The sequence below is a fragment of the Akebia trifoliata genome, chromosome 1 (assembly GCF_017979445.1).
Source record: "Akebia trifoliata isolate Shusen 1 chromosome 1, ASM1797944v1, whole genome shotgun sequence".
In the NCBI taxonomy this organism is placed as follows: domain Eukaryota; kingdom Viridiplantae; phylum Streptophyta; class Magnoliopsida; order Ranunculales; family Lardizabalaceae; genus Akebia; species Akebia trifoliata.
In genome coordinates, this window is record NC_141375.1 from 5,452,748 (window position 1) to 5,517,426 (window position 64,679).

At 34.5% G+C, this 64,679-nt stretch overlaps 2 protein-coding genes and 1 long non-coding RNA gene across 10 annotated transcripts in view; 1 reads left to right on the forward strand and 2 right to left on the reverse strand.

Annotated features, from left to right (window-relative positions):
- Positions 1 to 10,601: 10,601 nt before the first annotated feature.
- Positions 10,602 to 38,586, forward strand: LOC147410525 (uncharacterized). Of its 8 annotated transcripts, none has more exons than XM_086436508.1 (11): positions 10,602 to 11,868; positions 12,022 to 12,099; positions 13,749 to 15,938; positions 16,057 to 16,204; positions 17,531 to 17,647; positions 34,895 to 34,964; positions 35,118 to 35,238; positions 36,754 to 36,879; positions 37,735 to 37,769; positions 37,936 to 37,972; positions 38,114 to 38,586. In XM_086436508.1, the coding sequence occupies exons 5-10, from the start codon at positions 17,566 to 17,568 to the stop codon at positions 37,943 to 37,945; spliced, it is 444 nt and encodes a 147-aa protein (XP_086292634.1). In that variant the 5' UTR covers positions 10,602 to 11,868; positions 12,022 to 12,099; positions 13,749 to 15,938; positions 16,057 to 16,204; positions 17,531 to 17,565; the 3' UTR covers positions 37,946 to 37,972; positions 38,114 to 38,586. The 8 variants fall into 8 exon arrangements, 7 of the variants coding, with proteins under 7 accessions (XP_086292634.1, XP_086292591.1, XP_086292605.1 ...); XM_086436465.1 differs by lacking the exon at positions 37,735 to 37,769 and having other exon boundaries at positions 13,749 to 15,731; positions 15,844 to 15,938; XM_086436479.1 differs by lacking the exon at positions 37,735 to 37,769 and having other exon boundaries at positions 13,749 to 14,732; positions 14,872 to 15,938.
- On the reverse strand, positions 18,765 to 21,482 carry LOC147410526 (uncharacterized). Its single transcript, XR_015176881.1, has 2 exons — positions 20,562 to 21,482; positions 18,765 to 19,015 (listed from the first exon to the last, which is right to left on the reverse strand). It is a non-coding gene; the product is annotated as an uncharacterized LOC147410526 (long non-coding RNA).
- A 24,480-nt stretch (positions 38,587 to 63,066) lies between the features above and the next one.
- Positions 63,067 to 64,679, reverse strand: part of LOC147410527 (uncharacterized) — a 3,573-nt gene continuing 1,960 nt past the window's right edge. The window contains exons 1-2 of the mRNA XM_086436528.1: positions 63,934 to 64,679; positions 63,067 to 63,684 (exon numbers count right to left, since the gene is read on the reverse strand). The exon at positions 63,934 to 64,679 is cut by the window's right edge and continues 1,960 nt beyond it. Of these exons, the coding sequence (XP_086292654.1) occupies positions 63,224 to 63,684; positions 63,934 to 64,679 (1,207 nt within the window). The 3' untranslated portion in view covers positions 63,067 to 63,223. The remainder of the gene's footprint in view (positions 63,685 to 63,933) is intronic.

The following is a 64,679-nucleotide window of genomic DNA, read 5'->3' on the forward strand; positions in this document are numbered from 1 at the left end:
GGGGTGGATAATTTTCACTTTAATAGAATTTTTTTAGATCGGAAATGATGAAAAATAGAAGTTAATTGTTATTATCTTTACAGAGGTAAATCGTAGGAGATCTTGCTTAGACCAGAACTCCAAATGGGGAACAGACATGTGATATTATTTCTACTAACTACTGAAATTTGGAAAACAATAACAATTGGAGTGATATTTTTTTAGTGTAAATTTGATAAAGTTGTACTCATAGGGATAAGAGAAGATAATAAGATTTAGTTATATTTGAGTGTGAGGAATGCTATCCCTTCTCTCACATGATTAGTTTGCATCCCCTGTTTGTCGTCATCATCATCTATGCCTTATCTCAAATATTTAGGTTTGTAACATCAATATGTATTCATCATTTAATTCTATCCAAAGGTATATATTTTGTCAATGCACGCATCTTGATAGATTTTCTTATTGTTTCAACCATGTGATGATGAATTATTATCAATTCTATTTTTGGTACTTGAACACTTTTAGTAAAACACAAATTCGTTAATGGGTTTTGAATCCAAGACTTGGCAACCAACATTTTTGCTCCTTACAAACTCAATTGAGTAGGCAATTGCTTTGTTTAAATGCATGAAAGTAACTTCTATCTCTCTGTCTTTCTGCGAATTTACTTCAATAAATTTTAAATTTTAGTTAGTTACGTGCAAATAACTTGTGACTTTTCAGTCTCATCTGTTGATTGTTAATTCAAAACATGAGAGTTGGTCCTAATTCAATAGTAATTGAAATAAAAATGTCAATATATATATATATGTTTTTCTTTAACTTGCATACGTACACATATGATGTAATGTGAATTTTGGATTGCGTACTATGCAGGTGTTTTGTTTATCAATAAAATTTCATATGTTCATTTTTAAGAGGAGATGTTGCCGAAATTTCTATAGAATTATAAATTTTTCTATAATTTTTTATAATTATAAACATTTTAAAATTAAAATAATTATTTTTTTAATTTTTATATAATTTTATTATATTTATATATATTTAATGTAATTATATATTTATAGGGGTATTCTGATAATTTTTGATGCATTTTGGGTACATTATGTTGGATTGCATATTATGCAGGTATTTTATTTATCAGGAAAATTTTATATGTCTATTTTTAAGAGGAGATGCTATCGAAATTTCTATAGAATTATAAATTTTTTTATATTTTTTTAGAATTATAAATATTTTAAAATTAATGCAACTATTTTTTTAATTTTTTATATAATTTTATTATATATATATAGATAGTGTAATTATATATTTATAGGGGTATTCTGGTAATTTTAATACATTCTGGGTGAACTATCAACCTTAAGGGTATTCTGGTCATTTTATCCTAATACAGCAGATTCTAGAAGCTGTATCAAACAGTAATTATTAGATTTTGGTAAACAACACAGCACTTTTACAAAGCTCTATCAAACAAGCTTTTCAGTTTTTCAGCTTCTGACAGTAAATTTTGATATCAGAAGCTGGCAGTAGATTCAGGTAGCTAAATCAATCGGGGCCTAAGTGTCTATCTTCGTCTGATTGTATCAAGAATATTCATCCATAAGCGATAATAGAGCATGTCCAACTATGTTATCAACCAAAACGTCGATATATTGAAGAGAAAAATTTTCTTTTGGATTTGCTTTGTTCAAATATCTAAAATCCATACACATCCCGACTTTCCCATCTTTCTTGGGAATAGAGACTATGTTAACAATCCATTCAGGCTATTCTCTACTTCGAGAAACCCTACATTAATCTATTTAGTTAACCTTTTCCTTGATCTTGAAAGTCAATTCTTATGTCATCCGTCAGATTTTCTACTTAACTAAACGAGCATCTATGTATAGTAGAATTCGATGTTGGACAATGTCCTTATCTACACCTGGTATATCCTCACAGGACCACACAAACTCATCTTTAAATTTTATGAGGAAGTCCACTATCTCTTCGTGTTCTTTTGGGGATAGAGTAGTTATAATCCAAACTTCTTGAAGGCTATCTTTTGTTCTGAGGTTGACTTCCTTTTTTCCTCTATTAGAGGTTGAGCTCAAATTTTATCTTCTTGTTCAATTATATTTTTTAACTCAAATGAAGTATTTTTGTCTGAAGAATCTCCATCCATAGCTAGGTCATTAGTTAAGTCGTTATTGTACTCACGGTACAAATGAATTTTCTTCATTTCATTAACTCTAAATTGAGTAACATAAAATATTGTAGACTCAACTTACTAACCTAAGTTGGCAAAAACAAAAGTACTAGACTCAATAGAGAGCAAAGGACTTGGAATGTGAAAATTAGAAAGAGGCCCGACCACGGGCTTCATTATTGGATGAGGACTCAGGATACCAGATTCAACCGACAAAACATAAATAGGGCAATCTTCTTCAATGTTTGAGCAAGATCAAGGGAATCCACAATTCATGATAAATTCAAAAGCTAAATTTTCTGGACTGTCAACGATTTATTCCCGAAGAAACGGCTCAACTAGCCTTTAAGAGGGATACGCGACTTAGGTCAGACGAAAATTTTGCAAATGAGTTTATTAAGAATTATTTAATCAAACTAATTTATTTCTGGAAAACAAAGTTCTGATCCAGAAAACCCAGATGTCTTAAATATGGAAGAAAATTCTATTACAGATATTGAAACAAGTTTACATAATTGGAATATACCAAAAGTCCCAATTAAAAATATTTATACAAAAGGAAACTTTCTGACAAAAACAGATTACACAATAAAAACTTGTGAACAAACAATACCTCTAATAGCAGACCATCAAACAATAGAACTATTTTCAAAAGAATCAATTTTAAGACATCAACAGAAACACAAGTTCTTACATATTGGATTAATTCAAGTAGGGATAAAACCCTTAACAAGGATATGATTAAAAGACTCGGTACTATTATGTCTAAGAGACAAAAGACACCTCAATTTTACAGATTCTTTATTAGGATTAGTAGAATCAAGCCTTTGTGATGGACCAATATACTTTGATAGCTTTCCAAATTTTACAGTAGCTCTATTAGATCCAGGAATTATGAAAGTCTTAAGTCTTAACATCCAAACCTTAGGATATAGCATGATTCCAGGATCCCAACCCTTAGCATTAGTATTTAGAATAGTATATAAGACAATGACTACAACAATAAACCCGGGAGCACTGTCAAAACCTTCCTTAAAAGGAGAAACTCTTTTATTGCAAAGTAATATATACAAATCAAATAAACTAGTTCCAAAAAGAATTTCTTGGAATGAGGTCCAATTACCATTAACATAGAACCTTACAGGAGAAGGCCAATCACAAATACCAGAAAATAAGGAACCAGAATCAATAATCCAATATCCTGATGGAAATATAGAAATAAACTTTCCCTCATTCAAAATATCAGTCATACTTACAGATGAAACAAACTCAGTAACAACAATACCATTAACAGAAAACCTAGTCCCAGGAAGAACATCCATAAGCAGAGCCTCTACTAGTAGAGATCTAAAACTCAAAGGAATTAAAGATGAGACAATCCCTGCTCCATATTACCATGACCCCAGAAAGCCAAATATACAATCTCCTAATTCCTCTCCAACCCAGTCACAAATGCAAGATGACCTACCACAAATTCATGTAATAGAGAAAATATAATTTAAACCAAATATTCCTCAAATAAAATTATTATACACAAAATGACCTAGATCAAATAACAAGTCAATTCAATAATGAGGTAAACATGGCATCCACAATACACAGAGCAAGGATCAGACCAAGTATACCCAACTATTACAGTAGACCCACACCATTGGATATAGGATATGAAGAAAAAAGTATGATGACTCAATCAGTTTATGATGGAAAATCCTTATATGAATGGAACATAGATGGGTTAACAGAATACAATATTATATCACTACTACAAGAAATGACCATGGTTTGCACAGCTACACAACCATATGCCTTAGACCATCAAATAGCCCAAAGGTTAGTTTCAGGATTCACAGGTCAATTAAAAGGATGGTGGGATCATTATGTTACATAAGACTAGAGAAACTTTATTCTTACCAAAAACAAGACAACAGAAGCAGGAGTATTAATAAAATATGAACAAGGAAAAGACATAGGAGACGCTGTCAATACCCTCATACTAGCCATAACAAGATATTTTATAGGGGATCCAGATCCATATAGAGATAGAGCCTCAGAATTATTAACAAATTTAAGATGCCCAAAACTTCATGACTTTAGATGGTATAAAGATGTTTTCCTTACCAAAGTAATGCAAAGAACAAATTGTGGACATAGTTTTTGGAAAGAAAAATTCCTTTCAGGATTACCTACCCTATTCGGAGAAAAGGTTTGGACAAGAATCAAATCCCAACACAATGGAACAATTCCCTATGATGATCTCACTTACGATCATTTAATAGGATTTATACACTCAAAAGGTCTCAAACTCTGCAATGACCTCCGACTTCAACATAAATTAACCATTCATCTCAGGATCTTTGAATAAGAAGTGAGTTCTACTTCAAATTTTGAAATAAGCCTTTAATGTAAAAGTAACTTTAAATATTCTTGTCTAACTTCAACAAGCTTTTGATAATTCTCCCAATATTCTTCGTCTCTTGGTCGGTTTTCTCTTATGTAAGATTGGTAGATACTCATTAATTCTTGATAATACATTCTTAATAATTCATATCTTTCTCTCAGATCAAAATTATAACGAGGCATGTTAAAACAGGATAAAATTGATAAAATTTGGATAAACTTGTTTACAGAATACAAAATACTTGAAGATAATAAGACAATATTAAAACTGAAATTTCAAACAGAGATATAAAAGACTGAAAGAGTACCTAAATAGTTTCTTTTCTGGATATTTGATGACAAAAGGTATTTGATGGTAGGAGGTGATTGGTTGTTTTGAGGATCAAAGGGGTGATTGGTTGGTTTAGAGGTTTCTTCTAGCAGAAGGTTGTGATTATTTTTCCCGATGCTTCCCAATGAAGTTATGTGTTCCTTTTATAGAACACGGACTTGAAACAAATTATTTTGAATCCGAATAGGTATTGATTAGGATCTTGACACTTGTTGCTTTTGAAAGGATGAGCATCTTCTTTTGAAAGGATAAGAATTGCTTTTCAAAAGGTGAAAGGATTTTTGACAGGATAAAGTTGGGTGAATAGGATAAATTGTCGTGATGGGGAAGGCTTTTGACTAGTGGTTTCATCAAAATCCAAAGAAGATCCTGTTTAAGTATTCTTCCTTATCTCTAACAGCACATGGGCGGCTGCCTTTGGGTGGTTTCCCACTAGAGATAATGACTTGTCTAACTTTTTGACTTTTCTTGGTTTATTGACTCAATTATTGTTTCTTGATCTCTTGAATTTTCTTGAATTTTCTTGGTTCTTCCCGAACTTTCTTCTTGACTTGACTTTTTCTTCTTGGATTTCTTCATAATTCTGGGAAATGGCATGGAGGAAGGATGCCTTCACAATCATCTTCATTGAAAGGTGTGAAGTCCTCATAAGGGTCTTCATCTTCATCTACTTGAGACAGTGCTTCAAGTAAATGTTTGCGCATCTCAGCTTTTGAAGCAGCTCCTGCCAACTTGGATTGTAATTGTGACTTGGATAGTGGAAAATCTGAATAGCTTGGTGCAGTTATTCTTGATTGTTGAGGATGACTGTGAAACCATGCTGTCACTCCAGCCTTGGTGGCTTTGTCAAATTGCAGGTTTACCCACCATTTAACCTTGAACTTTCTGAAAAATGCTGGAATTGGGTGAAATTGGGATATTGAAGCTGTACAGTATTCCCAACAGCAGATCCATGCTAGGGAAAATTGAGCAAAAAATATCAAAAGATTGGGAGTTTGGCTTAAGTGTCCTGGTGCCATAAAATTTTGAACGAAATATTGAAATCCTTCTTGTACAGGTGCAGGAAGAATAGCTGGTATAGGTCCATATTGGTTCCACCATTCTGCAAACCAATTTGAAAATTGGATCTTGATTTGATTATTGAATAGGAAAAACCAGGAATGGTTATATTGGTCATTTTGGAAGGTGAAAGTATTGAACCAGGCCTTTTGGTAGTCCCAGTAGTTATAGTATTGAGGATTGAATGATTGGGACAATTTTTTCATGGTATTGGGATTTTGTCCCCAGGTAGTTAGGGTAAGGATTTTCAATATTTGACATTTTGAATGGGAAATTCTATTGGGATCATTCTTGTTCGGAGTGTGAGTAATGAGAGCAGAATCTGAGTCGACTAATATAAATTCATAAAACTTTTGAGTCTTGGTATGGACTGAGGAGATAAAATGGTTTGGCTTGACAAAAATTGATTGGGCAATTATTTTTGATCAGGTCTTTTCTAATTCTGGTTCTATTGTCACTATTAGAAATAGGTTAGTCTTATAAATGTATTATGGTCTTAAGGAAAAGGGAGAACTGGGTTCTTGCTCTTGACTTGAAGATGATGCTGTATAGGGTTCTATTGGACTTGTGGTTCCTAAAACTTGAAATTTGTTTGACAGGTTACTCGGAGAACCAAACTGAAGAGGGTTGACTGGAGTTATTCTTGGAGGTGTAGAGGTTGCCATGGCATAGGAACTCTTGGATTTGGGTTTTATTGGGTTTTCACTCATCTTGTTTACCCTGTAGAAATTCTCTGGTAAGAAAATCTGGTATAGAATTAGTTTCCCCTTTTATATATTCTATTTTGAAATTCAAAATAGATAATATAGCTTGCCACCTGGCAAAAATATGTTTTGAAGCAATATTTTTGACATCTTTTTCTAAATTTTTTTTTGCTGATTTGCAATCTATTCTTAAAACAAATTCTTGATTGAGTAAATCATCTTGAAATTTGGAAATACATAAAACAATGGACAAAATTTCTTTTTTGACTGTAGAGTATTTTTGTTTTGTAGGATTCCAGATTCCTGAAGTGTACCTTACTAATTGTTCTTGGTTTTTGTTTATCTCTTGTTTTAATATTCCTCCGTATCCTATATCACTTGCATCTGTTTCTACTATTTTTAATAATTGGGGATCTGGAATATTTAAACAAGGTAATTCTTGTAATTTAGTTTTAATTGTTTAACAGCTTCTATGTGTTTTTTAGTCCATTCTGGAGCTTTCTTCCTTAGTCTCTGAAATAAATGTTTTGCTATAATATGAAGATTGGGGTAGAAATCTCTTATATAATTTAAGCTTCCTAAGAATCTTTGGAGTTGTTTTTTGTATTTTATTTCATCAGGAAATTTATTTGCAAATTGTAATGACCTTTCTATGGGGATTATTGTTCCATCTTTGATATTGTGTCCTAAGAACTTGATCTGGATTTGAAACAAGACTATTTTTGGGGCTGATATGACCAGTCCACTTAATTTTATAGTATTGACAAAAGCGTCTAAATGTTTCCAATGTTGTTCTATTGATTTTGAGTAAATGAGGACGTCATCTATATATACTATAATGAATTTTGAAAATTGGTTAAAAATTTCATTCATAATTCTTTGAAATTCACTGGGGGTATTTTTTAATCCAAATGGCATTACGTTCCATTCATAGTGTCCAAATGGGATTGTGAACGCTATTTTGTATCTATCTTGTTCTGCTATTTTTATTTGCCAAAAACCTGATTTCATGTCGAATTTTGAGAAGATAGTGGCTTCGTATAATCTATTTAATAAATCTTTTTTGTTGGGTATTGGATACCTTATCCATCTGAGTGCTTCATTTAAGAGTTTATAATTGATTACTAGCCTGGGTGCTCCTCTTTCTATTTCTGAGTGCTTTCTAACATAAAATGCAGGACAACTCCAAGGAGAGTTACTTGGTCTTATCAACTTTTTACCCAACAAATCTTGTATTTCCTTTTTGCAGTACTCTAAATCTTCCTTTTTCATTTGAATAGGTCTTGCCTTGGTTTTGATTTCTCTTTCGATGAAATCTGGTTCGTATGGTAAGGTGACTTCATGTTGTCTTCTATGCCAAAAGGCATTGGGTAGATTTGAGCATACTTCTTTTTCAAGGTTTTCTTTAAAGCTTTTTATTCTTAGTTTTAATCCAGGATTGTCCAATTGTTCTTGGGTTTTTAAGAAGTTTATTTCTTGTTTTAAAAACTTTACCTGTTTTTCTTTCTTGTTTATTAAGTTAATTGTTCTTGTAATAACTTTATCTTTTACTATATTTAGTTCTCTATCCTGAGGTTCTTCTATGAATTCAAAATGTATTTCTTGATCTAATAATTTACATTTTATTCCTTTTGAGTCTACTGTAAAAGGCTGGATTAATGCTAAAAAGGGTGTACCTAGTATTACAAATTTAGTCAGATTTTTTACTAAGATGAAATGAGTGTTTATACAAATTCCTTGGTTGCAAACATGAACATTGGTAAGTTTGTATTTTATTTTTAGGCTTGAACCATCTGCGGTAGATACTCCTTCTGTAGTTTTCTCAAAATATTTTGTTGGTATTATTCCTTCCTGTATGCAATTCAAATCTGCTCCTGAATCTATTAAAGCAACAATTGTTATTGTAAACTCTCTATTTATTACTAGTTCTATATTAACAAACCATTTTTGGTATTGAATCTTGTTGATTATTTGGATAAAATTTTCTTCTGTTTGTTCTTCTTCTACTACTTCCTTTTGTTTTAATTTATTAAAGTTTAATAGATCTATCTGTTCTTGTTGTCCTTTATTGATTAGGTGTAATCTTTTAATTTCTTCTTTTATCTGATTTACTTCTCTTTGTAAGTCTTGGATTATTACTTCTTTTTCTAGTTCCTTGATCTTTTTGAATATCTCTTGTAAGTTATAACCTTGAAAGTTCTGAGATCTTGTATCCTCCTTTTTTATTGTTTCTCTTAATTGTAATAAATATCCTTTTTGTAATTCTGGATTTTCTATCTTATCTATATAGTCAAATAAGACTCTTTGTTCCCTGGTTAAAGTATTTATTGACTTGCATCTACATGTTGTATTACAAAATTGAAATGAATCTTTTATTTCTTCTGGTTCACTGGAGCTTTGTATTTCTTCTATCATATCATCTTCTTGGCTGCTGCTAGTGTAGTCAGAATTTATCATTAAATTTGTTAATTGTTCCTTTAGATTTTTATCTATTTCTAATTCATTTATCTTTTGTTTTACCTTACACTGATTTTTATAATGTCCTATTTTTCCACACTTGAAGCATGTAGGTGTTTTTCTCTTTTGTTTTGTTTGTTTTAAACGTTCAAAAGGCTTCTTTTGTTGCTTAGAGACTTTCTTATAATAAGGTGTTTTTGTTTGATTTTGTCTTCACTGTTGTTCTAGGTCATTTTGTGTATAATCTTCCTTACTGTCTGTAGAACTTGTCTCACTTTCTGATTTTTCTACTTTGTCTACTACTATGATTTCTTTACCTTTTCCTAAACTTAACTTGGCTAATTTTTCACTTATTTCATGTAACATTTCTTGTTAATCTGGAATTGTCATTCGTAATTTTCTGGTATTTCATAAGGAGTGAAGAGTGGGGTTTTATTCTTGTTTGGATCAGTTGTATGAGTTTTGTCTTTGGGTATGTCTTTATGTGTGGATTTTGTACAGTTTTCTTCTATTCTTGTTAATTGTTCTCCAATTGAAGTGAGGTATCTGTTTGTATAATTATTTTGTTTCATTATATTGTCTATGTCTTTTCCTGTAGAGGCTAATTGGTCTATATCTTTAAATTTTATTGCCTTATAAGGTGATCCTATTACCGTATCTTTATCTACTGGAATTACTATTTCGTTTATGAGAGGAGGATGGACAGATTGTATTTGTCCGATTCTGGGAACATCCCATAGATTTGACTTTATTACATCAATTTCCTTTTGTACTGGATTTTTGAAGTATTTATTATACCATGTGAAGAAAGGAATTTGTTTCTTTGTTTTATTTAAGTGATCATAATAATATTTCCAAACTTGTTCTTGAAAGTTTTCTGATCTTTCTTCAAATTCTTCTCTTTCTTTTGAAAGGAGCCCAAGTACAAGGTTATAACGAAATAGTAAAATCTCAAGAGTTCGAGGTCAATCCACGAGGATTATGCAAAAATTGAAATAAAACGTGGATGAGGTGGAAGAAGATTTGACCTAAACCATTAAAAAGATGATTTTCCATACTTTTGTGTGGAACAAAAATTAAAAAAATTAAGGCATCTGAGATCTACTCAAAAATCAAAATTTTATTTATTCTATTTTTTTCTTAGTTAGGTTTGAATAAAGATTTTCCCTAACCAAGTGATATAACAATTAAATAAAAAACTATTTTCTAAAATATTTTGATAATATAAGGTTGCCACGTGTTGTACATTTACATATCACAGGAATTCCTTAAGCAATCAATGTAACAATCATTCATAATGAATTAAGAAAAATTTTCAAGCAGTCAATGTGATGATCGTAAATAAAAACTCAATTTTTTTTATAGATATAAAATTAAACAAAAATAATTAATTTACATTAAATCAATCCAAAAAATATCAACATCCACCATTGTTTATTGAAATAAAATTACAATCTTTGACTTTCACCTTTAGTTAGCCAACAATCTCTATAAATGAGTTTATTAAAATTATTGAATAAAAAACATAGAAAAATAAATTAAAGAGAGATTAGAGTGGAAGATTGGAGAAGAAGAAGAAGATAATTAGAAGTGTAGAGAAATAAATAATGTTAGGAGATGGTGTGCTGTTGCAAGCAACCAAAAAATAAATATATACTCCTAAAAAATACATGTAGTGGTGAGTAAGGATTGTTCTTACGGAGAGTATCTAGTCTAGTTTTTATGCTATGTGAACAAGAAGGGGAGGTTCAAGTATAACGAAAATAATTTTAAGAAAAACAACTAAGGAATAATTTAAATTGAAGAATTGAAATCAATCAAAAGAACAAACATTGGTTTAAGTCAATATCCACCACAAGAATTTTACAATTGATCATCGATGCAAGTATATATCAATTCACAGTTTAAATATTTACCGTTGGAACTATTTTCCTATTTTTTTTTAGTCGTAGTTAAATAGAAAATAGGCGATCTAATTAATCCTAACTACTAAACAATCCAAGACAAACGCTAAAAGTTTAATCTAGTAGTAGCCTTAAGAATTAGAGAGATCGATGAAACTAAATAATACAAGCATAAGCGGTCACTAAAAAAGTTAAGACTTTTAGTGGCTCTTATTTTGAGCGATTTTGTCGAAGTGTCGAGAAAAACAAAATGAGAAGGGTTTTAGAGGCAGTTTCATTGGAAATACCGTGGAAGAAGGAATAGTAGATTGAATGGAGGCATTTTCGTTGGAAATGCCTTTGAACTAGGAAGAAACGAGGCGAACATTTAAGGCGTTTTTCATGAATCATCGAGATAGGAGATCAGTAGATCGTTGGGAGGCGTTTCCAATGGCCATTTTGTAAACCGCCATTAAAAACCCTAAATCGAGGCTCTATAATGCGTTTCAATATGGCACCTTCGCAGTCTTCGACTTGGCGGTAAGTTTTTCGTTTCCTCTTCTCTCTCCCTCTCTCCCACTCTCACTATATATCTCCGATCCATTATCTAACGATGCCATTTTCTAAGAATTTCTCAAATTGAAGAAGAAGAAGAAGAAGAAATAAGGTTTTTGTTCAAAACCCAAATCTGACGAGAGTTGGAACAGGTAAGTTTCTTTTTTCCTTTTCTGCGTACCAATCCCTGCAAAATAATTGATTTTGAATGATTTATAATGATACCATTCTCTAAAGATTTCTCAAGGTTGAAGAAGAAGAAGAAGAGGGTTTTTGTTCAAAACCCAAATCTATCGAGAGTTGGAACAGGTAAGATTTTTTTCCCCCCCTTTTCTCTATATCAATCCCTGCAAAATAATTGGTTTTGAATGATTTTTTTTTATTATCATTAGGGTACGACACTGATTTGAATTTATTTATTTTTATTTTTTCAGATAATTTGATATGGTTATATTTTTTCAGAAAATTTGATATGGTCTGAATTCATGGGCACTTGAAAAGTTTTCAGGGAAGGAGGCATTTAGTTGCCTTCTCTGTTAGGTATGAATCTAGTAATTTATTTAATATTTTATATTCTTTTGTTCAGTTGATATTTTTTCATTTTCATGTTATAAAGTGAGATGAAATGAGTATTTGCATATGGTTATATTATCCATTGTAGTAGTGGTGAATGTTGAAACTACCTTTGTTTGGATCGCTTGTTCCCAATAATTTTGCAGAACTAATATCAATAGAGACTATACCCTGAAGGGAGGAACATGATTCTTTCAAGGCACCCAATTTTTTGGGGTTACGTTTAATTTGATGATGATTTTCAGACTCTATTATTTAAATTTTAAATACATATACATAAACAAACTACATCTGTATATGCATATATAACATCCTGCCTTCATTGTATCATTCTGTTATTCTTCTGGTACCAAAATACCCTATATTGGTGAGTTAAGAACTTGAGTGAGGGTAGTGTAGGTTGTTTAAGAATTTATAAGTTCTCTCTCTCATACACACACAAACCCCATTGCATAGAATTTTTATTTGTATGCATGCAATATGTGTATAATGTTCACCTGTGTAAGTCATAGATACATTTTTTTCGCACGAGTTATGAGAATTAATTGCTTATATAGTTTGATTGGTGATCTCTACCCACATAAATTGATCAATTTTCTTGAAGAGTTTACAAGCTTTATCTTGTTGAAGAGGGATCTCTGTATTATAGTTCTATGTAAGTGGTTATAAATTCCTAATGTGAATGAATTGCAACAAACATAACAAAAAACTAACAAAGCATTTATTTATTTTATACTAGTTTAGATCAGATCTAGGGTCCTGGAGAGTCAAACCAATGCAATATCAAAATGAAATGAACGGTCATGATTAGTCCTGCCTGCAATACACTTTGGAGAACTTTTGGGCTTAAATCATTTTTGTTAATTTGATATGAGATCAAGATTTTGGGAGTTTCCATTGATATTGGCTGCCTAGCAATCTAATTAACTATTCTACATTGTTCTTTCTCAAAGTACATTTGATGTTGACCAACTACCCATCCATTCTTTGATACTGTAAAATATGTTTAATGATTAAAAAAAGGCATTCAAACTAACTTCCTGAGAAATGGGAACATTTAATAAGACGGTGCAATTTGAGAAATGTTTATATGATATTAGGCAGGAAAAAAAATTCAATGATTGATGGGGTCCGTAGGCAGCGGGTTAAGTATCCGTAAAAACCAACCATATTTAACATTGGCAGATATTGATAATTTGATATAGATATTTACACAATGTTAAGGAACAAAAGAAAAATAGATGAGTTTCGAATAGATACATCTATTGCAAGGTGTTTGGTGAAGCCATGTGAAACTTAATTTGATAGCATTAAAATTGCCTTTAGTGGTTCAGGAGGTCTTACTGAGAAGGCATAAGCCCATCTCTCTTGGCCATCTCATACAAGGCAACTGCTACCAGAACCTTTGCATCGATTGCTACTTGCCAAAACTTATCATAAGAAAACACACATACCTTAATCAGCTCTCCACGGTCTCGAAGACCTGTTTCTTTTCAATGTAGTTGTTGTCTATTAATGTCTTGCCAGGTAATTGACATTTTCATGTGCTCTTTTGAATTGTGGATGGGCCATAATGAGTTTAATTTACACTCTGATGTTTCATTTTTTTTCTCCAGTTTACAAGTGAGCCACATATGTCACATGGAATGGTCAATTTTGACTATAAGGTTAAGCTCTATGACCCATTAACCTCCTTGTATTACCAATCAAAATAAATAAATAATAAAGTCCTTGTATTCTGTGGCATTTCTTGATTTTCATGTGATTGATGCATGTTGTATCTTTGTTGTTGGTTCGGCCTCCTAGATGCACCTTCCATAGCATTGCTAAAATCAATCTAAGCCATGTAATCTATTGTTCTAGGACTCTTTGGCATGTTGTTTGAAAACTAAGACACTATTTTTAAATCACTTGTTAAAAATGTAAGCCATCTTAAAGTGTGGAACTATCACTTAACTGGTTTTTTTTTCTTTTGTATCTACCTACACATTAAAAACATGGTCACTGAATAGACTAAAAGAAAAACAGTAATATAAATTCTGACCTGTTGGTGGGAAGGTCTGGTCCTCTTAGGATGAAATAAGAAGGAATTACTCCTTCATATTGATATCTGTCTAATTTATTTTCTTTCTTTTTATTTTTTTGTGTGTGTTGGGGAGGGATTGTATTGGTCCCTCCTTTTAGCCTTGTTAGTTTAAACGTATGATTGGACTATTTGTGTTAGTGTTCATTGGTTGTCGGGCGATTTACATCTGGTCTCTCTTCTATCACTCTTATTTTTTTTGGGTGAGCATTTATTAGCTGGTTGTACTATTATGGCTTCTACTGAAATACAGGTAAACATCATTCACATAGTGCTGGTAATATAAACAAAATTTGTATCGTGGTAATTATATACACTAAATCCCTTTATAAGTTGACAAACTTATAAAGGCAAGTTTAATATGTTTGACATATTCCTCTGTATGTGTGCACATCTATTTCTGTTGATAATTACAAGGCTTAGCATAGGAGAGGGTGCCCTGTATGGGGTGGATATCAACACAGGTGGAATTGTAAATTCATTTGCCAACTTTGTATGGGAACCTATAGTTGTGAAGGTATTCTTTCTTTCCTCATGTTGCACCTTAGTTATTGTTTACATCATTTCACCGATCGGATTTGAGTGTTGGTTATTGTTATATTGTATTTGTATCAACATTATTGTGGGACTTATTTCATATATTACAATAAATGCAGTTATTTGGTGAGATGGTTTGAGCAGGACAGTGAGAATGGGTCCTTCCACTATGTAAGTGGGTACTAGGAAGCACAAGAACAGAGAAAAGGGGATGGATGGCCACAAATATTTGGTGAATTCAAGGATGACTTGGTTGGTAATTCATGTGAAGGGTCTGCCATCAAATGAATGCAATTAATGTAAACCACCCCAACAATTTCACATAGTTTCCAGCATACAAACACTTGGACCAAACCCCATATTGTGAGAGGGCTCCAGTGTTGCATTAAACAAATAATATCAAATAGATATTGGTCATGAACAGGATTCACATGTGTTAAACATTGAAACTACAGCTCTAGAACTGCCTGAATCTGACCAACCACTACTGCCTATGGCCATTTACATTTTCTCAACGCACTTAAGCCTCTCCTTTCTTAGCCTCTCCAACTCCCTAACCATTTGCCAATGCACTAAAGACAGATGCGTCTCGCCAAAGCTTGCTGACATTGGGCAGGCCATTGTCAGCCACCTGAAAGCTAAAAGATCACAATGGCTAAGCAAGACCACTACAGCAAATAAACTAATAGCGCACTCAAAACTGAAGAAAGATGTGTAGGTCCTTGACTGACCTATTAAAGTCATGGCTGCCCACACTCTGATCTTCTTGCTTAGCTGCAACAAGGTCATCTTCTATTACGTGCAACAATTGACCCATAACAATGAGGTCTAATGCTTAAAATCCTGGCATGTTTTTTTTGGAAGATAAATTTTGGTGTGTTGGTGACCAACATACATGAGCTGGTTTAATGAAGTGACGTGACATTTGGATACAACAACCGACGCTACACCATATGCTGATATGCAGAGTATTTTTGTGGTATGTTTACCTGGCTTGGACAACAATCTGTACATGTAACCTTGGTTGGGTTTGAATTTTAGGTGCTGATTTTTAAAAAATGCAACAATGGTTGGCACCAACATGATTCTAGGGGGTGTAGAACAGATGATTGGACCTCCTATGGCCTACCCAAGCTTTTTTAACAAAATCAGTTGCAAGAAAAAAAAAAAAAACAACAGAAACAAGGTTTGCATATCTCAAAACATAGATTCTACTTGTAAGGTTTTAGGTGTATATGTGAATTATAGGAACTTCAACCTCTGATAATTTTTTTTTTATATTGATGTAATTGGTATGATTTTAGATTTTCAGTGGATGACATGAGAGCAAATATAGAGTCTTCTGGATATAGTGCCGGTGCTCCTGTTATCCAATGGTTTTGGGAGGTGGCTCAAGGTTTTAGCAAAGAAGATAAAGCTCATCTCTTGCAGTTTATGATGGGCACCTCAAAGGTACCTGGTTTTATCACACAGTTTTATCTATTTTACTTCATATGCTCTAAACTGAACATTTAGTAGCCTCCACAAATGCTACTTTTCAGGCGTATTTAGTTTTCACAAAACTTGACCTTGAAAAATAAGAAATTTAGTGGAAAAATAAGAAATTTAGTGGAAAAATTGAATTGCTTGTACAAACTGAAAATTGTACTTGTGGTAATGATCGAGTGAGTGGTGTAGAAGTATCACAGTTGTGCTCTGCAATGCTAAACCATGAACAGCTCTTGTAGCTGATGACCTATAAATCAGTCTATATTCTAGAATACCCACGCACACACTTATGTAACATCATTATACGTTGCAGTCATTCATAGAGTACATGATTCATTTTCATACTATTTCATCCATTTTTTCAAAAAGGTCCATTATAATTACTTAATTCTTTCTCTCCAATTCCATTCATATGGCCTTGAAAGAGATACCTATGAGTACTTATTGAGAAACTACAAGATGGGACTGGTATCTAGTTTGCCATTTGACATAAATTTTACTTATAAAACAATTTGATTTTAATATTGCTCAGTCAATGTCATTTACCATTCAGTTTGCAATTTGAATAGAGGTGCACCATTTTACAGACATGGAACCAATTGCCTTCTTTAGAATTGTCAATCCAATAATAAAAACCAATAAATTCTAACTTAGGGTAGTAATCTGGTCGAATGTTTGACATAAATTTTTAGGTGGGCCATTCATATTAGTAGAAACATACAACTTATGTTTCCTTAACACACACACAAACCACCTTACAAATTTATAGTAGCTCACCCTTGTTTTTTCAGTACAATTTCAAATCGTTCCTGATGTCATTATCTGTGTGTTAAGGTTCATGACATTTGCCTACCCAACAATTTTCATCTGTAAATGTACTTCATCTACTTCCCCAATTTAATACAAAACATAATTGTTTGTAGGTTCCAGAAAACTTTGATACATTTGGCTACTTTTTAATTTGGGAATTGTAGAAAACTAACCACCTCTAGTACTAATACTTAGCTTTCTTATCTAAATCTGGAAAATTCAATGATATTAAATTTCCTAGAATAGGGGAACAACTAGCCAAAGCTTAGATGATATTTCTTAAGCTTTTGTGTGCCACAACTTCTGGTTTTCTTCTTTGGGTAGCAAAAAACCCCTTGCTGGGAAAGATTAGCTAAATCTGGATGAGTTGGGATAGTGAGAGCACTACTATCAGTATTGATTAAAAGAGAATTACTATAATTGTTATACATTAAACATCTGGGCTTGTCTTTTAAAGTTCTATTTATATTTATGTCACAGGAAAAGTTAAAAGAGTCTCAGTATCAATTAGCTCCATGGAATTTGGACTCATTGAACCATCCAAGTTTTACTCCACAATCACCATCTCCTTCCATTGGTGCAGCACTGACTACTGCAGTATGATCATATTTCTTTCTCTAATTTCTACCTCTATTTCATAATAGGATTTCCTTAAATTCATTTCTTTCCATGCCAGAACAAAAATGGGCTTGAACTGGTGCCTAAACCAACATATTCTCATGGACAGACTGTTAGATTAAATCTGAATCTAAAATATTGATTCTCAAAATAAATACGGAAATAAAATCAAGAGAATCAAATCTGAAATTGCCCAAAATTCGTATAAATAAATACCTCCAGGCATTGATTTTGATCCTCTTACGCTGTAGATTTGTCGATCTCGATTTGGTATTTCCAAACTCGGATACACTCACGTTAGATGGTGTAGACTGAAGAAGATTAAGAGAGAGTGTAGAGTTTGAGGACCAAAACCAAGCTTAAATAACCAACTTTGAATAAGGCTTCCATCAAGCACTCATTCACGATCGGTTGGTTACCACAACGTGATCCATTCGTGGGTCACGTTTCTTAACTTCAAGAAACGTGTCATCAAAGACATTGTGGGCCACTAAATAAATCCGAAAAAGGGGGTTTCGTGGGTTTTGATAGATCAGAAACTAACATTCTCCCACTTGGTCCACAGTAGAAATGTCTTATCTTGAACCCATCGATAATCAGTATTAAGTAATAAATACATAAATCATGATGATAAGTCCTCTAATGACGAGTATTATCTTCCATGTATTACAATGTTTTTATTTCTTAATATTATACTTTATGTGGTAAAATTTCTTAATGAATAAACCTTATATTTATTCTGGTCCGACACAAATGAAGTTCCTCAAAATAAATTAAGGTGCACATAAATATGAGAAACATTACAATTAGAAGAGTTTCATTAAATAACATTGTACATACAATGAAAAACTACATAATGGAACCAAGTCCCATATTCACTACATGATCTTTGAATTTCAACGGTGGCATGTGTGGCGCCCCGCCGGACGCTAACACAAATCCCCATGTCAGATTTCAAGGTACGAGATGGCACCTCGAAATTTCGGCATGGTCTCCTCTGTTTATGTTAGCATTCCAAGGCGATTCAACTGCACCTGATAAACGACATACAATCCTGCATATAACAAACAAAATATAATACTAGCGGAAGCCTATATACGTCTAATAATGTCCGATAGATCAGAGTGCGGAAGAAGAAAAATTATATACAGGATTATACAAAATTCCTCACTCTAACATAATTCCTAACACTCAAGATAGAATCCATAAGACTACCTGGAGAAACTGACACCACTAGGGGGTATAGCCCTAATACTTACCAGGTGACGGACTCTGGTTGTCTATCTGACCAACCAGATGATCCTCGCTCTTGTTCTACACTTGTTTCGCCAAGCTTCAGATCTGAAACTAAAAAAAATGGAGAAGGAAAGGGTGAGTAACAATGGTTACCCAGTAAGGAAACAACAATTTCTGCCAATAACCTCTCCTAACATGAACGAATAAACATACTGAATCATTTTAAAATAAACAAAGTTTTACAGAAGAAATCTACGATTAACTGGTACATATAGCCAGGGATGAGCAACTAAACATTTTAAAACTCACATTACATCGATCAACAGTACTCACTATAACATTCTCTTTTTATACAAATCTAATTGATCAAATGGAAACAATAAACATGCATTTCATTTTATATATCAAAATAAGCAACAGATACATAATACACGATGGTGGAGTATTGGAATTAGAGAGTTGGGATTCACGACTGGATCGCTCCCAGTCGGGACATGATGTTACAATTCCTTTCTGGCTTTTAGTTCCTGATTTTGTGGCCGGTCGCTGCCCTTACCACGTTTGGTTGACCATTTATCCGGCTCAGGCTGGCCGTTTGACGTGACCGTAAGCAATGGGTCTCTTTTCGATGTGTCAGAACGTTCGACTACTATAGATTGTTAGTGATCACTGACTAATCATCTTCGTCTATGCCTATCAGGCGTGCAAGTGATTCCCAAATATACAAACCATTCGTATACGACCACCTTTACATTACAAGTTCACTGGTAAAGATAGAGAGGAATAAACCCGGATTCCAGTTGTGACTCCACTCTCATACGCGTCCCATACCACGTATGAGTTTGGTGGTCCCTACCGTACATCCCAGGATAGTACACCACTCCGGATGATATGACGCACTATCCCTTCAGGCATTCACAAACTCTTTAACAGCTCACAAAATAGCTACATATATATATATATATATATATATATATATATATATATATATATATATATTATTTTCATTTGAAAACAAAAGAGAAATTAACAATACAAGGTTGAGAATAGATATCCAGTTTCCTACCATGCAAGTGTGGCCACCCGGCCTAAAATAAATAACATAACAGAGCGCCTCGCGCTAACAGAAAGTAAATAAACATGCAACCAGTAACATTATCCCTGGATATCCGTTCACCAACCTGCATACAACACAACAACGTAAAATGCAGACATCACCCCTCGGGTGTGACTCTGACATTTTACCGTTTCATACCCTTTTTCCCTTTTTTTGACTTTTACAGTTTTCAAGCTCTTCATAAAATATCCATTTTCTGATATTCATCAACTCAATATGAGTTCATTGAATATTAAATCACATTTTTCAACTATAAAATTTATTTCTATCAATAATATTAAAAAAAGTACAAATTTCATATCAAAACGGGGTCCGAGCAGTGCATAAGACCCAATTTATGGCAATAACCCGTTAAAATACTCTACCCACGTATAATTTGTTAAAAATACAATTAAACATATCAAACATGCAATTTCTGGCGTGAATTTTGAAATAAACAAAGAATTCTATATTTCGGAAATACATCCAAATTTTTCCAATAAAATCCTAAATGCAATTTTCACAATCTATGATTACTAATAGAAATTGAGAGTTCCTTACTATCTCTAGGCGAAAGGATCAAAGCGTGTGCGCGAAAATCGAGGCGATCAGTGCGGAAATCGAGACGGACCGAACTTCGAAGCGGCTGATTTTTGAAATCGACCTGGTGGTTTTGAAGATCTCGATGTGCTTTTCTCTTCTCCCTTCTACGGCGAAAGGCGGTTTGACCCCGAAACCGATGAAAATCGAGGTCGAAGTTACGAAAATCTCCGTATAAAAATACGGCTGATTTTTGACTATACGGGGTGAAAAATACGAGAAAACGGAAGGAATTTGGTTGGGTTATGTAGAGAATGAGGCTGCGGGCGTTTCTCCCTTCTGCGTCGAAAGACGGTTTGACCCCGAAACGGACGAAATCCGAGGTCAAAGTTTCGAAATTTTCGTATCCAAATACGGCTGATTTTTGACGATATTGGATGAAATAGAAAGTGAAACGAAGAAAGGTTGGGTGGGTTTTGTAGAGAACGTAGCTGCGGACCTTTTTCTCTTCTGCGGCGATCATCGAAAATGGACCGTTTGCGAGATATCTGAAGTGGAAAAATCGGAGAAAAAAAACAAATTTTCGTTTTATATGTCTCGGCCATAGGACGCGTTGGGAAAGATGAGTTATATAAAAAAAATTAAATTTTTTTATATAAAAGTTAGGACGAAATCGGTATTTCGCCTATTGTTTTGATCGATGATAACTTGGTCATTCGGTCTCCAAAACTGACAAACGAATATACTATTTCGCCTAATTTTTCGTTCCGGATCTAATGGTATAGTCAATTTCTACAAATTATGTCTCCATCAAAAATTTACATTTTTGGCCTGACGTGACCCCTAAACTTGATGTCGTTTTCATTTTTGGCGATAATTCGACTTCCTGATCTCCAAAAATGACAAATAAATAGTCTATGTTGAATAATTTTTCGTTATGAACCCAATGGTATGATCGAATTTTAAAAATTATTCCTCTAACAAAAAGTCACTGTTTTAGCCTGGTCCGACCCGATAATCGAGGATTTTGCAACTTTTATATTCGGACTCGCATTTGAGCGTGCTTACAGGCTAAACTATGTTTTTCGATCATTTTGAATCTAATGGTGAGGTCAGATTCCATTAAAATGATTAAAAACATCCTAAAGTTTTACTCCTAAATCCCACTTTCAAGATTTTCTTAAAATTTCACTATTTATTTTTTCCTCGAGATACGAATTAAAAATTCGGGGTGTTACATTCTCCCCCCCTTAATAAAAATTTCGTCCTCGAAATTGAAATCATACTTATCAAACTTTGTCGCTATTCCACTAACACGACATGTATAATAAATACTACTTATTTTCGATTACTATCTATTCTTAGTCCCAAACCAATCTCATTTATAACTCGTAGACTTATATCTCCCATATTCCATCAACTCAACACATTCATTAATTAATCACTCTATTTCAAACTCATACTCCAACTAATCCATTATTTGTATAACCTTAAGATAACAATCAATTCACCTTGTATCACTTTCCCATCAATGTCTATCAACAACAATCCTTTCACATCTTCTTTATTCTTCATCCTTACTTCTCTCATCAATTACATCATATATTATGTTTTACTCATAATTATTATGAATATTACTCCCAAAAGCATAGTCTTACCGCAACACACCACTATCCTTATATTCGATTCGATATTACATTTTTACTTATTGCGATGTTTCCTCAAAACCTTTGTCATAACCTTTATAATTTAAAATCTTACTCGAGGGGATAAATCCTACATTTATTTTCTCACAATTCCATTAAGTCACCATTAATGTAACATTATCACAAGATTATTCTTTCTCACATTTTACATCGACCCACCTCCTAACTTATGCTCTACTAAATCTCTTTAGGATGGATGTGGGCACAGGCAGGTGGTGGTCACTGCTTCTACGGAATCATAATATTTACTTATACCACTTTTGTTTCGATGAGTGAAAATGAGCCACAATCGAAATCTCGAAACGAGTACTTGTCTATAGAAAGTATTGATCACGTAACGAAAACGATAATAATGAAATCCTCTACTAGAAAGCGATCGTGAAATGAGAAGGCAAAAGAAGAGTTAAAGCTGACACTGAGGATAGAAAGATGAAAGGCAATTGATGATCTATCTTTTTAAAGGAGGAGAATCGATTCAAGAAGTTGTAAAGCAAGAGCTGCTTTATCTAATAGTTTAGTCGTTAGGCCTCCCAAAGTTAAGCCATCTTCAATCGAAAAGAGAGATACGCAACTCCCTGTATTGATATTCGAGGAAGTAGCTCTCAATATGAAGGATATACAAGAAACACCTGCTTATCTACTAGCGTAATATACGGGTAATTGACTAGACTATTGATATAAAGACTAGCGTACCAATTGAACATCACTTGTCTTTTCACACTTTACAATTATTCTAATACCTATTTTGCAAGTTCTTAAATGATCTTCCAAAAATCTTATTCTTTCTTCGCAAGGCCTTCCAATGGTATAAATAATTTCATTACTTGACCTGTGTCAGTGGTTTCTAGTTCTAGCAAGTGTGCAAACTCTTCACAGAATTATATAATCTAGAGGAACCAATATTGAGTAAAACTCCACGTTCTAACATTATAGTTAGAAATTGTACCTTCCAAAACTTCATTGGAGACAGGTACTTTCTTCTGAGTCACAATCCTTGCTCGCGACTGTGATAGAGGACATTCTTTCTTGATGTGTCCTACCTGATCACATGTGCAACAATGTCAACGATCTTGTTTTTGTAGATTTCTGTGAAGTAGGCAGTTGGTAGACTAGGGTCTATAGGCTCTGAACCTGTCTTGTTGATTCCTTTGGCCCTATTGGCATCATTGGAGCTTCAACTGCTCTCTAACTCAGTGATAGGGGAACTTTACAACTTGATAGTGAAGGAGTTCTATATTGTGGATACACTGATCCGGAGGAGATTGGCCTTGAATACATCGACCTCTTGGTCATATTTGATTTGGGAGGAAAAGAAGTCTAAGGTCGACTAATTTGTCCTCTAGAGGTCTGTAACTCCATATCTTCTCATTTTATCATTTAAGCTCGATTCATCGTATCTCTATAATTGGTAATCTCAATCATTGACCTCTTGGCCCTTAGGTAGGGTTATAATCTTCAAAAAAATCTAAGAGCCTTCTGCAAATCTGTCAGGATAAGCTCGGGCGCATATCGTGACAACCTAATGAATATCATATCTTAGTCTCTATAATTGATAGATTACCTTGCATTAATCTCAAAAACTCCTAGTGTTTGACTTCTTGAGAAGTCTCAAATATAAATCAATTAACAAATATCCTATCGAATTCTACCCTCTCGAACGATCCATCTCCCAATACATTCATCTCAACATCTTACTAATGATTGGCATCCCCATCCAATTGGAATGTAGTCACCATCACCAACTGATCTCTCCAGCACTACATGACACTCAAAATATTTCAGGTCTTTAAAATCCACTCATTGACCTCAATCGGATCGGAAAAGTCCCCAAATCTTGATAGACATAATCGTTGAAAATTCTACTATCACATCCTTGGATTTACACGTCCTTTGGACTGGGGAATTCTATCATTCTTCAAAGGCACGACCTGTCGTAGTGATTCCTGAGGTGGAATAATATTAGCCACTTGCGAAGAAGTCTAACGCTCCCTCATTTCTTAGATTTAGTGGTGCACATTGCAATTGTGGTAAGTTTTGTACCATTTCTCGTTACCAATCGCTAATCTTGTCTGTTCGGGGTGACACGAGTACATTATCAACTTTATTAAAATTGTGGCCTTATTGTTCCTTCAATTGGTTTGTCTAGTATCTTTTTGAGGCACGCATCTTTAATCGATTGATATTGACCCAAACATTATTCTCCTTTATGTCCCGATTTGCCACATTCATAATATACCACAACTCTTTCTTTCGACTGATTTAATAATATATGTTATTTCTTATAATATTCTTCCATCCATTGAGTTGGTATGTCTATAATATCACTCCCCACTTCTTGTTATTTTCCTATAAATTTGTTAGTTTCGTAACTGTTTGTCGCTAATTGCCTTCCTTCCATTTGACTTCGAGGTGTTGGTGGTTGCATTATTCATATTTCTTCTCTAAACTTGTCATGAGACTCAACCACCTATCCGATGAATGATATTAGTTGTGATATCAGGTCAAATGTCTGATCCAGAACCTATCTTGTCTCTGATGCGTTTTGGCCTCTACCTTGTCCATTCCTCTAGCTTATGTTCATCCGTATTAAGGCACTTATTAGAATAAGGCCAAAACCATTCATACGTAACTATGAATTACTACCGTAACTTGAAACTTAGTAATGGACTCCATTTCCATTACTAAAGAATAAACTTAGAATCCTATCTTAGGCTTACAAGGCTCTATAAACATCTAGACACGGAAAAACTCATAATTCCAATACGGAATTACTAATGAGCTCGGATACCGAATTCCTAATGACACTCGATATTTATCGTTCTAATATATGTGGTATCAACAAACTCTTCAAAACATAACAGATCTGTATCCCATACGGATCTAATACTATGCTCTGATACCATCTGTGGCGCCCCGCCGGACGCTAACACAAATCCCCATGTCAGATTTCAAGGTACGAGGTGGCACCTCGAAATTTCGGCATGGTCTCCTCTGTTTATGTTAGCATTCCAAGGCGATTCAACTGCACCTGATAAACGACATACAATCCTGCATATAACAAACAAAATATAATACTAGCGGAAGCCTATATACGTCTAATAATGTCCGATAGATCAGAGTGCGGAAGAAGAAAAATTATATACAGGATTATACAAAATTCCTCACTCTAACATAATTCCTAACACTCAAGATAGAATCCATAAGACTACCTGGAGAAACTGACACCACTAGGGGGTATAGCCCTAATACTTATCAGGTGACGGACTCTGGTTGTCTATCTGACCAACCAGATGATCCTCGCTCTTGTTCTACACTTGTTTCGCCAAGCTTCAGATCTGAAACTAAAAAAAATGGAGAAGGAAAGGGTGAGTAACAATGGTTACCCAGTAAGGAAACAACAATTTCTGCCAATAACCTCTCCTAACATGAACGAATAAACATACTGAATAATTTTAAAATAAACAAAGTTTTACAGAAGAAATCTACGATTAACTGGTACATATAGCCAGGGATGAGCAACTAAACATTTTAAAACTCACATTACATCGATCAACAGTACTCACTATAACATTCTCTTTTTATACAAATCTAATTGATCAAATGGAAACAATAAACATGCATTTCATTTTATATATCAAAATAAGCAACAGATACATAATACACGATGGTGGAGTATTGGAATTAGAGAGTTGGGATTCACGACTGGATCGCTCCCAGTCGGGACATGATGTTACAATTCCTTTCTGGCTTTTAGTTCCTGATTTTGTGGCCGGTCGCTGCCCTTACCACGTTTGGTTGACCATTTATCCGGCTCAGGCTGGCCGTTTGACGTGACCGTAAGCAATGGGTCTCTTTTCGATGTGTCAGAACGTTCGACTACTATAGATTGTTAGTGATCACTGACTAATCATCTTCGTCTATGCCTATCAGGCGTGCAAGTGATTCCCAAATATACAAACCATTCGTATACGACCACCTTTACATTACAAGTTCACTGGTAAAGATAGAGAGGAATAAACCCGGATTCCAGTTGTGACTCCACTCTCATACGCGTCCCATACCACGTATGAGTTTGGTGGTCCCTACCGTACATCCCAGGATAGTACACCACTCCGGATGATATGACGCACTATCCCTTCAGGCATTCACAAACTCTTTAACAGCTCACAAAATAGCTACATATATATATATATATATATATATATATATATATATATATATATATATATATATATATATTATTTTCATTTGAAAACAAAAGAGAAATTAACAATACAAGGTTGAGAATAGATATCCAGTTTCCTACCATGCAAGTGTGGCCACCCGGCCTAAAATAAATAACATAACAGAGCGCCTCGCGCTAACAGAAAGTAAATAAACATGCAACCAGTAACATTATCCCTGGATATCCGTTCACCAACCTGCATACAACACAACAACGTAAAATGCAGACATCACCCCTCGGGTGTGACTCTGACATTTTACCGTTTCATACCCTTTTCCCTTTTTTTGACTTTTACAGTTTTCAAGCTCTTCATAAAATATCCATTTTCTGATATTCATCAACTCAATATGAGTTCATTGAATATTAAATCACATTTTTCAACTATAAAATTTATTTCTATCAATAATATTAAAAAAAGTACAAATTTCATATCAAAACGGGGTCCGAGCAGTGCACAAGACCCAATTTATGGCAATAACCCGTTAAAATACTCTACCCACGTATAATTTGTTAAAAATACAATTAAACATATCAAACATGCAAATTTCTGGCGTGAATTTTGAAATAAACAAAGAATTCTATATTTCGGAAATACATCCAAATTTTTCCAATAAAATCCTAAGTGCAATTTTCACAATCTATGATTACTAATAGAAATTGAGAGTTCCTTACTATCTCTAGGCGAAAGGATCAAAGCGTGTGCGCGAAAATCGAGGCGATCAGTGCGGAAATCGAGACGGGCCGAACTTCGAAGCGGCTGATTTTTGAAATCGACCTGGTGGTTTTGAAGATCTCGATGTGCTTTTCTCTTCTCCCTTCTACGGCGAAAGGCGGTTTGACCCCGAAACCGATGAAAATCGAGGTCGAAGTTACGAAAATCTCCGTATAAAAATACGGCTGATTTTTGACTATACGGGGTGAAAAATACGAGAAAACGGAAGGAATTTGGTTGGGTTATGTAGAGAATGAGGCTGCGGGCGTTTCTCCCTTCTGCGTCGAAAGACGGTTTGACCCCGAAACGGACGAAATCCGAGGTCAAAGTTTCGAAATTTTCGTATCCAAATACGGCTGATTTTTGACGATATTGGATGAAATAGAAAGTGAAACGAAGAAAGGTTGGGTGGGTTTTGTAGAGAACGTAGCTGCAGACCTTTTTCTCTTCTGCGGCGATCGTCGAAAATGGACCGTTTGCGAGAGATCTGAAGTGGAAAAATCGGAGAAAAAAAAACAAATTTTCGTTTTATATGTCTCGGCCATATGACGCGTTGGGGAAGATGAGTTATATAAAAAAAATTAAATTTTTTTATATAAAAGTTAGGACGAAATCGGTATTTCGCCTATTGTTTTGATCGATGATAACTTGGTCATTCGGTCTCCAAAACTGACAAACGAATATACTATTTCGCCTAATTTTTCGTTCCGGATCTAATGGTATAGTCAATTTCTACAAATTATGTCTCCATCAAAAATTTACATTTTTGGCCTGACGTGACCCCTAAACTTGATGTCGTTTTCATTTTTGGCGATAATTCGACTTCCTGATCTCCAAAAATGACAAATAAATAGTCTATGTTGAATAATTTTTCGTTATGAACCCAATGGTATGATCGAATTTTAAAAATTATTCCTCTAACAAAAAGTCACTGTTTTAGCCTGGTCCGACCCGATAATCGAGGATTTTGCAACTTTTATATTCGGACTCGCATTTGAGCGTGCTTACAGGCTAAACTATGTTTTTCGATCATTTTGAATCTAATGGTGAGGTCAGATTCCATTAAAATGATTAAAAACATCCTAAAGTTTTACTCCTAAATCCCACTTTCAAGATTTTCTTAAAATTTCACTATTTATTTTTTTTCTCGAGATACGAATTAAAAATTCGGGGTGTTACAGCATGCCTTTAGTCAAATGATCAGCGATCTTCAATTCAGTGCTAACGTGCTCAATGACCACTTTCTTTTCTTTAACTTGTTCCCTTATGGCTAAATACTTAATGTCGATGTGTTTACTTCGACTTTCACTTTTGTTGTTCTTAGCCATGAAAACAACAGTTGAATTGTCGCAATACATTCTCAATGGCCTAAAGATAGAATCCATAATTCTAAGCCCAGATATGAAACTCTTAAGTCATACACCATGCGAAGTAGCCTTAAAACAAGAAACGAACTCGGCTTCCATAGTGGAAGTGGCAGTCAAGGTCTGCTTGGCACTTTTCCATGATACAACTCCACCGACCATCATAAAAATATAACTTGATGTTGATTTGCGTGAATCAACACAGTCAGCAAAGTCCGAATCTGAGTAACCAATTACTTCCAGATTGTCCGTCCGTCTATACATAAGCATGTAGTCTTTAGTTTCTTGAAGGTACCTCATTACTTTCTTTGTAGCTCTCCAGTGGTCTAAACCTGGATTACTCTGATATCGCCCCAACATTCCTACAACAAATGCAATGTCAGGTCTTGTGCAGACCTGAGCATACATTAGGCTTCCGATAGCAGAAGCATATGAAATTTTTTTCATTTGTTCCCTCTCAAAATCGTTCTTCGGGCATTGGTTCAAATTGAACTTATCACCCATCACAATGGGAGCAACACTTGGTGAACAATCTTTCATCCGAAATCTCTCTAAAATCTTATTGATATAGGTTTCCTGCGACAGACCTAAGATACCTCAAAATCTGTCTCTATGGATTTTAATGCCAATGACATAAGACGCCTTACCTATATCCTTCATATCAAAGTTTTTAGAGAGGAATTGTTTCACCTCATGTAGTAAACCCTTATCATTGGTTGCTAGCAAAATATCATCCACATATAAAACAAGAAAACAAATTTTACTCCTATTGACCTTCTGGTATATACATTGATCCATAATATTTTCAACAAAAGCAAATGAAGAAATTACATTATGAAATTTCAAATACCATTGGCGGGATGCTTGTTTTAAACCGTATATGGATTTCTTAAGCTTGCAAACCAATTGCTCACCATCACTAGAGGGGAATCCTTCAGGTTGTTTCATGTAAACTTCCTCCTCTAGATCTCCATTAAGAAATACTGTTTTCACATCCATTTGTTGCAACTCCAAGTCAAAATGGGCTACTAATGCCAAAATAGCACGTAAGGAATCTTTCTTAGATACAAGAGAAAAAGTCTCCGTGTAATCGATTCCTTCATTCTGAGTGAATCCCTTAGCAACGAGTCTTGCCTTGTATCTCTCAATGTTGTCTAATGAATCTTTCTTTATTTTAAAGACCCATTTACAATCAATGACTTTTGTACTATTAGGCAACTCAACAAGGTTTCAGACTTCGTTACTCTTCATAGAATTCATCTATTCCTCCATGGCACTGTACCATAATTTTGATTCTTTGCAACTCATGGTTTGCAAAAAAGATTCATGATCATTTTTGACTCCAATGTTGTAGTCAGATTCTTGCAGATACACAACATAATCATCAAAAATTGCTGACTTCTTAGTTCTAGCAGATCTTCTTAATGTCGCACCATCATCTTCCTCGGAAGTATGAGGTTCAACTCGTTGTTCAGAAGTCTCGGGCAACTCTTGAACAACCTGATCTACCGGAATGTTGTCAACAGCTTGTGGAACTTCAATGATTAGTTGTTCAACACCAGTTTGTATTTGAGGGGAACTGTGAATAATAACCAATCTATCACCTGAAGTGGAAGGTTGAGACTCTGAATGATCATTCTCAGAATCTATAGTCCTGATTTGATCGCTCTCACTGATCAAGTCATTTTCAAGAAACTTTGCATTTCTTGATTCCAAAATCCCAGTGCTGTAAGATGGACAAAAAAATCTGTAACCTTTAGACCTTTCGGCATATCCAATGAAGTATCCACTAATGGTCCTTGGGTCCAGCTTCTTTTCTTGTGGATTATAAATTCTTACTTTAGACGGACATCCCCAAACACGCATATGTCACAAATTCGGTTTTCAACATTTCCATAATTCAAATGGCGTTTTAGAAACAACCTTGGTTGGAACTCGATTTAATATATTCACTACCGTCTTAAGTGCTTCAGCCCACAAGGAATTAGAAAGATTAGAGTTGCTCAGCATACTCCACATCATGTCCAATAATGTTCGGTTTCTTCTTTCTGCTACACCATTCTGATCCGGTGAACCAGGCATGGTGTATTGGGCAACAATCCCATGCTCTTGAAGAAACTTTGTAAATGGCCCAGGTACTTGTCCATTCTCTGTGTATCTACCATAATATTCTCCATCTCTATCTGATCTCACGATCTTAATTTATTTGTCGCATTGTTTCTTTACTTCAACCTTAAAGATTTTAAAGACATCTAACGCTTCGTTCTTGTTATGAAGCATGTAGAGATACATATATCGTGAATAATCATCTATGAAGGAAATGAAGTATTTCTGACCATGTGAATCCATGTCTGGACTACATATATCAGTGTGTATGATTTCTAATATGGCCAAACTCCTATTAGCACCTTTGTTTAACTTGTTGGTATGCTTTCCCTTTATGCAGTTCACACAAGTCTCAAAATCAGTAAAATCCAGAGTACTAAGTACCCCATCATTTACTAATCTTTTAATCCTCTCTATGGAGATATGTCCTAATCTCCGGTGCCATAATGTAGAGGAATTCTCATTAATAACACATCTTTTAGTACCAATTTTAACATGCATAACATTATAAGTGGCATTATTTTTTAAATTAATGCAGTAAAGACCATCAGACAAAATACCATTCCAACACAATCAGATTTATAAAATAAACTAAAGGATGTTTCTGAAAAGTGAAAGGAATATCCAAAAGGTACAAGTCTTGAAACTGAAATCAAGTTTCTAGAAAAACTTGAAACATAAAAGTCTTTTCTAACTCTAAAATATAACCACTACTTAAAGTTAAACAGCATGTCCCTACAGCTTCCACATGTGAACCCATCTTGTTTTCGGATAAGATGCTTTGCTCACTTCCCACAGGCTTCCTTAAGTTTTGCAAACCCTGCAAGAAATTCGAAATGTGGATTGTTGATCTAGAATCAATCCACCATGTGTTAATATTTACATTAACCATATTAGATTCATAACAAACAAATGAGATTGAATTACCTTTATCCTCAAGCCATTTCTTAAATTTGGCGCATTCCTTCTTCACATGTCCCGTCTTTTTACAGAAGAAACACTTGGAATTTTTCTTGATATCAGCTTGGGGAGGTATTTTATCTTTTCCTTTTTAATTAGCTTGAGATTTGCCCTTTTCACGCGTAGTCAACATTGCACTCTCACCCAGTTTCATCATTAGCCTTCCTTCCTCTTGAACACACATGGTTATGAGTTCATTAATTGACCATTTGTCTTTATGTGTGTTGTAAGAGATTTTGAAAGACCCGTATTGATGCGAAAGGATATTCAGAATATAGTGCACTAGAAAAGACTCCGACATTTCAACCTCTAGATTCTTTAATTGAGCCACTATATCCCTTATATGCATGATGTGCTCACACACACCTTTGACATTGGTGAGCCTTAAGAATGAGAACTTCATAATTAGGGTATTTGCGAGTGACTTCTCTGAAGTGATGAGTTGATCATTAATGGCTTTCAACAAGTCTCGGACATTATCATGCTAATCTGCGGAATCACGAATATCAACAAAATTTTTTGTCTTAATGAACATTACGCTGAGGCGATTAGATCGCTCCCATTTTTCATAAAGCGTAATGTCCACTGTAGAGTTGGTATCAAAAATTACAGGTGGTTCGTCTTTCCTAATAGCATAATCAATGTCCATCCATCTTAAGTGAAGGAGAATTCTTTCTTTCCATACTTTATAGTTATCACCCTTTAATTCGGGAACATCACATCGGATATCAGAAAAATTCGCAGTTTGTGAAGCTGCATAAATTAAAAAATTACATGTTTATGTTAAAATTGAAACCTAAATAATTTTATATTTTACCAATGTAAATCATGCTTAAAATTGAATCTAATGACCAAAATTGCATGTGGGCTAAATTTTTAATTCAAAAGATTCAATCTTTCTTTATGATAGAATATATCAAATTATTCACTTAATTCGTAATTATACAAGGTATATAATTTGATATATATTCTATCTTAGATTAAATTTTATGATAAAACTATCAAATTATTAATTCATAATTCCTGTGGGTAAGTTATGAATAAGTTGATATTTTATCCTAATTAATTATATAAATATAATAAAATTTTCCGTAGGATAAAATTTATTATATTAAGTATAATTAATTACAATTGATGTCTAAATAAATTTTATGTGATCCTAATTAATTATAGTTTTATTTAATTAAAGATGTTGTGGCTATTCTCTAATTAACTAAAATTATATGGATCACTTAGACATTATTCATTTATGCTTAAAAATTATTTTGCATAAAAAATTAACTAAACCTAACGTGTCATTATTATACATAATCAATCCTTTAATTTCAAGCATAAATATTCATCAAAAAAATTTACATAATTAATTTAAGTAAAATAATTAATACCTGCAAATATATATAAATATGAATAAATTGCATACAATTAAATAAACTGAATATCATATGCAAAATAAATAAATAAATAAATAAAAGGTAGGCATGAAGCTAAATAAATGTCTAAACAATTTTAAAATTTATTTTATTTATAGAAATTGGTCTTCTTCAACTTTCAGTCTATTCGATTTCTATCCGATTTGTATTCTATTTCGATCCGATTTCTATCCAATATCTTTCCGATTTCGATCTGATTTCGATTTGATACAACTCAGCAGATAAAAGTCCAAAAGATTGTTTAAAAGTTACATAAAAATTAGAAATCTAATTTCTCAAAGATTTCTAGCTCCAATATGCATCAAACTCAAATTTTAAAAATAAAAATAAAACTTTCAAACAAAAACAGAAAATGATATATATATATATATATTCGGATGCATAATAAAAAATTAAAAAATATCAAGGCAGAGATTATGGATACTCTGATTCCAAATGTTAGATTAAATCTGAATATGAAATATTGATTCTCAAAATAAATGTGAAAATAAAATCAAGAGAATCAAATCTAAAATTGCCCAAAATTCGTATAAATAAACACCTCCAGCCATTGATTTTAATCCTCTTACGCTGCAGATCTGTCGATCTCGATTTGGTACTTCCAAACTCGGATATACTCACGTTAGATGGTGTAGACTGAAGAAGATTAAGAGAGAGTGTAGAGTTTGGGGACCAAAACCAAGCTTAAATAACCAACTTTGAATGAGGCTTCCATCAAGTACTCATTCACAATCGGTTGGTTACCACAACATGATCCATTCGTGGGTCACATTTCTTAACTTCAAGAAACGTGTCATCAAAGACACTGTGGGCCACTAAATAAATCTGAAAAAGGAGGTTTCGTGGGTTATGATAGATTAGAAACTAACACAGACACCAATGTTTTTGACTTCCAATATTCAAGTAACCCCAGATTGGGGTCCGTAATCCTACCATACTCATCACGCTGGTTTGGTTGATCTTGCAAAAACTCCTGAGCTTGCCTGGGTGTTGATAAACCACTTGTGGAACTTAAGCTTGCCTGATGTGTAATTCCACTACTATACTACTAGTGCACCACACATCATTTACTTTTAGAAAGTGTTATGCTTTGGGCCCACTTGACAGAGGTGGTGTTATATAGTTTCGATGGATTTGAACCATGATAATCACTACCAGGATTATGAATAACATGTTAAAATGTTCATAGTTTTTCGCGTATGAATCACTATGAATAATTTAATTTATTCTTCCAACCCTTTTAGGAGGATGGATCATGGAAGGAACAATTAAAGGTGAAGGTAAAATGAATATTATATCAAAGTGACCTAATTTATGAACTGTTTAATCTTTATGATTGTCTGTGACATTATGAGAAAGAGCCCAAAAATCATTAATCTAGCTAACTAAATCAATTCACATTTTCTGGTTATTCTGCATAGTTGATGACTGGTACTTGTGTCCAATTGCTAGAAACATTCTTAAATCCTATTAGGTAACTGGCTTGCAGATTAGAAGCTTTATTTTTTTTATGTCATTATCATTATCATCACTAACAGTGCCTTATCTAACTATCAAAAAGAAGGAAAAAGAGAAAAAGATAACAGTAACTTGTTTCATCTAATTGTGTTTGGCAATGGAAATCCTATTTAGCCACTCAATTCTATCAGTTATATGTATCCTTTGCTAACAAGTTTGTATTTTATGATGTTTTTTTTGGGAACTGCTGGAAAATACTTATGAGCACTTTTATTATGTAAAAATCACTTTGTATAATAAATCCTTATTGTGCATAAGTCCACACATACTCAAACCGGAGTAACCACTTTTCTATTATACATAATGTTATGTTTTTTGTTTGGCTGTTCACAGATCCCGAAATGCAAGAGCAGAAAGAGAAAACCCTTTATAGTGCACATGCTTCATATAAAGTTTCCTTAGCGGTATGAATGCTTTTGTAGATATCCTAAATCATCATCGTGATCTCCAATCTTATTGTTATTAATGTTTTCTATACAGATTTTTACCATAGACACAACTTTCACTTTAGAGGAATCTTATGGTCGATTATGCCCATTTTTCTTTTTAATGCACGGGTGGGATATCTTGATATTTGGGAGCCAGCTATTTTGGCCATTAAGAGGGAAAGTTATAGTATCAAGTATATTGGACCTCGTGGTGGTGTTGTCACAGAAAAGTTTCTGCCAAGCACAACTGTATGGTTTCTTATTCTTAATTCTTTCTCTTCAATTCCATTCATATGGAATTGAAAGAGATACCTATGAAATTTGCTGCCACAGTAATGAATTTAAGTACATAGCATCTTAGTGAGAAAGCTTGGATTTGAGAATGATGTCGTCATAAAGGTATATGGTGTCATTATTGGAAATTCCAAGGGTAGACACAACACTGAGATTAGATATTAGTGCCTTACTTTGTCTCCCTGATCCCAGAAAAAATAAAGTATATATATGATGAATCCTGCTCCATTATAAGGCATCAATTCAAACCTGATTGAGAATAAGCTACTCTATATATCCTGAGTTCCTAACAGATCATTCTAATACATTACAAACACATGTAGTGCATATGATACTTAAGTATAGCATAAAAAATAATTACCAAGAAAACAAATTACATAAGGGCTTGTTTGTATGTTTGCAAAACACTTTTTTTGCTATTTGGTATATAACCCATTTTTAGGAATTGAAATTCCACTTAGTAGAAACAAGTCCGAATTAAATTGTTTTCTCTATTCGAATTGTTTTCGTCAAGAGTAACATGGGTCTCATTAACTAGATTCAACAAGTGGTCTATTAAGCATTACATGGTCCTTTCCATATTCATCAATCTGTGTGAAAGAATGTAGCTTACTTATTCTCCTTATTGTTCCATCTTATATATAGAAGGAAGGGAAATAAAAAATAAAAAAAAAGAGAAAGAAAAAGAAATAAAGTAGATGGGTTTGGCAATCTTTTTGTAACACTCTTTCAAACCAAAAAGCCATTAGTAGTGTTGGTTGTGCTCCTAACATTTTGTCAAAGAAAACAGATCATTGATGGTTACATGGAAGGTGGTTTATTCATCTTTCAAAATCTGGTACATATACTTTAAGCATGCCTATCATGTTATGTTGATAGGTATTCTAGTAATGGTGTGTTATAGCTGTTTGCTTGTTGTTTCCCATTGTTTATTTGTGGTTCTCATGTTGTCCAACTTCCTTTCTGCTAAATTTACTTTGTATTTTTTGTGACAGAAGTCTTGAATGTTGTATAGATTGATTGCAAGGAATGTAATAGGCACTTGATCTTTAATTGGGGGTCATAGGAGAACAATTTTGGTATATGAATTTTGGGGTATATATATAACTGGAGAGCTGTTATTGGCACCCCAACTTAGATGTGGTTAGCTATTAAATTTTATGGCTTTATTTGTATTAGGACCCATGAAACTTTTATTTTTCAGTTTGATATAATCAATGTGGGAGTCTTATTTTGCTTTGTATTATCAATTTGCAGCCTAATGCTGAAACTGATGATAATATTACTTCAATGCTATCATTTGTAGTGGCTACTTCGTTACAAATGCAAGGGTCAGGTGACACGCACCATTGACCCTTGCATTTGTAACTCCAAATGTTTTTCAAGCAAGTGGCATAGTGGTTAGTAATTAGAGGGTGAAGAATAATTTTGTAATTGTAGCACCTAGTTTTTTTATTTTCTTCTATATAGATAGGGGATAGTGCAAATGTTAGTGCAAGTGGGGCAACTCCTTTGCACATTGCCGCTGACAATGGGAGCCCTGATATTATCAATTGCTTGCTAAAAGCTGGAGTTGATCCCAACTTTAGTGAGGAGGTGAGGTTGTCTGGACTTTCACTTCTTTGTGTATTTATGTTATTTCTCATTTTTTTACTTGTATCTATCTTGTATAGATGATCGGAATCTGGTTTGCAAATATGGGCTTTTTAGTTTTAGATGAAAAGATTAATTGTCTGAATCAGTTTTATTTTAATCAGATACTGCCAAATATATTTATGTTTTTTGTTTATTAATATAATGTTAGAGCATTATGGCTATATTTCTTTGTTTACATTGTCATTCTCCTCTGCATGAATAACAGTCGTAAAATCAAAGTGGTACCTTTGTGCAAAAACTCAAGAATGTTTTGAATGTTGATAATTGTTTGTTATATAGGGGATACAATTAGAAAACTTATGCATAATTACTAGTAATTGCTTCAATACATGCATGACTTGCAAGTGGAAAATCAGCCTTGATACATTTATATGCAATCGCTACCGTGGGAGGCCAATAATTTGTTTCTTTTGGGATGTTATTCTAATTTGGGAACAAAAATGTATCAAATACCTCCTCTATATTTCTTGTGGTCTAATAAATCAATGGATTGTTGTGGTCCTATTGGAAATATCAGTGGAAGTGACGACCTCATTGTGAATTATATATAGGGTCAGCAAAATAGCTAGTAGAAACCAAAAGAAATTTAAATCTTCTGTAAAAAATGCAAAAAATTTTCTCTGACTATATGCATATAGGATGGGGTTGTCATTGTTGTTAGAATACTTGACAATGTTCCCTTCTCATGTTAATAGTGCTTTATGCTAAAATCTAATTTAGCAGATTGTTGTTGTAATTTAAACCATATTTTTTGGTTATTTCATAGAGTTTGGCTGATATGTGGTTATAATATAGGGGGAGCCTGTGAATCAGCAATTGATATACTTTTGGTGTTATAGCTATTTTTAAACTCTGAACTTTGAGCTTTTTCATTTCTTTCAATTGTCTATCTGTTAAGAAATACCAAAAGGGGTGGGTTGTATTTTTATAACATTATGAACTATAGGAATATCTCTGATTAATCTTGTTCATTTTGTTCAAGTTTTTCCACCACAGGATGGCCTAAATCCAATACATGTTACTGCTACAAGAGGTAATCATGGAGCTGTGGAGATTCTTCTCCCAGTGACATCTCTTGTTCTCTGAGAAATCTTTGGCACATTGATCTCTATTTTGAATTATGAATTTGTTTTTGTACCATACAGTGCATTGAAGTTGTCCCGTGTAATTTTAGGTCATTCATGCCTTTTGTCCGGTATGTTCGTAGGCAACGTTAAGGTTTTCGTTTGATTATCATTCGGGATAGATGGACCCAAGCAGGAAGCAATGAAGCTACCTGTTTGATCTGAGGATCAAGTTGTCAGTGACGCCATCCATGAGATCATTGCAAACGACAGATTCTAAGGTATGTTTTTGTTGCACATGATTTATGGTTTTAACATTTTATTTTACTAGAGTGAGCATGGAGATGGGGTGGAGTATGAGAGATGATTGGCTTCAAGTGCACGCTAAATCCAAGAAGCATATCAAATTTGTTTATAATTCATAGAGTTGTCTCTTTTTTTATAGTGAAAATATTCGTGAATGCGTAATTTGTTTTTGGATTTCGTAAATGCATGTTTGGTAGATTGTAGTTTATGTTTGATAAAATATTCATTTACAGGTTGTGGTATCTTTTTATAAACAAGTGATAAGTAAAATTTGTAGTGCCAATAGCAGCTCTTTTTCTTTATATAATTGTAGGTTTTATTTTGGAATGAATATTTTATTAATTATTTTTTAATTAGAAGCAGTTTTGAACTGCCTCTAATATTTTTTTTTTTAAAACTAATTTGTTATTAGGGGCGATTTTCAAATTGCCTCTAAAATATAAAAACTGCCCTTAAATAACAATATTTAGAGGCGATTTTAAAATTGCCCTTAAATTATTATTATTAGAGGCGATTTTCAAATAGTCTCTAAAAATATAAGAACCGCCCTTAAATCATATTCTTTAGAGGTGATTTTTAAACCGCCATTAAATTATTATTATTAGAAGCGGTTTTCAAATAGCCTCTAAAAATGTAAAAAACGCCCTTAAATCATTATTTAGAGGCGGTTTTAAAACCGCCCTTAGTTGGCCACTAAAAGGAATCAGCGACGCCACTATAGTGGGTGGTTTGACTAAACCGCCTTTAAATATATTGAAGGCGGTTTAGTCGAAATTGGTGGCAGTTTATAATCACCTCTAAATACCTCATATTTTGTAGTGGGTTGTATTTAATTTAGTCGAGCGTTCTTCTTAAGATCTAATAATTTCTAAAGCAGCAAATCATTAAATTTTATTTGCTTCATAAATTAGTGGGATCAATTAATTATGGATTTGATACTAACCTAGCAGTAGATTGCAAAGAATAATAAGCTAGTAGGCCTCCTATTAATTGAATGAGACAATTATGAAAATAGACATAAAAGAACTTCCAATACTCAAAGCATAAATTGAACAATAAAAATCAATTAGATCGTACAATTTTTATTGATTCTTAGCCACACAAAACCATGATGAAAATTTAAAAGAGAAGTTAGAGAAGAGAAGAGAAAAGAGAGAGATGTCTTTTTCAAGTCCTTTGAATTTTTCTCTTTTCTACACGTTATTTTTCCTTCTTAGAAGCCTACAAAATCTCCTAAAAATATTCTAAATCTTATCCTAAAATAACAATATCAAAATCTGACTAATTAAGGAAAAAAAATTAAAAATAAAATAAAGTCTTAATATAATTAGGAAAGTGATATTTTTGACTGGAATTTTCGTGCATCAGATCTAGAGACTTCTGAAAATTAACCACGTCAAATCCACGTATTAGAATTGCATGCTAAGAGACGTTTTAAAACATCAACAGTGCAAGTATATCAACTTCAAGTCAGATTTCGACTTTGATACAATCCGTATCTCTCAAAACTCAAACTATGAAAGTTGTAGATCTTTTTCTTGGCATTCCATAAAATCTTGAATCATCTAAAACGAAGTTCGGATGAGAGCGTTATGCCTAGATTACGAAGTGATGTTGAAATTGTCCAAAATCACCCAATTAACTTTGTTTTGCATTTAACATCTCCATTTGCATCCTAAATCAAAATAAAAGAATAATGAGTACATTTAGGCACCAAATATGTCTAAAGACTAAATATTAAAGGAGAAAATATGGTACTTTGCATTCTCATCAGAAGAATAGAGAAAAATATAAATCAATTAAAATAGAAGGTGGGAGATATGGTAAGAGAGAGAATTTAACATGTGTAGGAAAAATAGAGAAATAGAAATAAGAAAGATATTGAGAGATGTATGAGAAATTTTAGAGTAAGATAAAAAAAAAAAATTTATTCTTTTATGTACGAGAATGTGTAAAGATTTTCATTTTTTGAAAAATTTTCTTTATTTATTTAACAATTCCTTTAACTTATCTCATAATTGCATCTCCACCATTTTGCATGTTTTATTATCTAAAAATTCATCTTTAGTCTTTTTCTTTCATTTTGAACCTCCAAAACCTGCAAGAAAGAAAATTCAACTAAGTAGATCATATTAATCAAATTAACATTAATTTGCACAATTATCAAGGACATACCCATCTTTTTGTCTCTATTACGTCTCACTTCATTTTTCAATACTGAGTCTAGTCTTTTTGGTGGGTTCATATCCGATCCTAAAGATGTTGACAATCTCCTTAATGACTAGTGCAGCCTTAATTTCTTGCTGTCTACGACCCATACCCATTTTAAAGAGGAAATGCATATTTCTGAACATATTTGCCACATAATAATTGAAAGTATTTTCCATAAGGAATATTCCATTTCAAGTTCATCTCATTAAATTGAGTAGACTTTTCCAAATTCATGTAGAGGCCTAGTTTTAGTTTTTGGTCCATTCATGACTTCCACAATTTTGGTATCTCTATGAAGAGTGATTACCAAGCCTTCATTGATCAACTTAACCTTCTAGTACAATATAGATGAAACAACTTTGATTTGATGCACCTATGGCCTTTCCAATAGTAAGTTGAATAAAGATTGTATATCCAAGACATGGAATTTAACAGGAAAGTCAGCTATTTTCGTAGATATTCGGAGATACAGAACCCCCAATATGTCCCTTTTAGTATTACTCTAGGCTTTTACACCCTGAGTAGCCGGTTGTAAGTCTTTCGATTTAAACCCAAGGTTGGTAGCTATCTTCAAAGAACCAAAATTGAGTACACTTCCATTGTCAATTAATACCAAAGAAACTGTTTTCTTATTGCAGTCAACTATGACGTGTAAAGGATTTGTATGTCTTGCCCAGGGAGATCTGAGTTGAAAAATGATAAGATGTTATTAGCATATGTTGCCCCTATTACGCTTGCCAATTAATTTAAAGAGGTGTCAAAAGAGATTTGAACTTGATTTAGTGCTTTGAAAACTGCCTCCCTATGAATTGTAGAGGTCATGAGTAAACTCCATACATAAATATTAGCGTTTAATTTCTTCAATTGCTTAATTACAACATCATCTCCTTGGTGGGATCTGATTTCTCTTCCCCAAAAAGTCATCTGAGATTATTAACACTGAGTTTGGGTGGTTTAAAGAATCTTCATCCTTGAGTCATATGTCTAACTTTATTATAGAATAAAGAAAAAGGTTTTTCCTTCATTAGTTAGCATATAAGTATCCTTGTTTCCTAAGAAAATAGGCTCTTTTGGGTTTATTTGGGCCAATAAGTAATTAGTGAAGTAAAACTATCATAATGAGGTGGGGATATGTAATACATTTTTAAGAATAAGTCAAATATCTTGAGATCAATGGTGAAAGCTCTATCGATAAATAAAATTCCAACAAGAGGGTAACTTGATGGTTTGGAGGAAATTACACAGATAACGAGGACTAGGTCGTAGGGTAACTAGGTAGCAGATACCACGTTTAGTGATTGGGGTGGTTAGAAAGTTGGCAAAGGGTTTATAGTAAAGTTTGGATTTGTAGGAGCGAAGATAATGACCTTCTTCATCTCGACAAGGTCTTGAATAATGTGACGAAGGACTGTGAAATGATCAATGTTATGACTAGGATTTTGGTGAAATTCATAAAATAAGTTAGGGTTATGAGAATGTGGAAGGGGTTTTGGTAAAGGTCAAAGTTGGAGAGGAATGATGAATTTCTTCTTTAGTAATTTTTGAAATGCTATACTAAGGGTCATCCTATGGCTAGTGAATTATCGATTAGATTTCAGCCAATCGAGGGTAGGTTGACTTGGATGTGGAGGTTGGGAAATAGGTTGGATGGGAATGACAAGGGTGGCAGATGTGTTGGTTATGTGGAATTGATTGGTACTAGGTTTGAGATTTGTAAATAGCCTTTTGCCTTTATTATCTAAAGAGTTGACCAAAATCCTAGAAGTAAATGTATCTTCAAGTTGACTACCAGCTTGTAATAGGGGTCAAATGTGAGGAGATATTTAGCCACTAGATGTTGAGCATAACCCTAAGTGAAGTTCTTCAAAATAATGGCAACTTTTATTTTTTTCAAGGGATTATCCCATATTTATGTAGTCTTAGTCCTCCAACGACTGATGAAATCAGTTAAAGTTTTCCCATTCTTTTACTTTGTCACCTCTAAATCTCTTTCAGAAGATTCAATTTCAATGTTGCACTTGTATTGATTCTAGAATGTTGACATATCTTCCCATGTAATGATCACAGATTGGCCTCAAGACATTAGCCAATGCAGCATTCCGAATGTCGTCAATTTCCTGATGGACATTCTTAAAATTAGGTGGTGTTGCCATAGGTGTAGGAAAGTGCTCTGATACCAAAATGATAAGAATGCTTTTGTTTTAGTTAGAACTAGCTATTTAACTAAGGAAACTATCAGAAATTTCTCTTTCCCTTCATATCCATCAAGGTTACAATTTATAGCCGAAGCTAACAACTTGACTAACCAATCTCCTAGAAAGTAGGAATAGGAATAGACTAACAAATTTTAAGAAGTAGGAATTGAATAACAATTAAATCTAGAATGAGAGAAATTCTAGGACTGTTATTGGACTTAATAACTACTAATTGACTCTTTAGATGCTAACATCACACTAGATGATGGTGAGGGTTATAACAAAAATTTAGATTTTTTTGTTGTTATAAGTTAGATAAAACTCTTGGAAAAATTAAGATTTTTCGAAAAGGGATTAAGGTAGGGTTCAAAATAATGGATTGAAGAAGAGTTTCAATAGCTTCTACAGGGAATATTGTGAGCTTCAAGAGTTTAAAAATGTCTGGTTTTTGAAAAAAAAAGAAATATTAGGTTTTATTTTTTAGGGTTGAAACGATGGAGATGACAATGTTTTAAATAATTTTCCATTGGTCTTTAAAAGAAGACCTTGGTTCAAATAGACATGTCATCAATTTTAAAAATAGGGGTCTTGTATATTAACAAAATGGTGGAGGGTTATGTCATAAGAAAATACACTTTAATAGAATTGCTTGGGTCATCCGAGTCACCGGTGAAAGCAGTTGAACTGGATGGGTCAATTGGCTTTTTGAAAAATGGGTTTTTATCTTTGAATCGAACCATTAAAGCTTTCAGGTCAGGTTCAACTTGGTCCGATTAGCCGGTCCGGTTTGGGTTTCAAAGCATTGATTTTTCCCCTAAGTAAATCTTACGCACACATGTGTTCTAACAAATTCAATTGGATGTGCCTTGGGTGGGAGTGTTGAAAAATAAATTTTAGTTATAATGATGGCTTACCCAAGGTTTTGATGAAAAATACATGGGGCCATGGATGACCCACGACTTTAAAAGCAACTCCAATCGGACTTCAAAACTCTTATTTTAAGAGGTGAAGCCCCTCGAAGCAAGCTCCAACTAGACTTCATTTTAAAGCCTTAGATTCTAAGGGCCTGTTTGTTTGAGCTTCAAGAGCCTGTTTTTTATGTTTTTATGTTTTTTTTTTCTTTTTTGCTTTTAAGACAAAAAAACCTAAGAAATGATGTTTGTTTGGGCCTTTTTGGCTCTCACAGATTTCAAATGAAGCTCAAAATAACTCTTAATGGAAGTCGTTCAAGAGGGACCTCTTCAAATGACTTTTGCACGAAGCCAAAAATGTAAAACAACTAAGTGTAGTTACCAAAATACCCTTCATCTTTAGTCAAATTTCCAACTAAACTTAACTTTGAAAAATAAAAGGCGATTACCAAAATACCCTTCATTTTTAATCAAATTTTAAATCAAACTTAACCTTAAAAAATAAATTAGAATTACTAAAATGCCCTTCATCTTTAATCAAATTTTCAACCAAGCTTAACCTTAAAAAATAAAAAGAAATTACCAAAATACCCTTCATCTTTAAACAAATTTCTAACAAAACTTAATCTTAAAAGAGAATTACTAAAATATATTTCATCTTCAATCAAATTTTCAACTAAACTTAACCTTAAAAGACAAAAGAATAATACTAAAATACCCTTCATCTTTAATCAAATTTCCAATCAAACTTAACTTTAAAAAATAAAAGGGGTTACCAAAATACCCTTCATCTTTACTGTTAAAATCAAAATCAATTCATCATCACTACTATATTACCAAAACACCTTTCATCTTTAAGTGGATGTTGGATTGTGTATTATGCAGGTATTTTCTTTATCAAAAAAATTTCATATGTCCATTTTAAAGAGAAGATACAGCTAGAATTTGGATAGAATTATAAAATTTATAAATTTATTTAAATTGAAAATAATTAATTTTATAATTATTTAATATATATATATATTTAATGTAATTATATATTTATTAAGGTATTCTAGTCATTTTTGGCGCATTCTAAGTGCATTATCAACATTAAGGGTATTTTGATTATTTTACTAGAATCCAGCAATAAAAAATTATCAAACGAAGATTAATTTCTAGCTTATTTGCTTTTGTAACAAACAAGCTTCTGCTGGATATAGCTTTTCAAGCTTTAGGCTTTTGTTTCTTCCAGAAGACAACTTTTATAACTAGAGTTGGCTTCTGTAAAGAATAGACCCTAAATCACTATTCACGACTCTATATATAGAGCCGCATAGATTTTTGAAGCCTCGGGCTCCATCACTATTCACCATATATATTTAAGTACCAATTGTCTCTTTTTTTTATCATGTCATTTTTACCTTTATTCTTTCATGTAATAAATTTTAAATGCCATTTGTGCCCTTTTACTAATTTTAAATTCTTTTCTTTCATTGTTTAAAAAAATCAAGTTAAACTGAATAATCGATCAAGCTTGATGGAAATTTATACTAAACTATATTTGATTCTTTTCCCTCATATGTAAATATGACAAAGCATTATAACACATTCAATTAACTTCAACAGTAGTTTAAAATTAAGATTGGGCTCATATAAAATCCTAAATCTAAAAAATATTAATCTAAACAAAAAAAAGAAAAAAGAAAAAATAGAGATAGAGTTTCTATTAGAACCCCAAATTTTATTTATTCTCAACCAAAAAATTATGCTTTTTATTTTAATTGGACTGTGATAAATAAAAGTTGGGGTGTCAATAATAGCTCTCATTTCTATTTTTTATTTTTATATAGAAGTGAATAGTGATTTGAAGCCTGAGCATTTTGACGTTTAAATATGGTTTGGGGGTTTCAAAATGAAGAAGATGCCATTTTGAAGCCCAAATTTGATGCCCATGGTTGGAGTTTCTCTAAGAAAATTTCCTTTAGGCCGCAAGTTACTCATGACCTAGTTTGATTTTACTTTGCAATTGATTTGGGGAGAGTTGGGCTCTACTGAAGTAGGTCGACTTGAAGAACTTGAAGATCTTTGGGTTGGGTTTTTCTTACTGGACTTCGTGAGCTTTTGAAGCTTGATCGATCCATGAAAATTGGGGTGTGTACACGACTAATTATAAATACGAAGAGTCACATATCATGGACCCATGATTTCTGAATCAATTTCATTATTATAACTCTATCATGGAAAATAAATTTGTAACTATCCTATTAACTCATTGATTTAAGTGTCCATTAATTTCTTGGATTGAAGGACGATAAAGGGAGAACTAAAAAAGATATAAAAAGGCCCAAAAATACTGAATATTGACTTTAACATTAGAGGACAACAAAGAGGACGAAGATTGAACAAACGAGATAACGATATCATAGTATTTATTAATTTTTTAATTGCTTAAAAAATAATCTATTTAACAAAATCTATTTTTTAGTGATTATAAATAGTTTGGAATGTGAATTATTCTAAGAGTAGAGTTTAAGAGCCAAAGTTATAATCAAAGTGTTTTGTCATATATGGGTTAGAAGTTTTGGGAAGGGCTAATTTTTTGTGAGGATGATTTCTACGGTGAGGAGATCGTCCTCACCAAAAATCAGTCCATTCCGAAACTTCTTACCCCATATTTATAAGTTGAAGAATCATAAATCATTCATTTTTTGTAAATCACTTTTGATCGAATTAGAATTTTCAGATTGAGATGATTTTTGGTGAGGATGATGTTCTCACAATAGAGATCATTTTCACTAAAAATCAGCCCACTCCAAAACATATAGCACATATAAGCAAAACACTTTGACTTTTAAACCTGCCCCGTCTTCTAATTTATAAGGTGATTTCATTGCATTGTTCTTAATTTTAACAGATTGTGAATGCAGGCATTTTAAGTTTTTTTTTTCTTTTTTGTTGGCTTATTTAAAATATATTTGATGCATCCAATCTAAATCTCTAATTATTAAGTTGACTCAACTTGCTCTTGCGGAATCTTGTAATAAAAAAAAAGACTAAGAGGGAATCCTCCACCCACACCTCAACACATGCTCCTAAGTTGTAATTCAACAAAATTTTAAAAAAAGAAGAGATACTTTAGGTATTAATTTGTTGGATTATGACTTACATGGCATTTGATGAGGTATTGGAGGAGGTTTTCAATCCTAAACAAATGGTTGGTTGACCCACCCTTGAAAATGACTTGTAGGATACTTAAATCGTTCCACTGATCCATGGTGTCAATGGGTTGGTTCCGATTTGATTCCTAAGGTGTTTAATATTGGAACCATTATATTTTTTTAATTCTGATTCCGCCCAGTAAAATATATTAGTTGATGTGAAATATTAACAGAGTAGATAGTCAAGTTGGGGTGACATTGTTATTTACTGCGATTCTCACATTTCGGACATGTTGGTTCGCACGTAACCGTACATGCTTTTTTACTCTTTTTACTGGCTGCCTTCGTTGGAGAGCCAATTAAAAAGAGTCGTGTTACACAGCCTGCATTGCACACTAGTCCAAAACTAAGTTGATCTGGCAGTGTACAGATAACCACAGATTTATTTTATCGAGATACAGGTTAGAAAATCAACGGTCTACATGAGCTATCAAGTCAACTCTATGTTGACCTCATGTCCAACACAGGCAGTAGAGCATTTTCCTTAGAAAAAAAAGAAAAAATTTCCACTACCTTTAAAAAGCGCCACTATCAAATTAGGTCCCTATCACACGTCTAACATCTTGCATTCATTAGACATGGAAAAAACAAAAAGCAACTTCGAAGGAAGCTTCATTCAACGTTCAAAGTTTGAAAACGTAGAAGGAACGTGTTATAGTCAACAAACTTAGCTTCATTTCATACTGCTCCACATGGCTCTTTTATCATCAGACATTTCCTTCTCGTCTTACAGTTGGATACATTGTAGAAAGCATGAAGCTTATGGGTGGAGCTGGGAACATATTCTTAGGGATCAGTCCTTATAGCTATCTTTGAAAAGTTGTATTAATTTTTAGAAAATTATTTTCTTTCAATCTCAGTAGGGTTCTTAGTTGGGCGCACTGATACGCCAACCCAGCCCATCAGATTGAAGATGATTGATTTTGAAGAAAAAAATTAAAGAATTTTAATTACTTGATGGAGACAAAGGCATTTAGGCCATTTTCAAAAATATATTAATGAAGACCGAGGTCAAGGGAGGTATATCATCAGTTGGAAACATGATTTTAAAATTTGTTTTGATGTCTTGTATTGTCTATGATTGAGATTGAGTAATCCGATATATTCAAGTTGTCTCGTTCAACACCTCAGGCTTGAAATGCCTTCTCAATTGATCTCATTAGGGGACGATACCGAGATAAATCGAACGAGATTTAAAATTATAGAGAAAAATAACCATGCAATTATTTAAGCCGTACACGTGTCCAGGCCGGTTGAGTGGTACCATGTGTAAATCAACCTGCGGGCGCTACCCAACAACAGGGTAGGTCAAAGCAAAGATCTCCCTAGTCTGGTTAGAAGGGTAACACAACACCGAATAAGATCTAGTCTGCCAAGTAGGGTAGACCTGGTAAAAAAATACCCATAATCTTGATATGCGCACATCAAGCCTAGAAACCTCGGAGGAGATCTCCCTAGTATAGTATATCCAACCCCGAAGATCTCCATTCCATTTCTAGATCCAAGGAATTAGGGGATTCTCCGGGATCACCCCTGTGAGAGAGGAAAACCTTTATTCGCATTAAGGATCCTTAAATAGCACGATTAGCACAAAGAAGAGATCTTTTGGCGGATTGGAGGTCTAACCAGTTAATTAGATTATTCCTTTGATTCTCTAACTTGAGCGTTAGAGTAATTTTGACAAGTACCATGCTGGCACAAGAAGGGGGTCGAAGGGACTGACTTTGGACCTGTGAGGCAGAGTCCATCAGTATTATTCACCAAATTCTTACCACACAAAATTGGCATTGTTCGTGGGAACATCAATAGCATATTGATTTTAGTCGAAATAATGGTGAGATCCACTAGAACCATCGAAGTCAATGCACCACCACTCATGTCACATGTTGTTGATGCTCATTTCTTAGCAATGTTAGAAGTCATGAGTAAGTAGTAAGAAAAGATGCAGAAGAAGATGGATGACTTAGCCTCACAGAATCAGAACGTGAGTTAGTCTCTAGAGAACCAGTAGTCAGTAAGACAAGATCTCCCAGTAAGAGATCCTTAGCTTTCTGCTAGAGATGATCGTCCTTCCAATTCTAAATGAAGCTTTCAATTGTTGATCCCAACGGGGAAGGAAGAGACAGAAGTTACTACTATAACTACTCGGGCAAAGCCTGCAACGGGTCTAACTCGAGAGATGATTTGGAAGGAGAATGAGACGATGAAGAATGTAGATATTGGCACGTGGCAGCGCAAGCTGTCATGGTTGTTCCCTTCTAGTTTGTAGGGAAATGCATTAATATGGTTCCACAAGTTGCCATGTAGATCAGTAGTTTCTTTTGAAGAGCTTTGTACTGCCTTTGTAACACGGTACATTAGCAACAAAAAGAGTGGTGGAGATGTAGAAGCTCTGCTCAATGTGAGGATGCAGTCTGGGGAAAACCTCAAAGAGTTTACAAGGAGATTCAGGGAATAAACAATGTCACTAGAGAGTTGCGACAAGAGACAACTATAGTGGCGTTCAAAACCTCTGCCATTTGACTCAGGATTATATAGGTCTCTTGTGAAGAAGAGACCAGAAACTTTAAGTGAGTTGTTTGAAGAAGTAGAAAAATATATTTGATTGGAAGATGATCCCCAACATTTGGTCCAAAAGAGCAAAGTAATACATGTTATGGTGAAGCCAAGTAAACAACATCAACCACAGCAGTATAGCAGAAAACAACCGCTCGAGCAAGACATGGAGCGGAGGAGAGAGGAGACATATTTCTCTATGCCCTCTAGTGAGATTTTATCACTTATCGCGAATGAGCTGTATTTTGAGTGGCCAATGCCACTTCCTCGAGATAAGATAAATTGAGATAAGAGATACTACGAGTAACACAAGGTACGGGCATATACTACCAATAGGGTACTAGGCCTTGATAAGGTTTCTACAGAGGTTAGCAAAGCAAGACATACTAAGGGACCTGTCTAGAAGACAAATGGAGAATTCACCCCAAGATGGGAATCAAAGGCCTAATCATCTAGCTACCTGTTGAAGGATAGGATGAAAGGGCCGTAGTGATTCATGTTGTCTTAAAATAGGAAAGTAGAAGGTCATGTTAGAGTAGAGCTGACGAGAGGATCAAGAGGTAGGGAGTAGAGTACTTGGCTCACGTTTACACAATAAGAAGCAGGGCTATAGACTAGACATAACCCTATGAAGAGTAGACTGTGGCTTTCGTGGACAAGGCTCTGGAGGAGGTAGTAAAGCTCCATTATGATACACTGATGGTAACCCTCCAGGTGGGCACCTTAACTCTCATGAGGGTGTTGATCGACAGTGAAAGTTCTGTCAATATTTTGTATGCTTCAGCCTTTCTGAAGATGGGTCTTAGTAGAAATGTGCTCACTTCAGTGAAAGCCCATTTGACTAGGTATGACAAGAGAACAAACCAACCATGGGGAAAAATAATTTTGCCTTTGCAGGAAGAACCAACAACCTTGATGACTAGGTTCATGATTGTCGAAGCAAGATCCCCATACAATACCATCCTAGGCAGGTAGTAGACACATGAGATGAGGGCTGTTCCCTCAAGATATTATCAGGTCTTGAGATTCCCAACACCGCAAGGGATGTGATATATATGAGGGGATTAGTTGGCAGTCCAGGTGTGTACGTTGAGTTTTCTGAAGATAATGTCCAGCAATAATAGTTACAATGGGGGGAAATCGAGTCTAGAGAACCCCCATGCCTAGAGAATGTTCAGATGGTGGATGTAGGGGAAGGTAGGCAGATCGGAGTAGGAGTAAAATTGACATCGAAAGAACTGAAAGAGCTATTAGACTGCCTAAGGAGGAACGATGATGTTTTTGCCAAATTCATAGAAGAGATGCTAGGGATCAGCCCAGAAGTGATCTACTATCACTTGAATGTGGAGTTGGCTATCAAGCTAGTAAAACAAAAGCCAAGAATATTAGCACCAAGGTTCAGAGAAGTAGTAAACAAAGAAGTGAGCAAGCTAATTAGAGTAAGATTTATCAAGGAAGTGCAGTTCCCTGATTGGATAGCAAATATTGTGGTAATGCCAAAGAAGAATGAGAAAGTTAGAGTTTGTATCGATCAGTGGGTAGATGCAACTTCAGGGCATGAAAGGCTGTCCTTCATGGATGGTTATTCGGGCTACAATCAGATACAACTTAACCAAATAGACCAATAGAAGACAACATTCATCACCGGGCAAGGGCTTTACTATTACAAAGTTATGCTTTTCGGGTTGAAAAACGCATAGGCAATTAATCAAAGACTGGTAATGGAGCTTTTCAAAGATATGCTGAAGAAGACTGCAAAAGTTTATATTGACGACCTACTGTTGAGGAGCAAAAAGAAAAAAAATTATGTTGTTGATTTAGAAGAGGTATTTTCCCGAGTGAGAAAGGTTGAGATGAAGCTTAACCCAGAGAAGTCTACTTTTATATTAACTTTGGGGAAGTTCTTGGGCTACTTGATCACGAAAATAGGTATAGAAGTCAACCCAAATCAGATTAGAGCATTACTAGAGATGTCCTCCCCAAAAATGCAGAAACAAGTTTAGAAGTTAGCTAGAAAGATAGCAACCCTTAATAGGTTCATTTTCAGGTCTTTAGATAAATGCAGGTCTCTGTACTAATTATTACGGAAGAACACTAAGTTTGAATGGACAAAAGAGTGTGAACGAGACTTCATAAAGCTGAAGAAGTATCTGGTTAGACCACTTATACTTTCCTAACCAGAGTTGGAGAGGAATTTGGATTGTATTTAACGATTTTTGAGTTTGCACTCAATTCAGTCTTGGTCAGGGCTGGTACAACAGTAGAGTAGCCCATCTATTTCATAAGCAAGACCTTCATTGATACAGAAACACTCTATTCCAGAATTGAGGTATACATGATTTTGTGTTTGAGATCATATTTCCAAGCGTACCGTATACAAGTCATCACAAAGTACCCTTTGAAGTCCATTTTAGGAAAGTTGGAAGAATCAGACAGAATAATGAAGTGGGTTGTATAGCTAGTAGAGTTTGGACTTGAATATAAGTCCAGAATTTTGCTAAAAGGCCAAGCAGTGACATATTTTTTGGTAGACTTTCCAGTCGAAGAAAGAGCAGATCTGTTAGTAGAAGAGCTTAAATATGCTGAAGAAGGGCAAGAAGCGAACAATCATCCATGATGGAAAGTCTAAGTGAATGGATATCAAACTTGGAAGGATCGAGAATATGAGTGGTATTGATCACTCCCGACGATTCCAAGATAGAGAAGACAATTAGACTTGGATTCAAAGCATCAAACAATGAAGTGGAATATGAGGCAATGCTACTTAACCTTAATTCATTAGCAGGGTTGGGGATAATTGAGGTTATAGTCTATAGTGACTCACAACTAGTGGTTAACCATGTCAATGGGACATTTGAAGCACGAGATCCTAGGATGCAATTCTATCTGGAAAAGATCAGGTTTGCCATACTTCGAGCTGGGGAAGTTAGAATATAACACATATAAAAAACAGACAACAAACATGCAGATGCCCTAGCCTCTATATTATCAATGTTGGCAGGACAAGATAAGAGATAACTACCATTAGGCTACTAGGAAAGACCTATGATAGATGAGGAATTGGTCAGTGTGATAGTTGCAGTAAGAGATCAAGGATGGATGAGCTCGATTTTCACCTTCCTATAGTTAGGAGTGTTGCCCGATGATCCTAAAGAGGCAAGACGCGTAAAGAGCAGGGTAGAGAGATACACTATTCTGGATGAGAAGTTGTACAGAAAGTTAGTAGGAGGATCACTTCTACGTTGTCCTAGAAGAGGCAAATGACGTGTTGAGCGAGATCCACGAAAAAAATTGTGGGAATCATTCAGAGGCAAGGTATTTGACTCACAAAATATTCTCCTAAGGGTATTTCTGACCATATTTGCAGAAAGTCATAGCTCTACACATCAAGCATTGCGATAGTTGCCAAAGATATGGGAGAATAATCCGACAACCAGCAGTGCAGCTCAATTTCTCATCAACCTTGGCCGTTTGCACAGTGGGGAATTAATCTAGTAAGCCTGCTACCCAAGGTACCAGGTAACCTAACTTTCTTACTAGTGGTGACATTACTTTACCAAGTGGGCAGAAGCACTCCTTCTAGTTAGAATACGCTAGCAAGAAGTTCAGAAGTTCTTATGAGAAAACATAATATGCCAATTTGGTCTACCACCCATTATAGTCTCAGACAATGGGAGACAATTTGTAGGAAAGCAGATCAAAGAATTTTGTACAAAACATGGGATAACGTAGTTATTTTTCACGACACAATATCCGAAAGACAACGGACGGGCTGAAGCCATAAACAAAGTCTAATAAACACGCTAAAGAAGAGGTTGGGAGAATAAAATGGAAAATGGATAGCAATCTTGCAAGGCATACTGTGGGCTTATAGGATAGCTGGCAAAACCTCCACAGGGATGTCTCCATTCACTATGGCCTATGGAATAGAGGTAGTGAGACCAACAGAGAACAATAAAGTCCAAAGTAGTGCAGACTGACCAGAACAACCAGTAGATAATCGCAGAATTGAATTTGCTGGAAGAGAAAGGTGAAACAGCGTTGAAAAGGCTAGAGAATTATTATTAGAAGTTGTAAAGCTACTTCAATAAGAAATTCTGCCACAAGCAATTCAAAGAAGGAGACCTAGTGCTCCGAAGAGTATTCCAGAATACAGAAGAGTAGAACAGTGAAAAACTAGATCCTAACTGGGAAGGGCCATACAGAGTAGTAAGAGTAAGCAAAAAATGAGTATATTACTTGGTTACTCTGATCAGTCAAGAGCTGTCTAGATCATGGAACACATGTAATTTAAAAAGATATTATCAATAAATAAATCTTTTCTGATCGTTTAACACTAAAGTTGAATCTCTTACTTGGATCCAGGCCTACGTGGATTTTCTCTTCCTTAATTGGCAGGGTAAGAAGTTGGTCGGGATCCTATTCTGATAAGAGTAATTTAAGACTAAAGATGGATTTCACTTGGATCTGGGCCTACGTGGGTCTTCTCTGCCTTAATTGACAGGGTAAAAAGTTGGTCGAGACCATATTCTAACGAGAATAATTTAACACTGAAGATGGATCCCACCTAGGTTTGGCCTTACATGGGTTTCATTTACCTTAATTGATAGGGTAAGAAGTTGGTCGGGGCCCAACTCTAATATAAATAACATAGTACTAAAAGTGGATCCCACTTAGGTTCAGGCCTATGTGGGTCTTCTCTACCTTAATTGGCAGGGTAAGAAGTTGGTTAGGGTCCTACTCTGTCACGAGTCCAAGAGTACTGAAGATGGATCCCGCCTGAATCCGGGCATATATGGGTTTTCTCTAGCTTAATTGGTAGAGTAAGAAGTTGGTTAGGGTCTTGCTATTTCGATTAATTTTTCTTTGTGGATTTAATGATATAATTGAATTTATCAAATTCCAACTCAAGAATTTTTTCTATTAATTGGCTTACTAATTTTTCTTGAAATACGTGAATAAAAATGTGAGGCATTACAAAATGAATTTGGTATATGTTTGGCTACACGATTAGAGGGTCAAAATTAAGTTTTTTACTCAAGTTTTAAACTTGAGTTAGACTTTGGGTAAGGGTTGGAGACGACCAAATGAAACGTAACAGAGGGTTTTCTTTTTAAATATTCCTTAGAATTTTCATGTTAACTTAATAGTTTAGTTAGTAAACATTTTTTTCCTTATGCCCTTTACCCCCTTTCAATCATTTAGATAGACAATTAAAAATATCAAATTGATAATTCAAATAATTGAAATCAACCTTTGATCCAATTGTAGAGATTGACCTTTCACAACTATGCAGATCAACCTTAGATCCAATCGAAGACTTGAATGGTTCATCTGAATTATTTGAATTGTCAATCTAAAGGTTTTGAGTTTGATGTTTTATATCGAGGTGAGGGAGGAATTAAGAAAGAACAATTTTTTACTTTAAGATGACACTCATAAGTCAAGGTGCATTTAGAAATACGTACCTCCCACAGGATCTGTCAAGTTATTTTCCCTTTTAAATATCTTTCGAGATCAAGATCATTCATGAATAATCTAGAGGTGGTTGTGGAGCTTTCATTATAGGCGAAGAAATCTTGAGTTAAATAACAGGATTGCAAAATATTTATAAATAATTTTTTTGTTAAAGAGCATTATCCACAATTCAATTTTGAAAAAGATTTTCAAATTGTAAAAAAAAATTGGAGAACTTTATCTGGAGTTGGGATTTTCGACTTAGGAAAGAGAAATGGTAGAATTATAAAAATATTCAATAAATTTAGACATAATCCGTTGCAAGTTTGATATACATAACCAGGTACAAAATTTCCAATGGGATTTGATTCGGGTCTGGTTCTGGTTCTTATTTAGTGGAATCGAAATATGTCGGTTTGGTTCCGATTTGAGCTCAAATTGAATTAAGTCTCACCCCTAGTATTTCCTAGACATCCTCATGTTTTCAAATTGATAACATGCCCCTTGGACATTGCTCTCACTCCCCTTATAGTTACGGGGATCTGTTTATATTCTGGTAAATATTTGAGAAACCCTTTGTTTTCAAATGTACAACATGCCCCCTTTAACTTTATTCTCGTTTTCTAAACTCACAAAAATATTGCTTAAATACCCTCATTTTTAAATTATAACAAAAAAAATTTAATTTTGCTTCCTAAAACCAATCCTCTTCAAGCTCTTCAAACTCAATAGTAAATTAATTTTTTATCTATTTAATGTCATATTCACTCCATCATTTTGAAACCTTGTTTAATCTCTTGTAAAAACTCAAGAATTTTCTATCAAAAAAGCTCATCACCTTCTACTTCAAAAATTTTATCTTGTTTTTCGGGTTTAAAAGTTAAACTAGATTGATCTAAAAGTTGAAGAATTGGGTAAAAATATTACGTATCAGTTATTAGATTACTGGTTTTGAGAAGAGAAATCAAAGGGTTAATGATCGCAAATTGGAAGAGAATGGCATTGAGGTCATTTTGCATTCGTCAATGAGAAAACACCATGGTCAAGGGGGCATGTAGGTTTTTTGTGAAATAATTGAGATACCCAAAGATTTTGAAACTAGTGCATTGCCCCACTTGATTGAGGTCTTGTCTCATAGATTAATGAAAAATGACCTAAATGCTATTTTCTTCAACTGCTAACAAAAAACTGTGGAATTTTCTTTGTAGAATAGTCATCTTCTTCAACCTTACCAATTAACTATAATTGCACCCCTGCTACAAGAAAAATCTTGGCTCCGCCCTTGATGCATGAATCGTGTAATATTTTGAATTATTTCACGAATCATGATAATCTGATTGCCCCATGTGGCATATTAAATCGACTCCCCCTGACGTGACATATGCTAGAATCGTAGATTTGTACTCCTTGAGATACACAATTGTATTTTTATGGGGATATGCAATTGTATATCTTGAGGAGTACAGATCTACGATTATCGCAGATGTCACATCAAAGGGAGTCGATTGAGTACGCCACGTGGGCTAGTTAGATTATCGCCACTCTTATTTCGCACAAATCAATAAAACTTGGTCAAGTCAATAAAACTCAGCCGAGTCAACTAAGACTTTTTCCACTTAAGATACCAGGGGTCACTCAAGATCCAAAGCCCTATTGGGTTGAACTCAAACACAATAGCCACAAGGACTGCACTACCACTTAAAACATCAGGGGTTACTTGGGACCTTGAGCCATACATGACTGAACTTAAATACAATAGCCACAAGGGCTAAACTGCTACTCATGACAGTAGAGTTCACTCAGGACCATAAACCACACAAGACTGAACTTAAACACAATAGCCATAAGAGTTGCACTGCCACTCAAGATAGTAGAGGTCACTCACACAAGGCTAAACTTAAACACAATAGCCACAAGGGTTGCACTACCACTCAGGACAACCAAGGTTATTTGGGACCTTGAGCTATATAGGACTAAACTTAAACACAATAGCCACAAGGGTTGTACCACTACTCAAGACAACAAAAGTCACTCGGGATCTGGAGTCACATAAGGTTGAACTTAAACACAATAGCCACAAGGGCTACAATGCCACTCGTGATAGTAGAGGTCATTTAGTAAAACGCAAGAAAATTCTCGTTTATTGATAGTATTTCTTGAGGTTACATGTACTCCATGGCCTAGGCAAGTCCTAGCCTAACATTATTGAAACATAATAAGTCCCTTCTGCTCTTTCTCTAGTTACCAAATAAGGCACTTCCCAGTTTAGATTCAATTTCACACTATTCAGCTCTTTTGTGTTTTGGTAGACTCTTTTCAGTGCTAAATCACCTTCATGGAATTGGCGTTCTCGAATTCTCTTACCACAATACATTTGTAATCGTCTGTGATAATCTTCCAACTTTATCTGAGCTGAGTTCTTTTTTTCTTCCAATAACTTCAGCTCTACCACTAATTTCCCATGGGTCTTGTCTTGACTGCACTACTTGTGACCTTATTGTAGGGACACTATTCTTAGTAGGAATTACAGCTTCCATTCTATATGCCATAACAAATGGAGATGCCTGAGTTAAAGTCTTTATAGTTGTTCTATAAGCCCATAATACTCCGTACAGGACATATGTCCAATTGCCTTTTTCTTCCCCTAACCTTCTTTTTAAGATGTTGAGTAGCACCTTGTTTATAGCCTCAATCTTCCCATTCCCTTAGGGTTATTGTGGAATAAATAAGGATTGCCTGGTATCTTGTTGTTGACAAAAAACCTTAGTTTGCTTCTTTGAGAATTGCCTTCCATTGTTTGGTAAAATGGTGTATAGGATTCCAAATCAACAAATGATGTGTTCCCTCAGATGAACTTCTAAACTTCTTATTGCTGAATTCTGGTTAAAGGTAAAGTTTCTGCATACTTCACAAGAGTTTGTTGCAACCAAAAGTAGTGGCTGATCAAATCCATTCCCCATTGTGTTAAAGGCCATGGGCTTACCACAAAATTCAACTGAACAGCTGGCTGGTGTATAAGTCTTGCATGCCTTTGCACTTGTCTCAACGTCTAACATATAGAGCCGTGTCTTTCAAAATATAGGGCCAATAATACCTCTATGAGAGTACTTTATGTGCTAGCATTCTAGCACCTTAATGGTTCCTACAATCTCCTTCGTGAATCTCCCTTAGTATTTGTTCAACTTCATCCAAGGTCAAACATCGAAGATAAGTCCCTCCGAACAATTTCTTGTAAAGTCGTCCTTCAATAAATACATATTACTCTACTTGCATTTTAATCTGCCTTGATTCTTGTGGATTAATCGGTAGTTGTCCTAATAAAAGGAAAAAGGAGATTGTATCCATCCAACTCGAGGTTCTGACCATTGAGATGTTTGTTATTGGCCTTTCCTCTTCTGTAGATGGTTTTTCCTAAAATCCAAGTTGGAGTTCCCTCTTGTCCTTCATTATTAGCATTGATGCCACGTAAGCTAGGGCAACAGTATTTTGATTATTTACTCGTCGGATATGCATCACTCTCATTTCATCTAATTGGGACACTACTATTCTGATCTTCTCAAGGTAGAGTTGCATCCTAGTATCCCTGGCTTCAAACCTCAGGGAACATCTTGTTGTCTTCACCACGCCGCCCAAGGGGTTTATTGTGCCGCGGTGCTTGTGGCCCCAATGGATCTGGATCTTGGTCTGTAATCTTGTCTTGAGTCCTGGATTGCAATATACTTCTTCATTCGTCCTGATTTATTCTTTTGGATCTTGCGATTTTGACTTGTTACACGTAAATAACCATAATTAGTCTAAAAATTCATAATTTATTAAAAAATTAATAACAGTTATGAACTATCAACGTATTATGTCTATTTAGGAGATTTTATGTATTATTCACCCTTAAAGTCTATGTAAATAGGGTCTTAAACAACTTTCTAGGCCTTGATCAACAATCAAACATACCCAAAGAGAATTTGTCATTTCTAAAATATAACAACAATTCTTCATTGTGAAACAAATAAACTAGAAATTCACCTTTTTGAAACAATTGATTTAAAATGTTGCTTGCTAAGTATCCCAAAATTGGTTCCTAGGTGCCTTTGGTGGCTAAGGAGCTTTGATGAGGAACAATAGTAAGGGGGCATATGCTAGTGGCAAAAGAGGTAAGTTGTGATTTTCCACAAGCTGGAGGCTGTTGGTATAAAGCTTGTCATCAAATTTAGATGACAAAATTTAAGGGTGTCCTCTGATTTGCTCCTTGTCATCAATTGCTTGATAGGGGAAGTCCAAGTCCTTGGTGTAGAGAAAATAAATCCAAGAACAACAACAACAAAAAACGAAAAAAAAAATAAAGCTAGATGCAAACACAAACAAAATAAATATTTTATGTGGTTTCCTCAAAATTGAGATACCTTCACGGATCACACTAATTCCACTACGAAGAGAAATTCATAGTTACAAATTACACTCTTTCACTGAAAATAGAAATATATGCCCCCATGAAAAATCTAACTAGGATTTTACCTAATACCAATAAAATTACAAACCGTAACACTTTTTATTGCGTCATCCCATCAAGGGGATTAGAGATAGTGAAGCTCAAAATTATGAAATCTCTTATGTTTTTTGAATTTAAAGAAACTAATAGAGGGACTGATTTTCTCATGACTATGCTTAATGGTGTTGACTAGATCAAGCTAAATACAAATTCCTTTCCAAGAACTTATTAGGGAGGATGCATGCAGTCTCGCCCATGGTGTGACGTGATAAGATGCTGGAATCGGGGGATATATCTAGTCATAGGTAGTGTATTACAAGGCTTAAAGCCTTGAGGTGTGAGGCTTAGCCACCATGCCTCAAGGCCTAAGCCAATTCAAAATTATAAGGCTCAACCAAAAAGGCTCAAGTCTTGAGGCTTGTCCAGGTTAGATCTTGGATAAACAAACAAATAAATAAATCTAATCTCCATTTTTTAGTTCCTTATTTTATTTATTTACCATTCTTAATGTTATTTATTTACTAAAACTTCCTAAGCATTGGGGTGTTTTAAGGTCAAGAAACAAATGATTTAGAGAGAAATCTCAAAATCTGTCTTAACCCTATTCTCTCATTACACAAAGATATTTTTATTGTGTTTTCAATATTCATCCGAGTTCAATTCCCACATTTCTTATGAGTTTCTTACAAAGATTGGCATCAAATAAAATCATCAAACCATTACCCAAATCTGATTATCGAGGAGGCCGGAATGTGAGCCATTCTTGACAGTTAAAATTTGGGGCCAACACTAACACTATAATTATGAAAACACCGGAAAATAATAGCAAATCATGAGGTAAGCAAATAGATAACATTGAGCGACTTGGGCATCAGGGTGTTTTTGTAAGTACATCACTTGGCGCTTGAAGAACTCTGATTGAGGTCTTGATATAATCTATGGGTGATGATACCATAGACCTGGATTCTGTTCCCACCATCACCGAGTTACTGATGTCATTAAAAATAATCTTACAAATAAAAAAAAGAAGCAAATTTTAATTACAAATACCAAGGAAAATTGTAGATTTTTGGCTGTACAATTTGGTGTCAGCCATGTGATATTAACCAGAAAGCTTTGCTCAAAGAAGGTGAAAATGAGACTAGAAGATCGTTTCCATATTAGGACCAAGTATTCAATGTTGTAGAAGCAATAAACAATGAAGGAGATGAACAGACCAACCAAGACAGAAATTTGTGGAGGGATCTTAATTAAGGGATACCTTGAGTAGAGAACTAATTGAAACCCGGAATGAAGAATAAGGACAGAATGAATGGAATGAGCACACAAAGAACTCTGACATCAAACTCAGGAGAATGATGAGAAAGTGGCTTGAGAAATCAGCTATGGACCCCCCGGGGTGGTTAGGTTGAAAATCTATTATACATTAGGGAAGAAGAAGCGGCTGTGCCTAGCGATAGGATGACTCACTAAGTCAGTCATCAAGGAGCTTAAGGGCTCACCTTTTTCAAACGAAATGTTGCATGCAAAGCCTCCATGGAAATTTCTTCCTGCGACTTCAATTCTTTCGATGGTATGAAAGATCCAACCAAGGCACATCCTTCACTATTGCTACCACCCGATCCTCTAGTAGCACGCCAATGCATTGGTGTGCAAGTTTTTTAAATCAAAGAACAAGAATGGGTGAATTATGGGCATTACCCAATCCTGTTTTGGACGTGTCGTGGCTGACACTTTTTTATCTGCTCATTGAGATGTCTTATTGTATGCTTACTTCTTCTTTTTTTTACAAATATTGGGGCCTTTGAAAGTTTGAAAAAAAAAAAAGTCCTTTCAAAGAGAAGGAAGAGGATTTCCATAGAATTTTCCTTAATATAAAATCCCCGTTGTTCCATTTTTATTCCACTTTCAAGATTATTACAGTTTCAAAGGTTGCATAATCACATTTTGCTTGAAGGTGCCAGCTTGCTTGGGTTTAAAACCACTTGGAGAACTTGGTAAATCCTGCATTGGGCTGCACTTTCCTTTTGATCAGATCTTCACCACTTTATTAAGTACAAAGATTTCATGGAGACTCAAAGAGAGGAATCCTCACTTTCTTTTGTTAAAAGAACATTAATGGGATGGAGTTTCTCGGGATGCATAGTAACAAAGTTTGGAAACGGCAATTATTCCCTGGCTATTCAATTCAGTTCCTGAGAATATAGAAATGATTTTTGGGTTTTTGATCAAAACCCATCATCTTCATACTCCATAAAAATCTTATCTTTGTTCTTGACAGTTAAATGTATGTAAAAAATAAATTTTGAGGGTGACAGGTCAAAATGTTACCATATAGGAAGATTAATTGACAGATCACCAATTAATTTGTTGATTCACCAATTTAATTAGCTTGGAGTATTTTACAAATTTTTTGACAAAATTCAGAGAATTATGTGACTGTAAGGAAGATTTGTATTTATCATTCATCTATTTTGGTTTTGTTTTTGGATTGATTGAAGTTCAATTTATTGTGTAGACAAAACAGGCTGCCAGATGACCACCAAACAGAAAACAGAACAAGATAGTCTCCTCCCAGGAAACGAGCAACTGAATGGCTCAAGACAGGTAGAAAAAGCTTAGAACATCTGTATCTTTAATTTCTCTGTTTTGGGAAAGAGTTGTGATGAATGCACGTGGTTGGGGTATGCTGCTAGGTTCGCGGCTGACATGGCAAGGTCACAGAACCATAGATCTTTTTCATCGGGATACACAAGAAAAAGATGTGGGGTTCTGTGCCCTTGCCACATCAGCCGTGTACCCAACCGCATGCATTCATCATTATTCATTGGGAAATGGTATCCCTTGTGATTTATTTCATTCCAAGACTAACTACAGTTTACATAAGTGTGTGGAGTCTACATGGCTAACCAAGTCGACCTCAAGCTTGCAGAGACATATCGAACTCGATCTTACACCTATACCCATAGTTTGAGATGTTCAAAAATAGTAATCTTGATTTGAGAATAGAATCAAACTGTTGAGTTTCTGCAAATCCTAGTGAGATATGTAATCGTGGTAATGTTTTTTGATGACTAAACAAGTAGTCTCAGTATATCAGCTCAAAAGTTCACATCAGCTCAAACCATTCAGAATGAACTGTTAAGTGTGACAGTTTCGATTTCAAATGCCTTTCTTTAATGAGATGAACCAAAAAAGGTTAGAAATCAAATAATTTTGATCTTGAGGACTCTATATGTTGAAGAAACCTGCAATAAAATTAGTAGACTAAACCATTTTTATAGAATTTGATCTTGAGTATGCTATTTCTTGCTCTGGCTTAGAAACACTAAAAGTGTTTTATACACCCACGTCACTTGGTTCCATGTCAATATGCTCCATAGTTGGATTTCCTCCATATCATCTTCTTCTAAAACAAAAAAAATGCCCTCTCACCGCCTATCAACTCTTGTGAAGCAACATCATCACCTTCATTAACTAGATTCCTCGTCGTTCTCCAATTATCAGAGATGGCAATCTTAAGTGTCAATAATGGATCAATGTATGATTGGATCGTCAAAAATGTTATCCATATGACCCCATAATCGGAAGCACAAACAGGGACAAATGATCCTCGATTTGGTTATTGCATGCCCAAATTAGTGTGTTTTGCAAAATACTGGCATGAATATGAAGCAAAAAACATTGACAATCAATTAGACACTTCATCCAACATTTCCAATGTAAATCAGAACCTGCCGAATCTGACTGCAAACTAGCGCATCGAACCTTTTATTGCAATTTAGATATCAGAAGGATTGACTTGACTTACAACATTCTAATTTACATAGAAATCACTTTCTGATCTAGTAGTTTACATTATTACCTCCTATATATATGCTGAAGTTTGGTTTGCAAAATGTCACACATTGCGTGCAAAGCTCTCATCATCATCACTCTCTGCTATTCTTTTACGCCGACTATTGTTGCAGCTAGAAATGTAAGTACCAGCAGTACCGAGAAGGGGATTAACATCAAACTCGCTCCCAGGCTTCTTCTCTTTGTAGGTGCTGGTGGGACCACATCGGAGTAGGATTTGCAATACTTCCTTCATTTGAGGGCGAGTAGAAGGTAATGTGCCAGTACAAATGAGTCCTAATTTGAAGACCACACTCATTTCATTCAAGTAACAAGGTTCCTTGACTTCCTCGTCGAGGGCATCCACAACAGAGTTTTTGTCTTGGAAATGTCGCCATGCCCATTCAGCTAGGCATGTATGTTCATCTCCATCGTTAGCTTCTCTTCCTGTTGTTAATTCTAGGAGTACAACCCCAAAGCTATAGACATCGATCTTCTCGTTCACCTTGGTTGTGTAAGCATACTCTGAAAACCAAATTAACCAACTTGAGTACTTAAAAAACAAATTGAAATTATTTAATTTAAAACCATGTTTTAAAGTTGCATGCATATTGTCTCATAATGTTTCGATCAAGACATTCTCATTTCAATCGAGATTGATATGAAACATTGACCTCAAAACATTTAATGTTTAGAAAATATCTTGGTTGAGATTTAAACCGATCAAACATTGCTTAAGCGATGAGATTTTTAAACCTTGATTAGGACCCTCACCTGGAGCAATGTAGCCAAAGGAGCCCGCGACTGCAGACATCGTATGAGGCTCACCGGGCTTGACCAACATTTTGGCTAATCCAAAATCTGCTATCTTTGCCTTGAACTCAGAATCCAACAAGATATTGCTCGACTTTACATCACGATGAATGATTGATGGAGAGCAGTCATGGTGCATATAGCAAAGCCCCTGTGCAGCTCCAACTGCAATCTGCAATCTCCTGGGCCAATCTAGCACAACATGAAGGACTGAACCATCATTCAATGATCCTCTCTTCTTCCGATGAAGCCATCGATCTAAACTATGATTCACCATATATTCGTAAACTAGAACCTTCGAATTCTCGCAAGAAATACAGCAAAGCAATTTTACTATGTTAGAGTGCAGAATTGTCCCCAAGATCCGAACCTCTGCTTCGAATTCTTTCTCAAGCAATTGATCTACCTTTCTTTTGCTCCAAATCTTTTTAACCGCAACAGTTTCACCTCGATTAATGGCAACACGATAAACCTTTCCTGATCCACCACTCCCAATCAGATTATTTTCCGTCAAATTAGACAGAATGTTCGACTCGGTGAAGTGCAACCTCTGGAAAGAGGTCAACTTCCAATTATCGAGATCACTTATTTGCTTGTTTTTCCAGAAATCTCTAATAAAGAACAATGCGAATAACACTGCAACTAGAAAAACAACTCCAGCAAGGATTAAAGTCATGGTAAATACTGGAGGTGATAATTTGTTCGAA

Coding starts and splice junctions, on each gene's coding strand:
- LOC147410525 (XM_086436465.1), top strand. CDS start 17,566: ATGGAATTTGGACTCATTGAACCATCCAAGTTTTACTCCACAATCACC. Junction 17,648..34,894: donor GTGCAGCACTGACTACTGCA/GTATGATCATAT, acceptor GGCTGTTCACAG/ATCCCGAAATGCAAGAGCAG. Junction 35,239..36,753: donor AGTTTCTGCCAAGCACAACT/GTATGGTTTCTT, acceptor TCTTCTATATAG/ATAGGGGATAGTGCAAATGT.